The sequence below is a fragment of the Meles meles genome, chromosome 4 (assembly GCF_922984935.1).
Source record: "Meles meles chromosome 4, mMelMel3.1 paternal haplotype, whole genome shotgun sequence".
Taxonomy (NCBI): Eukaryota; Metazoa; Chordata; class Mammalia; order Carnivora; family Mustelidae; genus Meles; species Meles meles.
This window is the reverse complement of record NC_060069.1, coordinates 29518219-29587655: the sequence shown is the minus strand read 5'-3', so window position 1 is coordinate 29587655 and position 69437 is coordinate 29518219. Positions and strand designations below refer to the sequence as shown.

General features: G+C 44.9%; 3 protein-coding genes across 8 annotated transcripts in view; all 3 read left to right on the top strand.

The window, feature by feature from the left end:
- The first annotated feature begins 11846 nt into the window (after nucleotides 1–11846).
- ZNF619 (zinc finger protein 619) lies at nucleotides 11847–20334 on the top strand. 2 transcript variants are annotated; one of them, XM_046001515.1, is made up of 5 exons: nucleotides 11847–11988; nucleotides 12500–12585; nucleotides 16757–16883; nucleotides 17455–17571; nucleotides 18017–20334. In XM_046001515.1, the coding sequence occupies exons 2-5, from the start codon at nucleotides 12562–12564 to the stop codon at nucleotides 19462–19464; spliced, it is 1716 nt and encodes a 571-aa protein (XP_045857471.1). In that variant the 5' UTR covers nucleotides 11847–11988; nucleotides 12500–12561; the 3' UTR covers nucleotides 19465–20334. The 2 variants fall into 2 exon arrangements, with proteins under 2 accessions (XP_045857471.1, XP_045857473.1); XM_046001517.1 differs by having other exon boundaries at nucleotides 11847–12162.
- Nucleotides 20335–35875: 15541 nt separating this feature from the next.
- ZNF620 (zinc finger protein 620) lies at nucleotides 35876–49806 on the top strand. Of its 3 annotated transcripts, XM_046001403.1 has the most exons (5): nucleotides 35876–35953; nucleotides 36195–36265; nucleotides 44200–44326; nucleotides 44820–44933; nucleotides 47241–49806. In XM_046001403.1, exons 2-5 carry the CDS (start codon nucleotides 36242–36244, stop codon nucleotides 48233–48235), a joined length of 1260 nt encoding a protein of 419 aa, XP_045857359.1. In that variant the 5' UTR covers nucleotides 35876–35953; nucleotides 36195–36241; the 3' UTR covers nucleotides 48236–49806. The 3 variants fall into 3 exon arrangements, with proteins under 3 accessions (XP_045857359.1, XP_045857361.1, XP_045857360.1); XM_046001405.1 differs by lacking the exon at nucleotides 35876–35953 and having other exon boundaries at nucleotides 35968–36265; nucleotides 44855–44933; XM_046001404.1 differs by lacking the exons at nucleotides 35876–35953; nucleotides 44820–44933 and having other exon boundaries at nucleotides 35968–36265.
- Nucleotides 49807–55994: 6188 nt separating this feature from the next.
- The window catches only part of ZNF621 (zinc finger protein 621), a 15181-nt gene continuing 1738 nt past the window's right edge, over nucleotides 55995–69437 (top strand). The window contains exons 1-6 of one of the 3 annotated variants that reach the window (XM_046001389.1): nucleotides 56026–56077; nucleotides 56771–56856; nucleotides 63904–63989; nucleotides 66821–66947; nucleotides 67514–67618; nucleotides 69403–69437. The exon at nucleotides 69403–69437 is cut by the window's right edge and continues 1738 nt beyond it. In XM_046001389.1, the coding sequence (XP_045857345.1) occupies nucleotides 66914–66947; nucleotides 67514–67618; nucleotides 69403–69437 (174 nt within the window). In that variant the 5' untranslated portion in view covers nucleotides 56026–56077; nucleotides 56771–56856; nucleotides 63904–63989; nucleotides 66821–66913. Of the gene's footprint in view, nucleotides 56078–56770; nucleotides 56857–63903; nucleotides 63990–66820; nucleotides 66948–67513; nucleotides 67619–69402 lie in introns of all 3 variants that reach the window. The other 2 variants (XM_046001390.1, XM_046001388.1) reach the window with 2 other exon arrangements.

The following is a 69437-nucleotide window of genomic DNA, read 5'->3' as shown; positions in this document are numbered from 1 at the left end:
CGAGGCTCAAATGGGGTAGAATGAGGACAAGGTCCATATCCCCAACACATTTTTTCACACATTAGGTACTCCATATTTGGGTTGAATTATGTTGAAATAAACGGGCCTTCTAGGCAAAATTAGACTGTTGGATAGTTTGCTTTTCAGAGAGCCTCTGCCCCTTCAGCAGCCTCTAATGTCCAGATAATCAGTATCTCCCAACTGTGACACCCCACAAGAATTTGTCTTGAATTCCATTTTCTCTACTTCACATGTTTCTTTACCCCTCATCTGTTGGTATCTTTTAGTACCTAGTACATAGGTCCACCAGCTAGCTGAATTTTTTTCCCCCAGAATACATCATGAATACATCTACATTGTAATAAAATATTGGAATTGAGATTAAAGGGCCCCTTGATTATCTCTACTACAATTACAGTATCTTGGAAAGGAAACCACTGTGTATGTCCTTGCAGACATTCTCCATGCATTTACAAATAGACATAGAGTTTGCATGTTTTGAACACAAATCTTACTCTGTGTATTCTGCAACTTTTTTTTTTAAAGATTTTATTTATTTATTTGACAGAGAGAGATCACAAGTAGACGGAGAGATAGGCAGAGAGAGAGAGAGGGAAGCAGGCTCCCTGCTGAGCAGAGAGCCTGATGTGGGTGGGACTCGATCCCAGGACCCTGAGATCATGACCCCAGCCAAAGGCAGCGGCTTAACCCACTGAGCCACCCAGGCGCCCCAACTTTTTTCTTTTAATACATCTGGAGATCTTATCTAGTCAGCCCCTATCAATCTACCTAATTATCTTCTGCATAATAATCCCTAGAGTGAATGTTTGTATGACCTATTGAAGTTCATTGTGGGAGTTTATTTGATCTCTATTGATAGATAGACTTTAAGGATAGTGCCGGTTTAAACAGTACTTCTCTGAATATCCTTGCATATCTTCCTTCTGTATGAGTCATTTTTACTTGAGGCACATTATCAGTCAGTGCGCTCGCTGGGTTGAAGATTGCATGTGTTTTTAAATCACTCCGTCGGTAGGTTCTACCAATCTAGTAACCTTGCTCTATCAATTTACTTCTATCAGCATTGAATGAAGACATTCCTGCCTCACAATCTTGAACTCCTGATATCTTACGTTTCTGCCAATCCAATGTGAAAAGTAGTATGTTAACTTGCACTTTCCTGGTCCAATATAGCATTGATTATCCTAGTTTTACATTCTGTTTAGCTATTAAGGCAGATCCTTCCTTAGAGTTATCTTAAATTTTTTTCCTTTAGTAACCTTACACATTTGCAGTTTCACTTTCAGATAAATTTTGCCTTTTTAAAAAAAAAGATTTATCCATTCATTTTAGAGAGAGAGGGAGTTCCTGTGTGCGAGTGGGGTGAGGGGCAGAGGGAAAGAATTTCAAGCAGACTCCCTGTTTGAGTGTGGGGCCACTGCAGGGCTCAGTCCCATGCATGAGATCATGACTGAGCCGAAACCAAGAACTGGAACCTCAACCCACCAAGCCACCCAGATGCCCCTCACTTTCAGATAAATTTTAGAATTTGCTTGTCGAGTTACCTAAGTCCTATTGTGATTTTAGGATTGCATTGCATTTATAGATTTGTTGGGGGTGGGGGCCTGCCATGTCTCTGCAATACTGACTTCCATCCAGGAACGTGGTATATCTCCCAATTACTCAGGTCTTACACTCTTTTCAGAATTTGTATGTATCTCAGTTTTTCCCAGTAATTTTGAACTGGAACCTTTTAAAATTAGACATTAAAGGATATAAAAGGGCTATGAATTTTTGTATGTGTCCACACTGCTGACCTTCTTTACTAGTTCTAAGAGATTTTTTTTTAGTTGGTTTTCTTGGGTTTTTATTGACTTATTAAAAAGTAATCTCTGGGGCACCTGGGTGGCTCAGTGGGTTAAAGCCTCTGCCTTTGGCTCAGGTCATGATTCCCTTCGATCCTGGGATCGAGCCCCGCATCAGGCTCTCTGCTCGGCAGGGAGCCTGTTTCCTCCTCTCTCTCTCTGCCTGCCTCTCTGCCTACTTGTGATCTCTGTCTGTCAAATAAATAAATAAAATCTTTTAAAAATAAAAAAATAAATAAAAAGTAATCTCTATGCCCAATGTAGGACTCGAACTGACACCCCTGAGATCAAGAGTCATGCTTTACCAACCTAGCCAGCTAGGTGCCCCTAATGGATTATGTATGCAGATGATCATGTAGACAGCTTCTCTCATAAAAAAATAGCACTCTATCTCAGTAGGTGAAGTTAGTCTCGGAAAAACAATAGATTTTTAGATGTTTTAATGGATAAACACTGCAACTTTTTTTTTAAAGATTTTATTTATTCATTTGACAGACAGAGATCACAAGTAGGCAGAGAAGCAGACAGAGAGAGAAGAGGAAGTAGGCTCTCTGCTGAGCAGAGAGCCTAATGTGGGGCTTGATCCCAGGACCCTGAGCTCATGACCTGAGCCAAAGGCAGAGGCTTTAACCCACTGAGCCACCCAGGCATCCGAACACTACATCTTTCAAATGTATTTTCTTGCCACTCCTTCAAATAAATATCTTGAAGACTAACAACCCTGTCGAGTACCACAAAGTCTTACCTCAGATACCTGAGTGTTACAAAACCCTCAAGACCATTTTTGGAAAGGAAGACCTCATCCATACTTCTGTATAAAACAAGGGCACCTGAGTGGCTCAGTCAGTTAAGTGGCTGCCTTCAGCAGGTCATGATCTCAGGGTCCTGGGATTGAGTCCCACATTGGGCTCTTGCTCAGTGGGAAGTGTGCTTCTCCCTCTGCCTGCTCCTCCTCCTGCTTGTGCTTGTTCACTCTCTTTGTCTCTGTATCAAATAAATAAATAAAATCGTAAAAAAACAAATCCTATAACTTGTGTGCAAAAGAATAAGAGTCTGTATCAATTCTGATAATAGTTAATCCTGATTTTAGTTTTATCAATTCTACTAATTGTTACTCAAATAGTTATTTAAATTATTTAAATTCTTCATATCATGTATTTTGGTTATTTGATTTTGAGAGAGTTGTGTTAAAACTCTGTTTATAAGTATGGATTTGTTCATTATATTTCTATCAGGTTTTTGCTTTTCATATATTAAAATGGTGTTAGAGACATAAGGATCAGTTGTAATTAGACCTTCATGTGATTAGTTTTTTTCCCCAATACAAGTCTCTCTCTCTCTCTCTTTTAAGATTTTATTTATTTGAGAGAGACAGAGAGAGCATGAAAGGGGAGAGGTCAGAGGGAGAAGCAGACTTCCCGTGGTCCTGGGAGCCTGATGCAGGACTCCATTCTGAGACTCTGGGATCATGACCTGATCCGAAGGCAGTTGCCTAACCAGCTGAGCCACACAGGTGCCCAAGCATCCCTCTTTTAGTACTTTCTTCCTCGAATTGTTTTTTCAGATGTTAATATTGTCATACCGCTTTCATTTTGTCAGCAATCATTTGATAGATCTTTTTCTATCCTTTTATTTTCAGTGTCACCATGTCATTTTTGTTTTCTTTCTGCTGTGTCACGTGAATAGATTACAACTGTTTTTTAATCTGAGTCTGTCCATACATCAGTGCAAGCCATTTATGTGCACTGCATTTCTTTACCCTATAATTAGACTTCTGTCATCTCTGTTTTCCACTTGCCAACCTCCGGTGTATTCCCCCTCCTCCCCTACATTTCCACCCTTTGCTTCTTGAATTGGTTTGGAAGTCACATACCTTCTATTTCTGTTACTGTTCATCCACAGAATTAAACTGTATTTATTAATTAAAGATTATCTATATCTTTTACCCACCCTCACGGAACAATATTTAAAGAGGCAACGTGGGGCACCTGTGTGGCTCAGTTAAGCAGTCAATTAGCTCAACTCTTGATCTCAGGTTTGTGAGTTCAAGCCCCACACTGGGCTTCATGCTGGATGTGGAGCCTACTTAAATTAATTAATTAGTTAATTAATTAATTACAGAGGCAACATATATTTAATACCCTTTACTAATTGCTCGGTTTACCACTGCTGCTTCTGTCCCACCTCTTCCTCTTAGATTCATGAATTTATCTTTTTTTTTTTAAATTTTCATGGACTGCATTCTCCAGTATTTCTTTTAGTTAGCATTCATGAGTGATAAGATTTCTGAATACTTGCTTGTCTGAAAATATTCTTAATTTCCCTTGTACATTTGAATTATTTCTTATTACAGCATTTCTGACAGCAAACATGAGGGTTTGTTTGTTTTTTTTCCCCACACATCAGCCAATTTTCTAACTCTCTGGACACCAACTGGGTATCCTACAAATCAGTTTAGTTCTTTTTTTTTTCTTTAAGTAGGCTCTGTGCCCAGCATGGAGCCCAGTGTGGGACTTGAACTAATGACCCTGAGATCAAGACCTAAGCTGAGACCAAGAGTTGGATGCTTAGTAGTCTGAGCCACCCAGGTGTCCCGAAATCAATTTAGTTCTGGCACTGCCCAGAGTTATGTTCGATGCCCACAGCTTAAGGAGTCTGCCCCACTTCAGATACTGATTGCAAGTCCCAGTCCTTCTGCACTTCTGACTATCCAGCTATACGTTGGAGTTTCCATGACCCCTCCTTAGGTTTGATAACTTAGGAATGTCTTGCAGAACTCAGGAAAACACTTTACTTACTATTAACAGCTTATTATGGGGATACAACTCAGGAGCAGCCAAATGGAAGAACTGCATAGGGTGAGGTGTGAGGGAAGGGCAAGGAGTGCACGTGCCCTCTCCAGCTCGTCACCTCCCCAGCACCTTGATGTGTTCACCAGCCTGGAAGTTCTCTGAACAGCCCCCAACCCATTAGTGTTTTTAATGGAGGATCATTATGTAGGCATAATTGATTAAGTCATTGACCACTGGTGATCAACTCAATCTCCAGTCTCTCTCCAGGCCAGGGGATGGGGGTGAAACTTCTAGTCACATGGCTGGTTCCTCTGGCAACCAGCCCCTCCCTATTCCTGAAGGTCTCTAGGACCCCCAGCCACCAGTCTCCATTAGCAGGCAAAACGACACTCTTTTTTTTTTTTTTTAAGATTTTTAAAATTTATTTGGCAGAGATCACAGCTAGGTAGAGAGGGGGAGGCAGGCTTCCTGCTGAGCAGAGAGCCCAGTGTGGGGCTCCATCCGGACCCTGGGATCATGACCTGAGCTGAAGGCAGAGGCTGTAATCCACTGAGCCACCCAGGCGCCCCGCAAAATGACACTTTTACTACCCCCCGAGATTCAAAGGGTTTTAGAAGCTTCCTATGTCAGGAACCAGGAAGAAAGATGAAATGTTATAACAGAAGATGCTCCTATCATCCCTATCTCTCAAGAAAGTACAGAGGTTTTAGGAATTCTATGCCAGAAACTGGAGAAGAAGACCAAATAAATATTTCTTTATTACATCACAGTATGACATCTTGTGTCTATGTGATAGTTCAGCTCTTCAGGGTTTTAGATTCAAAATGGTTTTCTTTTAGAACATTGTAGAACATCCTCCACTGCCCTTACAGGGACTAAGTACTGTTAGTAAAAGCAGATTTGGGAACCAGAATCCATTCACTTCTTTGTTCCAGCCACTTCACACAAGTCTCATTTCCTTTTCACAATATTCCTATTTTCAGAAGAAGCTAAGAGATGAAACGAGTTGATTCATTTGGTAAATATTTTTGGAGTCCCTATTAAAAGAGCTCACAGTCTACTCGGAAGAATGACACTGAGAAAGCTGATGTCGGCAGTGTAGTAAGCGCTGTTACTGGGGTAAGCGAGGGATTCCGGAAGACCATCACGTAGGACATCAGAAAAGACTTCTCTGGGAGACTTGTGTGGCTCAGTTAGTTAAGCATCTGCCTTCAGCTCAGTTTGTGATCCCACGGTCTTGGGATCCAGTCCTGCATCGGGCAGCACGGGGCTCCCTGCTCAATGGGGAGCCTGTTTCTTCCTCTCCCTCTGTTAGCTCTCCCTGCTTGTGCTCTATCAAATAAATAAATAAAATCTTTTAAAAAAAAAAAAAAGGAAGATTTCTTCAAGTGACAGCTATTCTACTTTTCCTATCAAATTTTTATTTAAATTCTAGGTAGTTAACATACAGAGCAATACTGGTTTCAGAAGAAGAATTCAGCAATTCATAACCTACATACAACACCTAGTGCTCATCACAAGTGCCCTCCTTAATCTCTATCACCCATCTACCCCATCCCCCATCCACTTCCCTCCATCAGTCCTTGGTTTGTTCTCCATTGTCAAGAATCTCTTATGGCTTGCTTCCCTCTCCTTTCTTCCCCCTTCCCATATGTTCATCTGTTTGGTTTCTTAAATTCCACACATGTGTGAAATCATATAGTATTTATCTTTCTCTGACTTATTTCACTTAGCATAATGTACTCCAGCTCCATCCACGTCATTGTAAATGGCAAGATTTCATTCTTTGTTTTTTTAATATACTAGCAAAGGTAGGAATTTTTTTTTAAAATGTTTTATTTACTTGACAGAGAGAAATCACAACTAGGCAGAGAGGCAGGCAGAGAGAGAGGAGGAAGCAGGCTCCCTGCAGAGCAGAGAGCCCGATGTGGGGCTCAATCCCAGGACCCTGGGATCATGACCCGAGCTGAAGGCAGAGGCTTTAACCCACTGAGCCACACAGGCGCCCCAAGATTTCATTCTTTTTGATGGCCAAGTCATATTCCCTTGTACATATATGCCATGTCTTCTTTTGTCCATTCGATGGATACCCAGTCAATGGACATTTGGGCTCTTTCTATAGTTTGGCTATTGTTGTTAAGGCAACTATAAACATTAGGGTGCGTGTGTCCCTTCGAATCTGTATTTTTGTATTCTTTTGGTATTTTGTATTCTTTTAGTAGTGCAATTGCTGGGTTATAGGGTAGTTCTATTTTTTTTTAAGATTTTTTTTTTATGTATTTATTTGACAGACAGAGATCACAGGTAGGCAGACAGGAAGGCAGAGAGAGAGGAAGGGAAGCAGGCTCCCTGCTGAGCAGAGAGCCCGATGCGGGACTCGATCCCAGGACTCTGGGATCATGACCTGAGCCGAAGGCAGAGGCTTTAACCCACTGAACCACCCAGGCACCCCGGTAGTTCTATTTTTAACTTTTTGAGGAACCTCTGTACTGTTCTTCAGAGTGGCTGCACCAGCTAGCATTCCCACCAACAGTGTAAGAGGGTTCCCCTTTCTCCTCATCCTCCCCAACATCTGTTGTTTCCTGACTTGTTCACTTTAGTCTTTCTGACAGGTGTGACATGGTAGCTCATTGTGGTTTTGATTTGAATTTCCTTGATGATGAGCAATGTTGAGCATCTTTTCACGGGTCTGTTAGCCATCTATATGTATTCTATGGAAAAATGTCTATTCATGACTTCTGCCCATTTCTTAACAAGATTACTTGTTCTTTGGGTGTTGAGTTTGATCAATTCTTTATAGATTTTAGATTCTAACCCTTTGTTAGATATGTCATTTGCAAATATCTTCTCCCATTCTGTAGGCTGCCTTTTCGTTTTGTCAATTAATTCCTTTGTTGTGCAGAAGATTTTTATCTTAATGATGTCCCAATAGTTCATTTTTGCTTTGGTTTCCCTTGCCTCCAGTGATGTATCTAGTAAGAATTTGTTGCAGCTGGGGTGCTCGGGTGGCACAATCGTTGGACCTCTGCCTTTGGCTTGGGTTATGATCCCAGGGTCCTGGGATCGAGCCTCCCACTGGGCTTCTTACTCCACGGGAAGCCTGCTTCTCCCTCTTTCCCTGCTTGTGTTCCCTCTCTCTCTGTGTCTCTCTCTGTCAAATAAATAAATAAAATCTTAAAAAAAAAAGTTGTTGCAGCCGAGCTTGGTTGCTGCCTATGTTCTCCTCCAGGATTTGATGGTTTCCTGTCTTACACATAGGTCTTTCATCCATTTTGAATTTATTTTTGTGTATGGCCTAAGAAAGTGGTCCTTTCATTCTTCTGCATGTGGCTGTCCAGTTCTCTCCACACCATTTATTGAAGAGACTTTTTTCCATTGGATATTTTTTCCCGCTTTGTCGAAGTTTAGTTGACCATAGAGTTGTAGGTCCGATTTTGGGTTTTCTATTCTGTTCCATTGATCTATGTGTCTGTCTTTGTGCTACTACCGTACTGTCTGATGACTACAGCTTTGTAATACAGCTTGAAGTCTGGAATTGATGCCTCCTGCTTTGCTCTTCTTTTTCAGGATTACTTTGGCTATTTGGTGTCTTTTGTGGTTCCATACACATTTTAGGATTGCTCTAGATCTGTGAAAAATTCTGGTGGTATTTTAAAAAATATTTTATTTATTTATTTAAGAGAGAGAAGAGAGCATGAGCTGGGGAAGTGGCAGAGGGAGAAGAAGCCGACTCCCCTATGAGCAGGGAGTCTGAAGGGAAGCTGTATCCCAGGACCCCCCCGCCCCCCGTATCATGACCTAAGCCAAAGTCTGTGACACTTAACCGACTGAGCTACCCAGGTGCTCCTGCTGGTGGTATTTCGATAGGGATTGCATTAAATGTGTAGATTGCTTTGGGTAGTATAGCCATTTTAACAACGTTTGTTCTTGGGGTGCCTGGGTGGCTCTATGAGTTAAAGCCTCTGCCTTTGGCTCAGGTCCTGATCCTGGGGTCCTGGGATCGAGCCTGCATCAGGCTCTCTGCTCAACAGGGAGCCTGGTTGCACCTCTGCCTCTCTGCCTACTTGTGATCTCTGCCTGTCAAATAAATAAATAAAATCTTTAAAAACAAATGTTTGCTCTTCCAATCCATAAGCATGGAATATGTTTCTATTTTTGTGACCTCTTCAGTTTCTTTTGTGAGTTTTCAGAGTACGGGTCTTTTACCTCTTTGGTTAAGTTTATTCCTACGTACCTTATTATTTTTGGTGCAATTGTAAATGGGATCTATTCCTTGATTCCTTTATCTTTTGCTTCATGATTTGATGAAGTTCTAGAACCTAGGTGAGGTTCGGTGGGGTGAGGTCCGGAGCCGATGACCAAGAAAGAATTCTTGAGACATCTTTGGTGCAAAATGGTGGTTTATTAAAGCACGGGGACAGGACCCGCGGGCAGAAAGAGCTGCTGCCTCGGGGATGTGAGGAGTGGCTGATTATATACACAGGAGTTGGGTAGGTGAGGACAAAGGGGGTGTTCAGAAAGGCTATTGGGGTAAAGAAGACTGTCAGGATATTGAAGACCTGGTTACTATCAAGCCAAGGCCGTTTTCCTCTAATGAGGTGCTAACATAAAGACAATTGGGGAGTCTCCTGGTGGAATGTCACATTCCTGCTATCAAGCGTCCTTGTTAGTGAGATTTAGGTTTAGAAGAAATTTAACTTTATTTACTTTTCCTTCTACCTCAGCCTCCTCTAGTTTTGTTTATGGAGGGGAGGGTGATGATAGGGCTTGAGGAACTGAGTTATGTGCCTCTGGAAATTAGGCTATTGATAAGGTAACTTCTTTGTTGTAAATTTCTAGGACATTTGTAAACCAAGGGAGACTCCTGCCTTGCAGGATTGTGATCTCTCCAGTTAACTATTTGTTTCTCCTTTATGGTGGTCAAGGGTGCCTGAGGAATGTCACACATATTACGGAGGGGAGCGGGTGGAGAGGGGGTGCAAGGTGCCAGCTTTTGCTTTGTCCTCAGCCAGCCTCCTGCTCCCTCATCAATTGGTGTGTAGAAATGCAACAGATTTCTGTACGTTGATTTTTTTTTTAAGATTTTATTTATTTATTTGACAGACAGAAATCACAAGTAGGCAGAGAGGCAGGCAGGGGGTGGGGGGAGCAGACTCCCTGCTGAGCAGAGAGCCAGATGTGGCCCAGGGCCCCAGGACCCTGGGATCATGACCTGAGCCGAGCCGAAGGCAGAGGCTTAACCCATTGAGCAACCCAGGTGCCCCTGTACGTTGACTTTATATCCTGTGACTTTGCTGAATTCATTTATTAGTTCTAGGAATTTTTTGGTGGAGTCTTTCAGGTTTTCTAAATAGGGTATCATGTTGCAAGTGACAGCTATTCTTAAATCTGAAGGTTTGGTGACAATACAGTATCTGCAAAATCAGATACTTTTGAAGGTTTTTTATTTGTTTGTTTAAAGATTTTATTTATTTATTTGAGAGAGAGACAGTGAGAGAGAGCATGAGGGGGAGAAGGTCAGAGGGAGAAGCAGACTCCCTGTGGAGCTGGGAGCCATGTGGGACTCCATCCCAGGATTCCAGGATCATGACCCAAGCTGAAGGCAGTTGCTTAACCAACTGAGCCACCCAGGCACCCTTTTGAAGAGTTTTTAAAAGCAGAACTGTGTCATGACCAGATTCGTATCTTAGACCACCCGGCTGTCCTGTGGGAAGAAGGGAGCAGAGGGGGGCAGACTGGTGACCAGAACAGTTAGGAGGCTGCTACAGCAATCCAGAGGCGAAGTAGAGGAAGGGATCTGTTACGACTCCCACATTGAATGACCTGGTTGGCTGAGTGGAGAGTGGTGCTGAAATCATACTCCATGGGGTTAATGAGGTAAAATGTCCAGAGCAAGACCCTCCCACCCTCCTAACCACCCCTCTCCACTGTCCCCTTTCTTCACAGGAATGTTTACCTTATTGTTTAGAGGCAAACAACAGGAAGAGCTCCAGCTGACCTAAACCAGTTTGAGCTCACCACTGGCTCACTCCTGTGCAGATGGACCATGAAGGTCCGCCTCATTATAGTGTTAACATTTCACCCAAGAGGAGCACCAGCCTTTGTCAACATAACACAGAATGCATGTATAGGTATATTTTCTAAGTACACCTGCGCAACCTTGTGCCCACATTTACATGTGATGACAAAACTCCCCATCCTGAATATTCATCCTAACCTTAAGTGGAGAGAACCCACTGGCCTCCACTGGGGGAGTTTTGGAAGTTACTCCCCATGATCTCTTTATTTGCTGCAAATAAACTTTCCTTTGTATGACAACTCCACCTGGTGTAGTCTCTACCTGTAACTCGCCAAAGATCCAACTCACCTAGCTTGGTTATAGTGCAGTATGTCGGGGGGAAAGGGACAGGGCAACCCTGGAAAGTGGAACTGAGGGAAGGATGACAAGATCAGTGTGGAAAAATTCAGAGTTTTAGGTGCTCATGGATTAGCCAAGTAGAAAGAAACGGTAGGTAGGTTGATACAGAGGGCTCTAGCTCAAAGGTACCTGCACAATGTTTGGCCAATAGGAAGCTGCTGCCATGACTCTTATTCTATGTGGACTGGAGAAAGAGATATCGAGTGTGTTATAGAAAAGTGGCGACGACCCACAGGAATAACAATAACGTCCACAACAACAGAGCTAGAACTTAATCTCTTATTATGATGCAGAACTAGAAGTTGTTGTAAGTGCTTTGCACGAGTTGACTCACTCAATTACTGCACTGAGTTTATGAGTTCAAAACTACTGGCATTCCCAAATGAGAAACCGAAGCCCAGAGCCTGAGTAACTGGCACAGGCCATACAGTGAATGGGTGATGGAGCCGGGATCAGAACGTGGACAGTCAGACCTGGGACTTGGCGATCTCAGGTCACAGTCCGGAAGAAGCCGCTGGACTGAGACTGGGGCCGGGAATTCATTAGGCCAGCGCTGCTGGCAAGCGCTCGAGCCCGCACGCAGACCCACGCGGAGTGTGGTGCGGACTCTGTGTCCCCGAGTTGCTGCTCAGGACCATGGGCTCAGGCTCTCGGGACCATGGAGAAGGCCAGCCTCCCGGCTTCCTAGAGCGGCGCGGGTGGGCGCGCCTCCGCTCGCGCTTCCGCCTCGCCTGCGATCGGGGGGGGCGGGGAGCGGCGGGGCGTTGGGTGGTCCGCCTCCGTGGGGTGGCGCGGCCCGCTGGGTCCCAGAGCTCTGGTGTCTGGAGCCACAGACACCGCCCGAGGGGCCGTGCCGCAGAGGCGCCAGCAACCCTCTTGCCCCGAAGAGCTGGCCTGACGTTCCCGGCTCGCGGTACTCTGGGTGGGGCAGGTGACGCGTGGGGTCGCCCGCGTGCCGGGGTGGAGTGTGCAGATTCCCTGGGGGTCTCGGTCAGCATCTTACCCTGGGACGTTGAGCGTCTTCCCCGTACCCCTGGGCGGGATCACTACTTGGATTTCGTCCTGGGCCCGTTATACTACCTTTTCTGTGAATGCTGGTTTTCGTCTTTGCCACCTTTGGTTCAGACTACTTAGTCATTCACGCATAGCGGGCCAGGGATTTTCTTGAAAGCCAGGAATCCACTGCATGAAGTGCTTGATTCTTGCTTCACAGACATTCTTTCGAGGAATTTTCAGCTTCACCAGGCAGATTTTGTAGAATTTACAAAAGAAGAAGATGCAACACCGCGTGAGCCACTGGAGAAGGCGTGCTGAGAACATCCAGAGTGTCCTAGGAATATTGTTTCGGACGAGAGGGGCATGGAGGCTGAGGGGAAAGAGGTGGGGAACGAGGCAGGGTCAGCCTCACTGTGATTCTCTCTTAGCTCCACAGGTTCTTGCTTTTCCAAACAGAGAGGGCAGTGCGTGAAGCTAGGGGCAGTCAGCCATGCTCCAGACGGTGTGGTCCCAGGTGAGCTGAGGTTTCTTCTCTCTTTACATACATTCAAAAGAGATAGCATCGATCACTACAGGAATAGTAACCCCACCTGGCCAGTCCCGTGCTTAGGTTTGCATCCATCAGTTGAGTATGGCAGAGGAGTGTGTTAGGGGAGGTGATGAGGGTGAGTACATAAACTTGGGAGGATCAAGTTGGTTGGGAAAGAAGGAAGTACCAGCTAAGAAACTCTCCTAAAATGTGAGACTCTACATCCATGCAGACTGTGGACCATGAAAGTACGGTTCACAGATAAGCATCTTGGGCACCCACCAAGGGGCTTGCTGGAAAGGCAGAGTCTCAGGCCCCAACCCAGATCTCCAGAATCAGAATCTACATTTGTACAGTATCTGGGGAACCAATGGGCAAGTTAAAATTTGGAGAGTGCTAGTCTGCATGACACCATACAGAGGAAGGCTATCTCCTGCATTTAAACAGTTGCTCCCACAGGAAGAGTTTGCCCTGCACAAAGTCAAGGCCCATTGATGCCACTGGGGAGCATTTGGAGGGTGTGGATTGATGAGGAGGCAGATTCTTGGAAGAATGCAGAGTTTGGAGCTGATGCCATGCCTCCAGCCCATTGCAAAGATGACAGCTTAACCTCTGTGAAAACCTCTATTCTTTGTTGGCACAAATTCATGCAGTCCTGGAAGCAGTTGCCCTTCCAGAATTTTCCTGGCACAGAGGTTGCTTGCATTGAGTTTTTCTCCAGCATCCTAGATCAGGGAATGAGAAAGCTGGTGTCTCGTGTCATGGATGTGTCATAAAATTAGAAAGCCCTATCCAAGACTTATGTATAATGTGTGTGTAGACATTGGACCATCTACTTCCATTTCAGCACTTTAGCCAAAATTAGTTCCAAGTCAGGGGTACCTGGGTGGCTCAGTCCTTAAGCATCTGTCTTCAGCTCAGGTCATGACCCCAGAGTCCTTCGATAGAGCTCTGCATTGGGCTTCCTGCTCAGCAGGAAGCCTGCATCTCTGTCTCTCACTTCCCCTGCTTGTGTTCCCTCCCTTGCTATGTCTCTCTCTGTCAAATAAATAAATAAAATCTTAAAAAAAAAATTAGTTCCAAGTCAGGAAGTGTTTAAACATCTGTAGGGGCAGTCTGTTCTCTCCTGGTGCTTTACGTTGGGTAGTCACTCATGATGGGCTTCCAGTAAGGAAACCCCAAGTAATTGTGGCGTAAATGAGATAGAGGCTTCTGTCCCACGCAAGAGAAGTCAGGGAGAGGCAGTCGAGGGACACTGTGGCAGTGGTAGTGTTACCCACTTTTTCTCTGTTTCTGCTTCACTATCCTAGCACTGGCTCTCGCACTCACGGCTACTTCATGGTCCAAGGTGGCTGCTTGATCTGTAGCCCTCATGTGTGCATTCCAGAAGAGGAGATGACAAAAAAGGCGAACCTCTCATCAGTTTGCATCCTTTCACGAACCTTCCCAGAGGGTCCCCAACAGTTTTGGTACCTGTGTTTCATTGGTCTCAGTTAGTTGCCAGAGCTGGGAGCAGCCCCAAGTAAAATTATGATTCTATTATCAAAAAAGAAAGAGAGGGAAAAAATACACACATGCATATATTTAGACGGTTATCAGTCTTTCTTTTTTTTAAAGATTTATTCTAATGAGGGAGAGAAGGAGTGTGAGAGGTGGGGGAGCAGTGCGGAAGGAGAGAGAGAGAGATAGAGAATCCTCAAGCAGACTCCCCACTGAGCACAGAGCCCTACATGGGGCTCGATCTCCATACCCTGGGATCACGACCTGAGCCAAAATCTAGAGTCCGTTTCTTAACCAACTGAGCCACGCAGACACCCCTAGACAACTGTCAGTCTTATCTAAAGTCTGTATGAGAAATGTTGCCCTAATCTCATCTGTGCTTGTAAGTGCTGAGATGAATATAACACCATGTGCCAGGCAGTGTTTTAGTTCTTTACACACATTAACTCATTCCGCCCTTACAAGAACCTTATAAAATAGGTACCCCTGTTATCCCAGCTTTCCAAATGAGGAAACTGAGGCCAAAGAGTTTGAGTATATCATCCAGAGTCACACAGCTCATGGTTATCAGAGATGGGATTTGACCTAGGGAGTCTGACCCTAAAGCTGAGTTTGTCAGTCTCAGCACTATTAACATTTTGGGGCAGGTAATTCGTTGTTTTGGGGTCCTGTCCTGTGTGTTGTATGATAATTAGCCCCATCCCTGGCCTCTACCCACTAGATGCCAATAGCATCCCCACCGCCCATGGTTGTGACAGCTAAAAATGTCTCCAGGGGCTCCTGGGAGGCTCAGTCAGTTAAGTTTCTGCCTTTGGCTCAGGTCATGATCTTGGGGTCCTGGGATCGAGCCTCACATTGGGTTCTGCACGCAGTGCGAAGTCTGCTTCTCCTTTTCCCTCTGCCCCTCCCCCCCAACTTGTGTGTGTGTGCTGTCTTTCTCAAATAAATAAATAAATCTTAAAAAAAAAAAAAAAAAAGAGTCCCCAGACAGTGAGTACTCTGTGTGTCCTGTCCTGGTGGGCGTTTCCCCGTTGAGCGCTGCTGCGAAGCCCATGCTGTTTGCTCCTGTGCTGCGCTGCCTCTGAACCCACTCCCCGTGTCGGGGATGAAGAGCCCCACTTCATCATGGAGAAGAAGTAAGTGCTAGCAGAGGACAGAAGCAGAGTGAGCAGAGGTGGAGCAGGATGTTGAGATGCTGAGTGTTGTGGAGAACAAGGAACAGGTATGCACTGATAAGTACAGGGGTGTCTCAGAGAAGTGGAGGGGTAGAAGCCATGATAGGAGGAAGGAAGGTCAGGTCCCCGTTCCCAGCTGTTGGCTCTGAAGGAAGTAAAGACAGAAGGTGGTTAACATTCAGAGGCAGCAAACTATCTATTCTACACTGTCCAGTAAGGTGGCCACTAGCTATATGTGCCTGTTTAGAATTAAAGTTAATTAAAATGAGAAATTCAGTTCTTCAGGCATGTGAGCCATGTTTAAACTTCCTGGTCAAGGTGACACCTGATTTCTTCAGTGTATAATTGTCATCTTTCCCTTGCAACTGATCCGAAATCTGTGGGGGGACATTTATGATCACGCAAGTATCCTGCTTCTCATCAAAATTTCCTCCTCGATGTAGCATCCATGGATGATTCCTGTCTGGACTAATCTTTACCATGACGGCTGCAATCCTATAGTACGTCTGTAGTTGTGTTTCTTCCCCTGGACACACTAGGCACAGAGACGTTGTTGACATGACAGACTAGGGTAGAGTTTACTGTAAGTCGGGGAGAGACGGTATAGTGCCACTCACTTGTATGAGTGGTCAGTTCATTTTGAAATGATTGGTTCTTTATACAGCCTTGCAGTAAATGCTCAGATAAAGAGGGCTCCTTTTTGTCTATTTCAAAGTGCTTAGTATCACTGATTCCCATCATTTGTAATAGAGAATAATAATTCTTACCTCGTGCTGGGTTCTGATGATTGAGTGATTTGATGTAAAAGTAGGTGACACGGGACAAGGGATGGTGTCCTTCTCCCCTGAGAAGATGGAAATGGGCCCATCAGGAGGCAGGGAGACACACCTGGTGCAGGGGGCAGGGTCAGCAGGTCGGATGGAGCTTAGGTGATCTGGGGGCAGGTGTTTGCTCAAGGATGGAGACTGCCATCCTGTCCCTGGAATCTAGTGTTAAGAGAGGAGGAAGCAACACTGCATGCTGCTTTCAAGGGCCACCATCTGATAAGGCAAGATGGCAAAAAGGGAGACCCCCCCAAGAGCGAAAGGAACTCTGTGCCCATGGGATTGTTCCTCTGTCTGTAAAAACACATGGAGGGGGAAGACCAGAGAGAAACCAAGTGGATGGAGTGGATGGATTCAGGGTAAAAGACAGATACCTGCTATGGTCATCTTAGAAAACACCGGAAAGATCAACCCAGCTCATGGAACCAGACAGGGAGTTGATGTGACCACCAGGCAGGGAAGCCCCAGAGGTGTGCATGCTGGAAATGTGCTGAGGGCTGTCCCTGGCTGGGGTACGGCTGTGGCTGTCCTCGCCCGCCAGTACCAACTTCCTATGGGCCTCAGAGCCATGGACTCCAGTAGAGGCAGCCCTTCCCTGGAGTTCAGGCCCCTCCTCAGCCCTCAGACAGGACTTGAGCAGGAGCCTGTTCTTTTCAGGAACCAGTGACCTTTGAGGACGTGGCCATGTACTTCCCCCAGAATCAGTGGGCCAGCCTGGACCCCACGCAGAGGGCCCTGTACCGAGAGGTGATGCTGGAGAATTATGCAAACATCACTTCCTTGGGTAAGTCCTTGTCCCTGAACCAGCTCTGCCTTGAGGGCCCCTGGCTTCCTCCTTGGTGGATCTGGGGTCTCCCATATCCCCAGGACTGGTGCATCATGAGCTAAGCTCCCTCCCTAATCCCTGTTTTGGGAGTAGCTAATGGAGAAAGACCTAGGCTTGCTTTGGTTTTTCAGCAGAATTTGCTTCTTCCCTGTTTCCTGGTAGGGAGTCTCCTGAGAGGAGTTTTTGCTCTGGGCACAGACAGCTGAAAGGGTTCCTGGTGGCCTTGCCTTCACTCCTCCCCTCTTCCAGTTCCCTGGAATCCTGGGTCCTATCTCCCCTGCGTGAGAGTCTCTTAGGACCCCCTGCCCACACCTCTAATGACACGGGAGCTGTTGGTCTTCTCTAATAGAGCCAGAGTAAGCCTCCTTTTGAGCAAAACGATTTGAGTCTTCCTCAGATCTCTGGATTCTCTCCACACTGAGCTTACTTAGAGTCCTGGTTGACTTTTTCACCTGGCAAAGCAGAGGGTGGGCTGAGGGGGTTAGCAGGGACTCTCCTCAGCTTCCTGTTCCTTTTCTTTCTCCTTCAGCAGTGTTGCCGTTCCCCAAACCAGATCTGATACTCCAGCTGGAGCGAGGGGAAGCACCCTGGGGCCTGGATCCCTGGACACCCCTCGAGGGAGGGGCCCTGGGAGGTGTCCACACAGGTAAGCAGGAGAACCCACTGCCTTTCTCTTCAGCTTGGCCTCTTCCTGTCTTTTAATGATTCAACATAAGAAAGGTTTTCTTCTGTCATACCAGGTCTTGGTTAGGATGAAGATGGTCACTCTCATTCAGAAAAGTGCCCCTCACTAGAGCTTCAGCCCCATACTGGAAAAGACCCATCTGAAAATTTTGTTTTCTGTTATTTTTCCTTGTAAAACTAGAGGATTTCAAAAATGCATAGTGTTAAAAACAAAACAAAACAAAACTAGTTCTTCTAATAGAGAAGACTCAGTTAAAAAAAAAATTAGTCTGGACTACACTAGACTTAAATAGACCAAAATAGAATAAAATCTGTCATAAATGCATCAAAATGCACCCCCCCTTTCTTTTTAAAGTAAACTCTACCTTTCTAGCTTCAGTGCCTCTGTTTTCTTTTTATCATGCTAGGTGCTAAAAACAAGACCGAGAATGAGGAGCAAAGGCCAAGACTGAACATTTCTAAAGACTCAGCGGCCCACAGACTGACGGCGGTGGGGCTGCTCACAGAAGCACCCCAGCTCCCTCCCCTTAAGGACAGCTTAAGGAGGCCACAGCCCTGTGGGGCAGGAGAGAAAACAAACCAAGGAGGTTTTAGGGACTCCCTGGCCCAGGACTCCAGATCCCTTGTCATCAAAAGGGTGGAGGCAAGCAGGAAGCTGGAAGGTAGCACCAGGGTCAGCACCCACCTGCTGACAAAGCAGGGCCTCTGCGGAGGACAGGCGTTTTATAAGTGTGGCGAGTGTGGCCGCTATTTCAGCCAACATTCCAACCTTCTGCAGCATCAGAGGAGTCACGCTAATGACAAGCCATACAAGTGCAGAGAGTGCGGGAAAGCCTTCAGGTATAATTCGAAACTCTCCCGGCACCAGAAAACCCACACTGGGGAGAAGCCTTACTTATGTCAGGAGTGTGGACAAGCCTTCGGTCAAAATTCCCACCTCCTTCAGCACCAGAAACTGCACGGTGGAGAGAAGCCCTTCGGATGTCTGGACTGTGGGAAAACCTTCAGCTACAACTCCAAACTCCTCCGGCATCAGCGAATCCACACCGGGGAGAAACCCTTTCAGTGTAAGGACTGTGGGAAGGCTTTCCGATGTAGCTACGACCGCGTCGTCCATGAGCGCATCCACACCGGGGAGAAGCCCTACGAGTGTCAGGCATGCGGGAAAAGCTTCAGTTCCAATTCAGTCCTCCTTCAGCACCAGCGCATCCACACCGGGGAGAAGCCCTACGAGTGTAAGGAGTGCGGGAAGGCCTTCCGCCGGAGCTCGGTGCTTCTCCAGCACCAGAGGCTCCACACGGGGGAGAAGCTCTTCAAGTGCAAAGAGTGCTGGAAAACGTTCAGCTGTGGCTCTCGCTTTACAGTGCACCAGCGCATCCACACTGGGGAGAAGCCCTACGGGTGCCAGGAGTGCGGGAAGGCCTTCAATCAGAAGGTCACCCTGGTCCAGCATCAGCGGCTCCACACTGGGGAGAGGCCTTACGAGTGCAGGGTGTGCGGGAAAGCCTTCAAGTGGAGTGCAAGTTTCATTCAGCACCAGAAGTTGCATGCTCGCAAGAAAGCCGCCCAAGTGGCAGGGCCAGCCACAGTTGGACCCCACTGCCCTGCTTCTGGCCACCCCCCTCTGCCTGCCCAGCATGAGCACACTGCCCCCTCCGTGCCAGGGGCTGCCCCATCTTCCCCACATCCCACGTTCCTTCCTCCCTCCCTGCCTCTCTTTGTGCTGCTCCCCTCCTCTGAAATGGCCAGTCCTTCCGCTGTTCAAGTAGTGCATTTCTTTCAGGATCTCACTTCCCCCGGGAGCCCGAATCCTCCCCATGAGCTCCTTCATGGGCTTGACCACCCACCCACTTAGAGTTATCAGTTTCCCTGAGCTCCTGACTGTGCCTGTGTTGTTTGTCTTCTGGGCCCGTGTGGTCATTATTGTTTTCCCAACTCCATTTATGTTCTCACGGTGTTTGAGAACCATGTTGGATTCTAAAACTTCTATCCCCTGGGTAGGAAATGGTTGGAGTTGTCCTTTATGGTGTCCAGTTTGGGTCTGTACCATCAGTCTGCACCTGCCTTCTCTACTAGATTTGGTAGAGTTTACAGAACATTTGGGGGCTTAGGGATATGGCATTCCAATGGGATGGCCTGTTGTAATTCAAGAAATAGGCAAAGCCCATGGGAGGAGGTAAGCAGAGAAAGTATCCAGTGATGGCTTTCAGGAATTAAGGAGGGCCATTTGGTGGGGCAGGAGCAAGGCTCACTGTATAGAATGGGAGCCTGGGACTTCTTATTACCTCAATAATGACCATGATGAGGATCCTGTGTAACCAAGCAATAAGACCAAGGAAATAACCAGTAGAAAGAATATGAAGTGATGAGTCAGCATTGATAGAAAGAATGTAGGCCGTCTCTAAACTTGATTGGAAGGGGATGTGGTTCTCTTTTTGGGTTCCTTTTCTGTTCTTGTCCACATCCTTGTTTAATTTCAGTGCCCACACAAACACATAGGTACGAAAAGTGATCTGGGCCCATGGGTTAGAGCACAGGTGCCTAGGCGTAGCCATCTCAATTCTGCATGGAGCAAATTTGTTGGCATCACACTAGCGAGCCTCCGAGGGAAGGGGAGAAACCTAACCCTGTCTTGCTGTAGATCCTGCCTCAGAGGAGAGTTCATAATGAACCATACACACACTCAGATGTGTTCTCACATCTACTCCACATCCTCTGTGATTAAATCTGCATTTTTGAGTCCTGGTACTTCTAGGTTAATTTTTATAATTAACACCAAGAAGTGTTTGTGGACACTAATCTTTTTTTTTTTTTTTTTAAGATTTTACTTATTTGTTTGTGGTGCATGAGCTGGGTGGAGTTGGGGGGGGGTGGCGAGGCAGAGTGAGAGGATGAAGGAAAATCACAAATCACAAGCAGACTCTGTGCTAAATGCTAGTCAGATGCAGAGCTTGATCTCATAACCCTGTGATCATGACCTGAGCTGACACCAGGAGTCAGATGTTCGATCAACTGAACCACCCAGACACCTCCTGTTGGTGGGCACTAATCTTACCAGATGTTATGATGTCACTGGTTTGACCATACTTCTCGAATGGTATGGACCCTGATCCTTCTTGCAATCACTGCCTCAGGACAGTGTAGAGGCATGGAAAGGTACTTTAAATAGTTAAGCAGGAATACAGCACTAAGGAAAAGATATGTACACTGTTAGGATAACACCATATAATTACGTCTACAAGGGAAGGCATAAAGAAGCATTTCGGTCTGGGCTTTCGTTAGACTTATTGAGATATACTTAATAGGCTTTACCCTGTTAAAGTAGACAGTTTGGTGCGTTTTGACAAATGAATACAGTTGTGTAACCAAGGTAAAATTTGCATCACCCTTAGCATAGGGAGAAATTTAAGTGGTTTGTAGGATGTTGGTGGGTTTTCTTTATTTTCTTGCTTGATAAGGTTTGTGTAATATATAGAATTCAGGAGAAGAAAAGACAGAACCAAACTTAACCTTCCCAGCTGTAGTCAGAGCTTCCAGACTATGCAAAATGCAAAGATCCCTCTCCTAGCATCACTGTTAAGGAAAACAGTCAAAATGTAGGAAAATGACAATGACTGGTTTCTTCATAATTATTTCTCTCTCACACACTCATGCGATATATATAAATGTCCTATTTATTTCCCACAAGCACCAACATGTCCTCAGGGTTTCTGGGAGGATTATAGCAAGGAAGGGAGTTGGGGAGGGAGATGAGAGCCTCTGAAGATAAGCAGAACTTCTCAATGTAGTTCAAGATTAGAAGGAAGCAAGGAGTGTAGGGAAATAAATATCAGCTCTGGGCTGAAAAATGGCTTTTGATTCCTCACAGCCAATAGATTTATGGGTTTCTGATGATGGGGACTATTATTGTCTCATTTATTTCTTCCTTTTATCATTAATTCAGCAGGCAGGTAGGGTTCCCCGCATTGTTGTGATACAGGCTCCACAGCACTTAGTAGGTGTCAAAGGATGACTGATGTGCTATTCTTTTTTTTTTTAAGATTTTATTTATTTTTTTGACAGACAGAGATCACAAGTAGGCAGAGAAGCAGGCAGAGAGAGAGGAGGAAGCAGGCTCCCTGCAGAGCAGAGAGCCTGATGGGGGGCTCGATCCCAGGACCGTGGGACATGACCTGAGCTGAAGGCAGAGGCTTAACCCACTGAGCCACCCAGGTGCCCCTGATGTGCTATTCTTAACACAGGGACCAGTGTCGCCAGGCCGTTTGACACTTAATAGGCATGCAGGTGTTTTTTGACAAGGGCCATGTATTGCTCCCAGAAAGGATGAATGTGTAAATATAAACTCATACATCACTTAAAATCCAATGTAGAGTTCTTCCAAGAGTTTTGCTTTCTCTGAAAGTGAAATGACTGTGAACATACTGACTCTCCCCTCCCTCCCAAACTTATTAGTTTAACACAAGAGGACTGTCCACTTCTTCAGGAAAGGAGTATGGGTATCACATTACCAGAATTATTGAGTTTTGAGACTTTTGCCTTTGTCAGTGAGTTGGCAATGTTATTTAGGACACTTGGAAAACAACAGAAACCTATTTCAGTGAATGTAAGTACACTTAATTATAAGGATTCCTATGTGTAGCCTGGCACCAAGGGCAAGAATGCAGCAGGAGATCTGGAGCCTGGAAAACCCAAGAGGGAACAACAGGCAGTCTCTGCTCTTTCTCCACTTCTCCCCCACCCCCACCCCGCTTAAGATTTTATTTATTTGAGAGAGAGGGATAAAGAGCAACAGCAGAGGGGAGAGGGAGAAGCAGGCTTCCCACTGAGGAGGGAATCCGACGTGGGGCTCCATCCCAGGACCCTGGGCTGAAGGCAGATGCTTAACCCGCAGAGCCACCCAGACACATAGCAGAAGTTGCCACAAGTTTCGTGTTTACAACCCCATTCCAAGGAGCAGCCCAAACAATCTCCCAGACTGTGGCACATCCCTGGGGGAGAGAATCTGATCTGCCCAATTTGGGTGAGGTGTTCACTGGTCTACTCTCCCCTGGCCAAGGGGTTATGCCACGTAGTGTGAGTGAAGCTGCTAGGGCCCCACTCTGGTAAGGGGAAGAGTTAACTGGGCTGATCAGACACCTGGAAAGTATCTTGCGGACTTCTGAGAGTGCACCTTTTCTCTTGTTTCTGTTGTTCCAGGTCTCCCGACAACTAAGATAACTGAGAAGCTTCAGGGTAATTTTTCCCCAGTGCCTGGAAGCTTTTAGGAATTTAGCTTTGACAGCCCTCTGTGGGCGGTGTTGATCATCTTCCATTAATGTTTCCTGGTTCACAGTAAGCTTTCAATCTGTGCATTCAGATCTTCTCTTGGTGATGACTTGTGATTGGCTAGTCTTGGGGTGGAAGAGCTGGCGGAGTTAGGGAAATGAGGTTATGTCCCCCTCTGATTTCCCTATGCTCTGTGTATGGAGTAAGCAGGCACTTCTGGCCATGGGTTGAGTGACAGTGAATCTCTGTGGCTCTTGGGCCTTTTTCTTTGGGGTCTGTGTTTGTAGCCCACTTAGCAGCTGCAAGCCTGTGTCCCTGGTTAGCACTCTCCATCTGGTTCATTTCTTGTTATAGTTCTCCTTGATTTTCCTGAACACTGAAGTCGGCTGGTGATAAAAATGTGGCTGCATGATTTCTCCTTTAATCTAGCTACCACCGCCATGCCTCCCAAAGGAATAGGCCTCCAGCAGGTACTCCCTCCATCTCCCTTAACTGATCCTACCCTAGCCCTGATTCCCTGAAGCTGAGATTGCAAAGTAGCACCGTCACAGAGCTCTCATTCAGGACAGCCCTTGTATCCTTTAACAGAGATCAGGCATACGGTGGGCAGACCTCTTACGGTCCAGTCTAAATTGTAATGTGCTCGGGTGTCTTCAGTGTGAAATCGGGCTACTTCTCTAGTTTCCGGCCTTGCCCTCAGGATAGCACTCAGTATGTCAAGTCTGGCCCTATTAAGACCTCAGAGGTTAGAGCACAGACTCCACAGCACCGTTAGTTCGTTTTTACCAGTCCAGCCCCTGGACTGGGTTCCAGGAATAGTGCAGGCTTCAGAGATGCAAACAGCTCTTTCCCTGTCTGACGCGCCCTGCAGGGCAAGAAGTCTGGCTTTTCCATCACAGTTGCACGTGGGATCCCCAAACATTTGCGTCGTTCCTGGCCCTCCTGCGGCCCCGTCTGTAACCAGCTGTTGAGGTCTGCACAGGCAGGGTTGCAACCCTACCCTCAGTACCGCCGCTGGACATCCGCAACACTGACACCTGCCGTGAGACCGCGGCGCTTGCAAAGCGGGAGCGTCCGGGACCAGCGCACCACCGAGCGGGAAACCTCCGGCTTCCTAGAAGGGAAGGCGGGCTCCCGCGGTGTTTCCGGCTCGTCGCTGGTTGGTGGAGTCCTGGCGCTCCCGCGGGGAGGAAGCTCGGTCGCTGGCGCCCGGGGTCCCCGAGAGTTGCCGCTCTGAAGCGAGGCCGCTCAGGCCCTGTAAGGTCTGGCCGGCTTTGACTTGGAAGTGCTCGGCCGAGGAGGCCGCTTACCCGCGCGCCGGCCCGCTCCGGGGTCCTTGGTCCTGGTGCGCAGGTCCATGGTCCTGCGTCAGGCCCGCCTTCCGATTGCGGCTGGAGGTGTCGCCTGGCGTCGCCTGCTTCCCGGAGGTCCGAGCGGGTCTGCTCCCCTGCCACCCAGCGGCGCACTTGAGCATCTTTTTCCTGCTCTGGTCCGCGGTCCGGCCGGCACCGGCCTCTTGTGCAGGAGCCCTTCTCGGTCCACGCGTCTTCCGCCCTCTTTTTCTCCAGAGGCAGTCTCTCTTAGTCGTGGTGTCAAAAATGAACAAAGCCGGACAGGTGTAATCAGTAGTAACTATTACAGGAGGGACAAGAGTCCAGGGTGAACTGGACTTCTGTACCAGTCAGAAGAGACTGGACCTTTTAAAGGGAGAATGGAGGAGGAGGGTGCGGGGTGAGCGGAGGCTCCATAGGGTTAGGGGAAGTCACGTGAAACCCATATGGGTTTGCTGACTGGTGTTAGGAAAGTTTGGCTCCTACCCTCCTCCAGAGACTGGGAGACAGGGGCCCTGTCTTCAGGCGTTGGTGGGAACAAACAGTAAATTCTTTTGACAGCCCTGAATTTTCTCAGACAGACACTCTAAGAGGGGCTAGGGTCATCCTTGGGATGTGGCCTTGAGCTATGAATGTTTTGTTGGTCTTTACCGGCCCAGGTTAAGGCATAGTAGAGGACGGGCTCAGGAAAGCCTGGCTAGAGTTTGGCCAAGGACAGAATCTTTGTCAATAGCCAGAGTCACTGAACACATTCAGGAAAGACTATTTTCTCCTCAAATCCAAGCAGTCATCGAAGCCAGGAGTCTCTCCAGCTGAGGCCCAGTTCTGGACAATGGAGTGTAGTGGCTTATTTTGAGAAGCCTTGTGCCTTGCCAGCAAGCAAGTTAGTGAAAAAATAAACTGAAGGAGTAATTATAACTGTGGTTGAGGGTAGGGGCCAGGCTGCCCTGATGTGATAGGATAGTCATTGTTCTGGGTCCAGGAGCCCAGGGATGGTGGGGAGAGATGGGGGAGTAATGCACTTGAACAATGAGTAATGCACTTACGCGCTGCAAGAGAGGGGCAGTCTCACTTGGAGGTCTTCTGCTGTCTGAGAGATCTGAGGCTCTTCTTTTTCCAAAATCAGGGAACCATGCAGAAGGCTGGGACTCAGCAGCTATGGTCCAGAAAGTGTGGTCTTAGTTGATCCTGATAACCTTTCTTAGATTTGCTGTCAGAGAAGTCAGTACAGGGCTCAGGCGTGACATGGTTCCCCCTTGCTACACAGTTACGGAAGGTGTATATGCGTGTCTATGCACATGAGGGTCTGTTTGTTTGGGAAAAATGGTTTGAGGTGAGATGAGGTTATCCAGGGAAATATCTTGGATTAGAGAAAGGACATGATATTCAGAAGATCCATTTAAATGTATGAAGTAGAAGTACCTGCCAGTAAAAATTTCTGGGAATTATAAATCCATATCACTTTAAACAAATGAAGTCTGTGAACAGGCAAGAGAAGTCTTTTAGAGAAATGTGTCCACTGTGTAAATTGTGTAGGCAGAATAGCATAAGATTAGGACTTATCTCTTCATTCAACAGGTATATACTGAGCACCGTGCGTGCCGTGCCATGCCATGAAATAGACTTTGGCAGTATCGGGGAACACTACTAACGTTACATAATGTATTGAGTTCTTTTTTTGATAGAGTCATTCATTTAATAAATATTTATGGAGTTCCTTCTTTGTCCAATGGTCACCAAAATTGCCTTCACAGAGTTCTTGGTTCTAATGAGTGACACAGACAACACACCAGGGAGTGTATAATACACTATCTGGGAGTGATACATGTTAACATGGAAGGGTGGGGAAGGAGATAGAAAGTGACAATACTGCATTGAATTAAGGGCAGTGATATTGGAGCAGAATAATGCAAGGGAGCAAAACAGGCAGACAGAACGTTAAGGTCCTAAGGAGTGAACTATCTTAAAGTACTTGGGTTTTTAAGCAATAGAAAGAAGGCACGTATTTCCCAAGGGCAATGAGCTAATCAGGGTAGTTAGAGATGACATGAGAGAAAGAGAAAGGGAGAAGGACACACGGAGAGAGCTGGGCCACTTATTGTGTGGCTTTGATATTTTGTACATGGGCATGACCTCCTGTTCCTGGAGCTGTAAAGGAAGGTCTCACTGAACAGGTAATATCTGCTTGGAGATCTACAGAAAAGGAAGAACCAGGGGAGAGACTGCCAGGCTGGTGGGAGAACAAACACAAAAACCAAGAGGTAGGAGAGGATTGGATTTGTTGAAGAGAAAGGGAAGCCAAGTGGCCAGACCACACAGAACCCAGGGAAAGTATGGCGCTGGCTGAAGTCGTAGAGAAATGCGGGGGCCTGCTCTGTAGGACCTTAGCTCATGGGAAAGATTTTGGATTTCATCATAAGAGTAACAATTGGCCAATGAAAGGTTTCTGAGTGCTTCATGCAGATTTTGTGATATTACTGGGGCTACTGCATAGAAAGTCTGTTGAGGTTTGAGAGGCGAGTTAGACTATTGTAGGAGCCTACCCAGGAAATTGTTGCTCTCTTGCTATAGGATGCATTGCTATCTGATTCGAACAAATTCCCTTTCTTATTTTCTCAAAATATTCTTAGCTAGTCTTTTCACCTATTCTTTCATATAAATTTCAGAATCTAGATTCTTTAGGATTTTATAATAAAAATGATTTCCAGGGCGTCTGGGTGGCTCAGTGGGTTAAAGCCTCTGCCGTCAGCTCGGGTCATGATCCCAGGGTCCTGGGATCGAGCCCCACATCAGGCTCTCTGCTCAGCGGGGAGCCTGCTTCCCCCCACCCCCACCTGCCTCTCTGCCTACTTGTGATCTCTGTCAAATAAATAAAATCTTTAAAAAAGTGATTTCCATTGGGATTGCCTTGACCTACAGATTAATTTGAGAAATGGCAGTTTCATAAAACGAATGCTTCTCATTCAGGAACATGTTCTGTTGTCATTTGTTCAGCTCTTATGTTCTTCAGTGAGGGAGTGTGTGTGTGTGTGTGTGTGTGTGTGTGTGTATGAACTATAGATCATGTCCAATTTCTTTTTTTAAAAAATATTTACTTGAGAGAGAGACAGTGAGAGAGAGCATGAGTGAGGAATAGGTCAGAGAGAGAAGCAGACTCCCCATGGAGCTGGGAGCCCGATGCGGGACTCGATCCCGGGACTCCAGGATCATGACCTGAGCTGAAGGCAGTCACTCAACCAACTGAGCCACCCAGGCACCCATCATGTCCAATTTCTAATTGATTTTCTGGGCATAGTATTTCTTTTTCTATCACAGTCTTCATATCATCACCTAATTTTTGACTGATCATGCCTCCCCCTCTGTGCCTAGCTCAGGGCTTGAGTAGGAAATTTTTGTTTTGTCAGCCGCAGTGACCTTCGAGGACATGGTTGTATACATCACCCAGAAACACCAGACCAGCCTAATGCCTGTTAAGAACCTGCCCCAAGATTTATGGGACTGTAGCTTCTCTAGGTAAGGCCTGTCTTTCCTCTAGGACTCAACCTCTGTACCTTGGAGCTTCCTAGTTCTTTTCCTCTTATAGGGACAGTTGTCTCTCCTCAGCTCAGTTTTCGTAAGTTTGTGAGCTGAGTTCCCCAGTCATCAGACTCAGAGGTTCCTGGTTGAGAGGAGCCCTAGGTTCTCTTTAGTATTAAAACAGAGTTTCCCCAATTCCCTAGAAGAGGCTCTGCTCTGGGCAAAATGGGAAATGAAAAGTTTTCTGATGCCCTCCTTAAACCCTTGGTTCCTACCTCACTCTTGTTTTCTTGAGATCTTTAAAGATTTTTTTTTTTATTTGACAGAGAGAGATCACAAGTAGACAGAGAGGCAGGCAGAGAGAGAGAGAGAGAGAGAGGGAAGCAGGCTCCCCGCTGAGCAGAGAACCCGATGCGGGACTCGATCCCAGGACCTGAGACCATGGTTCTCTACTGCTACCCCTATTTTAGTGCATATTCAGATAGGCCCTTGTAAGGTAAGTTTCTTAAGTTTCTTCCCGAGTAAGACAGGTGCAAGATTCCTAAGACCCATCTACCTTGTCCTCCTGGGTGTTCCACTTCCCTTTCCACCTGCTAAAAGCAGAGGATGAGCTGAAAGGAGCTCCAGAATCAACTCTGATTCCCTGTACTCTCCTGTTCTGATAGCTTTGCTGGAGCAAGGGGAGGTCTCATGAGCCCAGATCCCCAGACACACATTGGCACAAAGGTCCAGAGAGGGACGCCTGGGTGGCTCAGTTGGTCAAGCGTCTGCCTTCAGCTCAGGACAAGATCCCAGGGCCCTGGGAACAGGCCCTGCATTGGTCTCCTTGCTTAGCAGGGAGCCTCCTTCCCCCTCTACCTGCTGCTTCCCCTGCTTGTGTGCTCATTCTGTCACTCTCTGACACACAAATAAATAAAATCTCAGAAAAAAGAAAGGTCCTGAGAGGTGTCAGTACAGGTAAGTAGAAGAATCTGTGAGCTTCCTTTCCTACTTCTACTCTCCCTTTGTTTTCTTTCTCAAATGGCTGCTGTGAGGGATGAAGATGGTCATTCTTAAAGTATTGTAGGACATTTGGTGAAGGCTCAGTGGAGCATCGACCCTGAACTAGATAGGACATTCCCCCAGGGACCCATGCCTGCAAGGGTTCTGCACATTCTGCCACATATTTGTGTTACCACCCTCCTCCAGTCACACACCTTTATTTCATATAATGGGATAATTTAATTTTCCACTATTTTCAATACAGATTTTCAATTTTAATTACAATTAGAGGAATTTAGTCTCCCTGAACTAGCCTGGGAGAGCATACAGAACATTATCACTCATTGTTTCTATAAGAAAATGTAATGTTTCGGGGCACCTGGGTGGCTCAGTGGGTTAAAACCTCTGCCTTCGGCTCAGGTCATGATCCCAGGGTCCTGGGATCGAGCCCCACATCGGGCTCTCTGCTCTGCAGGGAGCCTGCTTCCTCCTCTCTCTCTGCCTGCCTCTCTGCCTAGTTGTGATTTCTCTCTGTCAAATTAATAAAATATTTAAAAAAAAAAAGAAAATGTAATGTTTCTTTTTTTTTAAGGTGTTATTTATTTATTTATGTCAGAGAGAGACCAAGCATGTATGAGTTGGGAAAGACAGAGGGAGAAGAGCAAGAATCCCAAGTGGACTCACACTGATTGTTGAGTCCCATGTGGGGCTCAATTCCATAACCCTGAGAGCATGACCTGAGCTGAAATCAAGAGTCAGATGCTTAACTGACTGAGCCACCCACGTGTCCTGAATATGTAATATTTCTTTTTCTTTTTCTTTTTTTTTAAAGATTTTATTTATTTATTTGACAGAGATCACAAGTAGGCAGAGAAGCAGGCAGAGAAAGGAGGAAACAGGTTCCCTGCTGAGCAGAAAGCCCTATGCGGAGCTCGATCCCAGGACCCTGAGATCATGAACTGAGCCGAAGGCAGAGGCTTTAACCCTCTGAGACACCCAGGCACCCCATATGTAATGTTTCTAAACAGTGACCTAATGATAAACTCTATGAGGAAGTCATGGTCGTAACTGGGTTGGAAACTGGCTTTCTTCATTGGGAAGAAGTCTATTAAGCAAGATTTTTAAAAATCCAGAAGAGTACATTGTGGCCTTTCCTATTCTTCTCAGCCTACCCTAATTTCTCAAACTATACAGAGCTTTTACGTAGCATTGCCGCTTCTAATTCAGCCTTGCTGTCACTCTGAAGCAGTGCCTTCTCAGGAAGGGCTCTCCCGCAGGAAGGACTTAAGACTATTTTGGTGAGAAAACTTCCCTGCATCTACTGTGAATTCTCTTTGTGGGCTGTCTGTTTAGCCTGCTAATGACCCTCACAGGGGGATTCAGGGAACTTTTCTTTCATTCTTTTATAATGGGTAGGCAATAGGTAGGATTCAGGAGGAAAAAAAAATCAAAATACAAGATTAGTGTATCCAGATACAGTCTGAGTCAATCCCAGATATCTTAAAAAAAAAGAAAGAAAGAAAGAAAGAAAGAAAAGAAAACAAAACTGTAGGAAAAAAGAATGATTTTGACTTCTGAAAATTATATTTATTAACTGTGTTTTCCAGTAGTACTTATGAAGAAAACCTCTGAAAAACCATTGTATTGTAGCAGTTTAGAGCAGGAGAGAAAAATATGGGATCTCTCTGGCTCTCATTGATGGACAGAAATTTGTCCTATTCATAGCCCATCATATGGGGACGGGAACACTGGGAAGACTGAGACTGTATGTCTTAAATTGTTTGTAATAGTCCTTCATGGGCAGATTGTTTATTTATAAAGAAGTTGATCATAGTAGTAGATTTCAGAGACCTATTCTGCAGTGGGTTAGTGGGTTTTTTTTAATCACTGACAAGATAAAATAATAAAAGCCCATCTAGAATAATGCCTTATATACAGTACAGGAAAGATAACATCTTTGATGGAGAGAAAAACCTTTGTAAGCTGTACAGATAAGAAAAAAATGTAAATGCTTTTCCAACACTTAACAGAAAAGTTTTTCTCAGATACTCAGTGACTAATGGAATTAGTTTTGGAAATAGGATTTAGGCTTGTAGTCAGAACAGGAACATTGGGCAAATGATAGCGGAATGAAAGAAGATACTCTGAGCGTGAGGGAAGGTTTCCTTAGAAGAAAGTTTGAGTCCATTAAAGCCAGGCTGGGGAGATATAAAAAGGAGCAGGACATTTCTATATATAAATGGCCTTGAAGATATGACTAAACATCTTCATTATTGGAGAGTGTGCTCCAGCAAAAGAAGGAAGAATAAGGAGGACATCATGTCCAGAAAAGCATGGGTCCGTTGTAGGGAAATTGTGGATTCAGCATGACAATTGTCTATGTTCAACATTCCATGCTCAGCAGCAGGGCTGGACATTTGTGTGTTCATTCTGTTAAGGGCAGACAGATAGGTTCTAATAGGACACCTGGAGGCCAGCACTAAGGAAGTCATGGCCAGCTATTAGGAAGGTCAGAGTCCTGTCCTGGCAGCACTCCACAATAAGCCGGATCAACCCAAACAAGTCCAAGATGGTGGATGCCATAACAGGAAACTGCTGACCAAATTAGGAAGAGAAAAGGTAGGAAACCCTACTTCACACCCCAGATAATGAAGATTCTGCCCTCTAGTTAATAACTGTCAATACAAGATAGAAACCCAACCCCCTGGGCATCCATCTCTCTCTCTCTCTCTTGAGGTCACCAGCTCTCCTATCTCTAGAGTGCACTTTTCACTTCAGTAAACTTTACCTCTTGTGGCACTTAACCACTGTGCTGTGTGTCTGTGTTTGAGTTCATTCTCATGACAAGTCCAAGAACTCTCAGCAACTCCTTTGGGTCTGGCTGGGTCAAGGCCCCCGGGCCAGAGGTCTCCCCAGTTCACCCAGCAACAATACCAAGGAGGGTTTGTAAAACAACAACAACAAACCTCAAAAAACCCAGAACTAGGATATCAAAAAGTCAAGCAGTAGAAAATAGGCAACTAGGAATTTTTTAAAAGTTGTGCAATAAGAGAAATATAATCTTTATATGCCATTTGGCCCTGTAGTGAGCACTATTTACATGGTACAGGGTAAAGGACTTTCCGAGTTGCTGGAGTAACTGGAGATAGAGGTATTTTGAGTGACATCTGGGTACTGCAATCATTATTGCTACCTGACAGATTCTGGCTATATTGTAGGGATGACCAAACAGTCCAGAATTTATAAACATTCCTTTACACAACAGTGTATACATTGTATACATTTGTGTGTGTGTGTGTGTGTGTGTGTGTGTGTTTATAAATTCTTCTGATTAGGTTGAGTATAGAAGCATGGCTCACAAAAGATGAGTTTTTCTGATATAGAAGGACCCACTCCAGTATCCTAATGTGGGCCTTGATCTTAGGACACTGAGATCATGACCTGAGCCAAAATCAAGAGTCACATTTTTAACTAACTGAGTCCCCCAAACACACCTGCTTCTGCTTTCTGTGGTTACCTCATTTTCAATAAAATTTTGTAAAACTTTGCTAATTAAATCTTACTCAACCATATGTAAATGTTGCATGAAGTTTTCTCAAGGTATTTGTCATTTGCTAGATTATTTGCAGTGATTATTTAGTATCATTTCCCTTAGTTTCATATTTTTTCTTTTTTGGCATAAATGTGCAGATAAATGGACATTAGATATTATACGTGTACTTTGTAAAGTCTTAAGTGTATTGTATATAACACCTTCCTAAGACAATGCTGAATGAAGATGGTCACACAGTCTTATTGTAATTAATGAGAGAAATGACATTTTTGTGCTATGTCAGATGTTGAAATAATGGTTTCTCTTTTTTTTAAAAGATTTTATTCATTTATTTATTTTAGAGAGAGAGAGAGACAGAGAAAAAGAGAGAAAGAGAATGCAAGTGGGGAGAGGGAGAGGGACAAGAAGACACCATGCTGAGCATGGAGCCTGACATAGGGCTTGATCCCGTGACCCTAAGATCATGACCTGAGCCAAAATTAAGAGTCAGACACCCAACCACTGAGCCTCCGGTTGCTCCAATTGTGTTTATCTTAATGAAATTTGTGTTCTGGCGTAATTTGTAATTTTAGAGCTTGGAAATGTATAAAATATTTCCCATGGAGATTACTAGCATAACAGTCTAATTGTCTTGTAATAAATGGCATTAAGATTTTTGTTTTTAAACACATTACCCTCATAATGTAGGGAAGGTGCTCTTGTTTAAAAGTCCTTAAAAGAAGCAGCCTTAGGGTGCCTGGATGGCTCAGTTGTTGAGTGTCTGCCTTTGGCTCGGGTCATAGTCCTGGGGTCCTGAGATCGAGCTCCACATTGGGCTCTTGGCAGGGACCCTGCTTCTCCCTCTCCCACTCCTGCTTGTGTTCCAGCTTTCACGGTGTCTCTCTCTGTCAAAAAAATAAATAAAATCTTTAAAATATATATATATATATTTTAAAAAAAAGAAACAGCCTTGATGCAGGGTGGCTAAGTCCAAGGACCCAGAAGGGATCCTGCAGGCCTAGCCAAGAGGGTCCTTGGCTTTGCACAGGATGGAAATCAAACATAAGCTGAGAGAAGTAAGAGCAGACTATACATACAGACAGAGCATCCAGGAGACTTGGAAAGGAAAGGGAAGGAAAGTGTGTTGTCTTTGCTCGGGACCTGGAGTTTTTTTTTTTTTTTTTTTTTAAGATTTTATTTATTTATTTGACAGAGAGAGATCACAAGTAGGCAGAGAGGCAAGCAGAGAGAGTGAGAGGGAAGCAGGCTCCCCGCCGAGCAGAGAGCCCGATGTGGGACTCGATCCCAGGACCCCGAGATCATGACCCGAGCCGAAGGCAGTGGCCCAAACCACTGAGCCACCCAGGCGCCCCGGGACCTGGAGTTTTTATTGAGGACAATTTTCTGGTGCACCTGTCTTCTCAGTAATCCAGAAACAAAGTGTTAGATGTCCTCCATAAATCACTTATGCCCTGGAACCAGGGGTCTTGATGAGCCACTGGTCTTGGAAAACTTTCATGAAGACCCCATTTAGTCATTAGGTATTATCTGTTGTGTTGGAAGACTCCAACAAAATTGTTAAATCCTTGACCTTTACAGGGAGGACATACACCATCTGTTCTATAACACCTGTGTGAAGCAGGGGCGTAGGTCCTAGCAGGAACAGAAGCAGGAGAAGGAATGAAAAAGCAGTTTTTCATGAATCCCTTTAATTTCCCTGTCTCAACTTGATCTCAAATTCTTTTCCTGATTCCATGTAGCCTAGAGACTCTCTGTCCTCTACCCAGGGAGAAATCTGGAAGTGTATTTTCTTTTTTTTTTTAAATATTTTATTTATTTATTTGACAGAGAGAGAGAGGTCACAAGCAGGCAGAGAGGCAGTCAGAGAGAGAAGGAGAAACAGGCTCCCCACTGAGCAGAGAGCCCGATGCGGGGCTCGATCCCAGGACCCTGAGATCATGACCTGAGCCGAAGGCAGAGGCTTAAACCACTGAGCCACCCAGGCGCCCCTGGAAGTGTATTTTCTTGAGCTGGTGAACCACAGATGTTTTTTAGGGACACTATGCAAAGCTGAGGGGCAGGAATGAACCACCCAGTTCTGGAAAACTGGAATTATCAAAGGACGCATGCTGAATTTCTAGACTCCTCTCCTTGCTCAGCTTCTAGAAGGTACTAGAACATTCTTCCATTCTCCCTAATATTGGAGAAAAGGACGTGTAGTCAGGGCTGAAGAGCCCCTGGATCCTGGGGTCCCAAACAGACTAAGATTTCACCACTCGTCACTGACAAAACCCAAAGGCAGAGAAACAAGTTGTGGTGAAACAAGAAAGGAATTTATTTCAGCGAGCGGACTACTGTCTCAAAGACTGTCTCCAAAATGCCAAAAACACTCCAGGTTTATGTAAGGAAAATGTGGGACAAAGTAGGTAGGTACGTTCAGGTAGGCAGTGAAGGTTAAAAATGATAATTGTCTTGGGATCAATCATGGGTAGGGTCTTGCTGCCTCAGAGCAGTTCTTGTTGCCTGAAGGGATGGTTTTGGTTCCCATCAGGGGATACTTGGCCCTGTGGATCTTCTTCTTGAGCCAAGAGACAAGCTGGAAAGAACAATCCACCTAAAATTTTGAGGTCAGAATGGAGGGAGCCAAAGTCCTCTTTCAAGTGGGCAGTTCTTAATATAGAACAGTAGAGCTTGGCTAGTGGAAGCCATGGCTCTGAAGCTATTCTCAGGAGTATTAGAGCCTTCCCACATTGGCAACCTCCAAGAAGAGCTTCTTGGGATAAGGTGGAGACATTTGCTTGGCTTGCAAATATGTAATAAAGGCAAATCACGGTGGCTATCCCATCTGCAGGTCTAGCTGTGTAGTGGGATTCCCTGATAAGTCTCTGAGGATGGAGTGGTTCTGAAAACTGGCAGAGGAGAAGCTGTATGACATATTTGACTCAATATGAAGGACCCAGTATTCACAGAGAAGGCTGCTGGGCCCCTAGCTGAGATCTGTTTCCAGGCTGGACTTGGAACACAAATCCACATATAGGGTGGGAAAAGGATCAAAGGCTAAATGTTAATAGCTCTTTTCCCTAAACTGTGCCGCATCTTGGAAGTCCCAGCAGCACTTTTATCTTCGAAAGCAAAAAACACAGTTAGAAAACAAAACAACCCGCAAGCATTTACTGTGTGCCAGGCACTACTGTAAATACTTTGCTAATCCATTAATTATTAAACCTCAACAGTCCTTTGCGGTTGGTGTCACTATTGTGTGAGCGTCTGCTCACACAGCTAAGACGTGATACAGCCAGGTTTCCGGACCTATGTAGTCCACGCTCTCCACTAATGCACCGTTGGCTGTTCAAAGGATGTGCCCCCGCATACTTCGCCCACGGCAGCGCCGCCACAGAACCTAGCTAGGCAGTTTCAGGACCTGAAGAGCAGCCAGGAGTGGCAAACGCCAGGGAAGCCTGGCTGATTCCGGGTATCGCAACCGTTCCGTGGTCTGAGGGGGCCAGACGACGTCCCCGGGAGGAGCTACCGAGAGAGGGCGCTGCAGGACCCGAGCCTGGAGCCCGCAACTCTGGCTCGCAGTCTCAGAGAGAACAGCGGCTGCAGCAGCTCGGCTGGGGAACCACGGAGACGCGCACGTTTTCACGTTCCTAGAGAGGAGGGGAAATGGCTCTACGTGTTTCCGGCGGAGCGGGTCCTAAGCTTTCCCGGGAGCGCAGGTTTGCTGCGTTCCCACGCGTTCCCTGGATCTGCGGCGCTCGGCGGTAGCGGTCGCTTGGGCTCTGGGTCGGGCTAACGGGGCTACATCCCTACGGCGTTCTCCAGCACCCGGTTCCCCAGTCCCTGTGGCTCTGGGGTGAGGGGGTACCGGGACAGAGGGGGCCCCCGGCGGAAGACGGCATTTGAGGGGTGTCCGGCAGCAGCAGCAGCCCTGCTCCTGCCTCTTTATTCTCTCTTCAGCCTCACCTCGAACCCCGAAGGCGCTGTGTGAAGTGGGGACCCCAGCCATGCTCCAGATCTCGTGGCGCCAGGTGAGCGAGCCTCCTCTCTGCCCCCGTCGTCCCCCTTACTGGCCCTCCCACCCTTAATGTCAAGTGAGAGCAGATGTCAGTCCGCATCCAGAGCCTGAGTTGTCCAGGTGTTACGGGACTCGGGTCCTTGGACTCAGCATCGGTAGAAACGAGACTGGGCCCCGAATTTAAAGTCTCAAGAAAGGTTTTATTGGGACTTAGGCTCGAGCACAGGGGAGCAGCACAAAGAATTCTCAGGCTGACTCCGAGGAGAGGTCAAGGAGAATTTTTAAAAAAAATTTAAAAACTTAAAATTTATCTTTTTAAAGATTTTATTTATTTGACAGAGATCACAAGTAGGCAGAGAGGCAGGCGAGGGGGACGGTGGGAAGCAGGCCTCCGCTGAGCAGAGAGCCCTTTGCGGGGCTCCATCCCAGGACCCTGGGACCATGACCTGAGCGGAAGGCAGAAGCTTTAACCCACTGAGCCACCCAGGCGCCCCAAGGAAAATTTTTAATAAGATTCTTAGGTAGGAAGATTGTGCCGTCTAAGCAAGTAGAGCCGGGCATTTACTAGCACCTACACACTTAAAGGTCATTTTTCTTCATGCATCGCCTGCGTAATGAACTTGTTAAATCTCCACCCTTGGGTATGAGTTTTAGTATTATAATGAGGGAAAAGTCGGGAAAGTTCGGCACTTGTGTGGATCTTGGAGGAGACTGGTTTGGACCGGCCGGGGCTTGCTCCTTGGCTGATGCTTTGCTCTGTAAGCAGTGATAATAGCCAGTAGAGAGTTGTGCTAGGAAAGCGTTAACAGCCGGCAGGCAGCGGGTAGGTGCATGGGGGCTCCTTCCCCAGGTTCCCGTTTGACAGGCTTGCGGCTTTCATTGTGCGGCTGTCACTATCAGGTGTGTTCGGGCAGAGGAGGTGGAGTTGAGAGGGATGGAGGGATTAGAATGCCCAAACTAAGGGGCGCCTGGGTGGCTCAGTGGTTTAAGCCTCTGCCTTCCGCTCAGGTCATGATCTCAGGGTCCTGGGATCGAGCCCCGCATCGGGCTCTCTGCTCAGTGGGGAGCCTGTTTCTCCTTCTCTCTCTGACTGCCTCTCTGCCTACTTGTGACCTCTCTCTCTGTCAAATAAATAAATAAAATATTAAAAAAAAAAATAAAGAATGCCCAAACTAAGACATAACCAGGATGGAAAGGCAAGTGTGGGGATTGATTGGGATAGATTTGCAGCGGAGACTGAAAAGTAGAAATCTGCATCATTGCATATTGTGAAGACCCTTTTCACCTCTGTCCACAAGCGTGTTCTCTTTCCTTGGACAAAGTAATTCTAGTTTTTGTTGTTGTTGTTGTTGTGTGTGTGTGTGTGTTTATCTTTTTTTTTTTGTTGTTGTTATTTGTTTTTTTGGTAGATTCCATTGGATTTTTACGTAGACATGCCATCTACAAATAAAGACAGTTTTACTTTTTTCTTTCCTGTCTGGATACCTTTTCTTTCTTTTTCTTGCCTAACTTCACTGGCATTTAATGTTGAGTACAGATGGTGAGGGCAGATATCCTTGTCTTATTTGTGATCTCAAGTGAAAGCATTCAATATTTCTCAGTTAAAACCATCATAGGTTTGGTTTTGTTTTGTAAATGCCCTTTATCAGATTGAGAATGTTCTGTGCCTAGCTTGCTGAGAATTTTTCAAGAGTGGGTGCTGGATTTTGAAAGTGCTTTTTCTTTTCTTTCTCTATTGTGTTATGTTAGTTACCATAAAATACATTGTTAGTTTTTGATGCAATGTTCCAAGATTGTTTATGCACCACACCCAGTGTTCCATGCAGTATGTGCCCTCCTTTATACCCACCACCAGGCTCACCCATTCCCCCCAGCCCCCTCCCCTCCAAAACCCTCAGTTTGTTTCTCAGAGCCCACAGTATGTCATGGTTCATCTCCCCCTCCAATTTCCACCTCCCCCTTCACTTTGCCTTTCCTTCTAATGCTCTCCATGCTATTCCTTATGTTCCACAAGTGAAACCATATGATAATTGACTATCTCTGCTTGACTTATTTCACTCAGCATCATCTCCAGCCCTGTCCATGTTGATACAAAAGTTGGGAATTCATCCTTTCTGATGACTGAGTAAAATTCCATTGTGTATATGAACCAACCACATTTTTTTTATCCATTAGTCTGTTGAAGGGCATCTTGGCTTCTTCCACAGTTTGGCTATTGTGGACATTGCTGCTATGAACATAGGGGTACATATGGCTCTTTTCATGACATCTGTATCTTTGGGGTAAATACCCAGTAGTGCAATTGTTGGGTGACAAATGCTTTTTCTATGTTGGTTTAGAGGACTTTATGGTTTTTCTATTTTAGTTTCTTAATATCGTGAATGACATTAATTTTTCAAATGTTGAACCAACTTTGCATTCCTTGAATAAAAACCATTTGGTCATTTGTTTTATTCTTTTACTATATTTTGGATTCTCTTTTGTTAAAATTTTGTTTAGAATTTTTGCACTATGTTTGTAAGGAGTATCGATCTGCAGTTTTCTTGTCATGACTGTCCATTGATTGAATAAGTTGGAAAGTATTCTGTCCTCTTGAGTATTTTGGAAGAATTTGTGTAGAAATATTTGGTAGAATTTCTTCCTTAAATATTTCTTCCTTAAATATTTGGTAGAATTCACCAGTGAAACCATTTAGTTGTGGAGTTTTCTTTCTAATAACTTTTATTTATTAATTTATTAAAGATTTTATTTATTTATTTGACAGAGAAAGATCACAAGTAGGTAGAGAGGCAGGCAGAGAGAGAGAGAGAGAGAGAGGGAGAGAGGAGGAAACAGGCTCCCTGCTGAGTAGAGCAGAGAGCCTGACACAGGTCTCAGATCCCAGAACCCTGAGATCATGACCTGAGCCGAAGGCAGGGGCTTAACCCACTGAGCCACCCAGGCGCCCCGTGATAACTTTTATTTTTTATTTTTATTTTTAAAAAGATTTTATTTTTATTTATTTGACAGAGAGATCACAAGTAGGCAGAGAGGCAGGCAGGGAGGGGGGGTGGAAGCAGGCTCCCCACCTAGCAGAGAGCCCAGTGTGGGGCCAGATCCCAGGACCCTGGGATCATGACCTGAGCCAAAGGCAGAGGCTTTAACCCACTGAGCCACCCAGGCACCCCCCATGATAATTTTTAGAATACAGTTTCAGTTCCTCTCCTTAATGAGTTTGTCTCTTTCAAGAAATTTGTCAATTTTTATCTAAGCTGTAGACATTAATGGCATGTTGTTAATAATATTTTCTTATCCTTTTATTATCTACAGTTTTTTGAACTAATATTGCTAATTTATTTCTTCTATTTCTGATTAATCCAACCAGAGATTTATAAGTTGCATTGATCTTCACAAAGTACCAGTTTTTGCTTTTGCTGATTTTTTAAATTGTTTTTTGTCAGTTTTATGTCGCTTATTTCCACTTGGATCTTTATTTTGTTTGTTCTACTTACTTTGTGTTAAATTTGCTGTTTTTCTAGATTCTAAAGATGAGTCTGAGGTCACTGATTCAAGACCTCTCCTTTTTAAATTTTGTAACACAGGCATTTAATACTATAAATGTCTTCCTAAGTACTGCTTTAGCAGCATCCCTCATTTTGGTACATTATGTTTTCATTTTCCTTGAGTTCAAAACACTTTCTGCATTCTTTTATATTTTATTCTTTGATCTATGTGTTATTTAGAAGTGTGTTATTTAGTTCATAAATATTTGGGAATGTTCCATGTGTCTGTCTGTTACTTCTAATTTTTTTTTTAAAGATTTTTATTTATTTATTTGACAGACAGATCACAAGTAGTCAGAGAGGCAGGCAGAGAGAGAGAGAGAGGAGGAAGCAGCTTCCCCGCTGAGCAGAGAGCCCGATGTGGGGCTCGATCCCAGGACCCTGAGACCATGACCTGAGCCAAAGAGAGGCCTTAACCCAACAAGCCACCCAGGCGCCCCTGTTACTTCTAATTTAATTCTGTTGTGGTTAGTGAACATTCTTTGCATGACTTGATTTCTTTTCTTTTATGGTCCAGAATGTGATCTACTTTACAAAATGTTCCTTGGACACCTGAGAAGATAGTATTCTGCTATTTTTGGGTGGAGTATTCCGTAAATGTCCATTAAATCAGGTTGGGTAATAGTATTATTCATGTTTGCTAAATCCTTGTTGAGAAAGGTTGTTGAAATTTCCAGCTATAATTAGGGATTTGTCTATTTCTCTTGCAGTTTTATCAGTTTTTGCTTCATGGATTTTGAAGCTTTATTACTAACTGCATAAACATGTAGAATTGTTATGTCTTCATGATGACGTAATCCCTTCATGGTCATAAATGACTTTCTTTATCTCTTAATATTCTTTGCTCTGGGGGGGACCTGGGTGGCTTAGTGGGTGAAGCCTTTAACTTCGGCTCAGGTCCTGATCTCGGGATCTTGGGACCTAGCTCTGTGTTGGGCTCTGAGCTCAAAGGGAGGTCTGCTTGAGGATTCTCTCCCTCCTCCCCCAAAATAAATAAATTAATCTTTAAAAAAATATTATTTGCTTTGAAAAATACATTGCCTTAATTCAATATAGCCACTCCAGCTTTTTTTGATTAGTATATATGTTTTACATCTTTTTGCTTTTAACTTATTCTTGTCTTTACATGTAATATGCACTTCTTGAAGGCAGCACATAGTAGGCCCTTGCTTTTTGGAAAATCTAATCTGATAGTGTTTACTGTTTAGGATGTTTAGATTATGTATATTTGGCATAATTATTGGTATGGTTAGATTTGAGTCTGTCATCTTCCTAATTGTTTTCTAATTGTCCTGTCTGTTCTTTGTTCCCTTTCCTCTTGATTTTCCACCTTCTTTAGGACTAATAGTGTGTTTTACTCCATGTTTTCCTCTTCGTTGGCTACATATAAACTACAACTGTGTTATATTTTAGAAATTGCTGTAGGGTTTGTAGTATGCATCTTTAGTTATCACAGTCTACCTTCAATTGCTTGTCCTTTAGGCTTTTTGAGGTTCTCTCACTGCTCCCTGATGGCTCTGTTCTTTTTGCCTTCAATCTTTTTCTGTTTCCTTTTTGGTTAGTTTTTATTGCTATGCCTTCAAGTTCACAAGTTGTTTTTTTTTTTTTTTTTCTTCTTCAGTGTCGAATTTGCTGTCAATCCCATGAATTGTATTTTTCATCTCAGACATAGCAGTTTTCATATGAGAAGTTTGATTTGGGTCTTTAAAAAAGTATATCTTTGGGGTGCCTGTGTGGCTCAGGTGGTTAAGTGTCAGACTCTTGGTTTCTGCTCAGGTCGTGATCTCAAGATGGTGAGATCCAGCTGCATCAAGATCGAGCCAAGCGTAGGGCTCCATGCTCAAAGGGGAGTCTGCTTGAATGAGATTCTCTTCTCCCTCTGCCCCTCTCCCCCATCTCAGGCGTGCATGCTCTCTCTCAAATAAAGAAATCTTTACATATATATTTCTTTATATCATATATATATATACACACATATATATATGTATATATATATACACACACACACCTTGTCTCTATTTCACTTTGAACATTTGGAATACATTTATAATAACTGCTTTAATGTCCATCTCTCTGATGCTAACATCTATCAGTTCTGGGTTGATTTTGATTGCCTGGTCTTGTTAGGTCACCTATCCCTGCCTCTTTGAATGCCTAGTAACCTATGATTGTAGCTTTTATCTTGTTTGATTCTAGGTTTTTTTAGTCCTCAAAATAGTCTTCTTTAAAAAAATATTTTTTTTAAGTAATTCCTATATCCAACTTATATCCAACATGGGGCTTGAACTTAAAACCTTGAGATCAAGAGTCGCATACACTGAGCCAGCCAGGCGCTCCTTCCCAAAATATTCTTGAGTCTTTTCTGGAATCAGGTTCAGTTACTTGGAAACAATTTTGTTCTCCCTGGTCCTGATGTTTATTATTTGTTAGTAGAATCTGGAAAGTAGAATTCTGGTCAGCCTAGGAATAATTAGTCTCCACTAGTGAGGCAAGAGTTTGCCGAGAGCTCTATCTAGTGGCCTATGAATTATGAAATTTTCCAGTGTAGATAGTGGAAGTAGGCGCTGTTTCTGGCCCTATGTGAATGCCAGGCATTGTGTCCTTCAGTCCTTTCAAATGATCCTTTCTCTGGCTTTGAGTAGTTTCCACACACCTGCGCCCTGGTCATTCTTTGCCCACTCGAGTGAACCCTCTGCAGATAATTGTTTTTTTTTTCTCTGTCCAGCTCTCTTCTCTATGGTATTCTGTCCTCTAAACTCTGCTGTCTTGGTCTCCTCAGAATCTACCAGGGAATCTGCTGGACTTTGCCTCATTTCCTCCTCCCTGTGTTGCAGCCTGGAAACTCATAGTCGTAAGCATGGCGACTCATAGGGCTCACTTGTCCTTTCCTGTCCCTCTGGGATTGTTATCCTCCATTGCTGTCACCTGGTATCTGATAACTTGTTTTGTGTAATTTGTCTTGTTTTGGTTTAGGCAGGATAAACCCAATCGCTTTGACTCCATCTGAATGAGAAACAGAGGTTATCACTCAGCGTTTTTATTTTTTATTTTTTTTAAATTCATTTATTTGAGAGAGAGATTGAGAGCAAGGAGAGAGGGAGAGAAAGAATCCCAGGCCGACTCCACACCGAGTGTGGAACCTGATGTAGGGCCCATCTCATGATGCTGAGATCACAGTCTGAGCAGAAGTGAAGAGTCTGAGGCTTAACTGACTGAGCCACCCAGGGGCTCCTTCATTCAGCACTTTAAAAACATTTCCCCTTTACTTTCGCCGTATTGTCTGTTGCCATCTTGACTCCCCAGTCTTCGTGAGTGTAAGTGTGTTTCCTGCTCTGCAGTCCTTTAGGATTTTTTTTTTTAAAGATTTTATTTATCCATTTGAGAGAGAGTGAGAGAAGCATGAGGGGAGAGAAGGTCAGAGGGAGAAGCAGACTCCCCATGGAGGTGGGAGCCCCATGTCGGACTTGATTCCGGGAATCCGGGATCATGACCTGAGCGAAGGCAGTTGCCTAACCCACTGAGCCACCCAGGCACCCAGGATTTTTTTTTTTTTTTATGTTTTCATTTTTCTGAGACTTCTCAGTGATATGCCTTGTGTAGGTATTTTTCATTTACTACTCTGAGTACTTGTCGGTCCTCTCTCCTCCCTGATGCTTTTAAACAGATAGAATTACCAAGTTTTAAAAAGCAGAGCACAGGGCGCCTGGGTGGCTCAGTGGGTTAAGCCTCTGCGTTCGGCTTAGGTCATGACCTCAGGGTCCTGGGATTGAGCCCTACATCGGGCTCTCTGCTTGACAGGGAGCCTGCTTCCCCTTCTCTCTCTGCCTATCTCTCTACCTACTTGTGATCGCTCCCTCTGTCAAATAAATAAATAAAATCTTAAAAAAAAAAGAAAAAAAGCAGAGCACACTTTTTAAAAAAAGTCCTGAGCTCATTCTTGGTTTTGTATGATGATCAGCCTCCTTTTTGTTTGCTTCCCCCTCTGCCAGCAGTTAACATTCAGCTTTCTCTGCTCTTCTAATATTGTACATTCATCCTTTCTGTCTTCTAAAATTCTGTTAACATCCTTGGTCTGCTCAGACTTTTCTCCTCGTGGGCCATTATATTACTGTCACTTTAGTGGGATTAGGGAGGGAGTGGAGATCAGTACAAAAGTGCTGTGGAGTCAACACAGAGGTCAGCAGGGGAAGGAGGAGCTGTTTGCGGGGATGACCACACAGAGGTACAGTGGGTCTTGGACTCTTCCTGTTGGTGAGGGTGATGCCAGCTGAGGGTTAGCCCCACGGGGAGTAGAGGGCACTGGAGAACTGTCCTTGGCAATTCCACCACATCCAGTAGATCTCTGCCCCGATACTTAGGCTCCTCTGCCTTCACACAGAGTTTGAGCAGGAATCTATTGTTTCAGGAGCCAGTGACGTTTGAGGACGTGGCTGTGTACTTCACCCAGAATGAATGGGTTATCCTGGACCCTTCACAGAGGGCCCTGTACCGAGAGGTGATGTTGGAGAATTACGCAAATGTGGCTTCCCTGGGTAAGGACTCTCTTCTCCCTGCTGTTGTCTTTCTTTGCCTTTCGTGCATCCTGGCTTTCTTCGTTTTAGACATTGTGGCCTCTCTGATAACCCTCATGGGCAGTTGCTCCAAAGGCTGATCTTCTCAGAGGCTACTGGTTCGGGAGAGTTTCGGGTTCCCTGGTTTTGAAACCTGCTGTCCCTCTGGCCCTGGGAGGGACTCTGCCCCATGCATGGAGGGAAAGGAAGAGCTCTTGGGAGCTCAGCAGAGCCCTTTGTCTCTGTCTTCCAAGTTCTCCAAGAAGATCTGGGACTCCCTTGTGTGAATAGGGGGTTATTCCATGACTCTGCCCCCATTTGTGGGAATTTTCTTTCTTCTAAGATAGCGCAGGCTATCTTAGTTCTTCTCTTCGTTTCTCTCCCTGACTCAGTGAAGAAAAGTAAAGACAGTCAAGAGGGGACTTTGCTTCCTGATTCCATTTACTTTTTGTTCCTGTTTCTTTCTCCTGGGCAGCTTTTCTATTCACCAGACCTGTTCTGGTCTCCCAGCTAGAGCGAGGGGAGCTGCCATGGGGCCTGGAACCCTGGGAGCCTGCGGGCAGGGAAGCCCTCAGAGGCATCTGTCCAGGTGAGCATGAGAACCTACCAGCTGCCTTTTTTGCTTAGCCTGCTTTCCTATATTCACATTTGAATGTGTGTGAGACTGTTTTCTTTCTTTTGGAATCATATGTGATTCTGTGTTCATGGTGGTAGCCTCCCTCAAATGAGGAAGGGCCAGTCTCTTCCAGGGAAGGCATGGCTGCAAGATTTCTCTGCATGTTCTACCTCACCACCTGCTAAGGGACACCATGTGACTAAGCGAGCAGGTCTTGAGGCATGAGAGCTCTTTTGAACCCTGTCTTGTGGAAAGTTTATTTTTCCACTAGTTTGTTTTGCAGAGATGAGGATGTCAACCACATTAGAAGGAAAATAGGGTTCTGGGGCCTATCTGGCCATCCACATATTCACTGAGTACATTCTTTCTTTTTTTTTTTCAAAGATTTTATTTATTTATTTGATCGACAGAGGTCACAGGTAGGCAGAGAAGCAGGCAGAGAGAGAGGAGGAAGCAGGCTCCCCGCTGAGCAGAAAGCCTGATGCGGGGCTCCATCCCAGGACCCTGGGATCATGACCTGAGCTGAAGGCAGAGGCTTTACCCCAGTGAGCCACGCAGGCGCCCCCAGAGTACATAATTTCTGTGGGAACTTTTTTTTTTTTTTTTTTAAGTAAACTCTACCCCTTGTATGGGGCTTGAACTCACAGTCCTGAGATCAAGAGTTGCATACTGTACTGACTGAGCCAGCCGGACTCCTCTCTCTGGGAAACTGAGTTACGAGTTCCCAAACACTGACTTCAATAAAAATAAAAAAATAAAATAAAATTTTACAATTGAGAAAATTATTTAAAAATAAAAATTCTTTTTCGTAATGGAAATTTTCGCACATACGCAGACACCAGCACAGCACACCCCATGATTCCTTTGCCTCAACACCCGCCTGAAGCCTGTTATTTTTCCCCTACAGACTCTTAAAAAAAACTTTGATTTTAACAGCTGAGCTTTTGAAACAAAACTTGGTATAACGGAAAGGTGAATGGCTTCCTCATTTTGAAAGATATTGATATGAGAATGAAAAATAACAACACGGTGTATTTTTTCTTGCCTTTGTTACTCTTTTTCACCCCTGCTCTGCCTGTAAAATTTCATGTGCTCTTCAGACTCTTCACAGAGAATGTCCATAAGTAATGCACAACTTCCTCCCAGTCCCAGCCTTGTGTTAAAGTTCTGCCTTTCTGGATATGATCCCAGGACTTCAGGCTATCTGTGTAAAAAGCATTTTTAAACAGTTCGCTTGTAAACACACGAGGTTGCCCTGGCCAGTGCTGAAGGTTATATTAGCCTGAAAAAGGCCTTAATAGGAGAGGGAAAATTGCCTTTGGTTTTCTCTATTTCACATTCTTACTGTCGTAGTAAACTATACACACAACTTGTGCAGCACTGTAGGAAAAGCACCAGAGTCATTACCAGATCTTCCCTAAGGCTTATGTCTGTTCTTGGAAGGGTTCCTCACACGTGCAGTGCATGCTATTTTGTTTTAGTTTTTTAAAGACCTTATTTATTTATTTGACAGAGAGAGGGAGAGCACACAAGCAGAGAGGGGAAGCGGCAGACAGAGGGCGAGGGAGAGAGGGAGAAAAAGTCTCTCCACTGAGCAGGGAGCCCAAAGTGGGACTTAATACCAGGAGTCAAAGGCAGACGCTTAACGACTGAGCTGCCCAGGCACCCTTGCTCTTTTATTTTAGAAGCAAGCCTCAGTGTCTTCCCCTTTCCTTCCAGCTACGGTGTGTTAGCCCACCATAGTTCCCTTAGCCACAGCGTAGGAGGCTGCCACTTTACTGGCGTCAGCCTGATGACAGAGACCATTCTCTTTTCAAAGATTATGACATGGATAATGTTGTAAAAAATAAGCAGCTTTTAAGGAATCAGTTGTGGGACCCTTTGTAGTTTGAGCTGCTTGACCTGCCCTTTCTTCAATCTGCTGGTCTTCCTTTGACCCTGGGGTCTCTATTCATCACTTTTCCATACCTTCTTATCTCACCCATTCACTCAGGAGAAAGTGGTTGGTCTTCCCCATCCTAGTAGGTAACAGTCTTCGCTGTTTTCCAGTCTTTACACTCTTTATGGGAATGCCTCCTGGCCTTGCTTGCCTCCCACCCATAGTATCTTCATTTCACTTGTGGGGCTCTGTTGTATGGTGGTCTTTGGTTAGCCATTTTGTGTACCTGTAGGAAAATAGTCACATAGGGCAGATGAGAAGAACCACTTGATCCTTTTTCCCCTTCAGCACTGTCAGAGGCTAACACTTGTGTTGTTTTTTTTCCCCCCCCGTGATGTCAGGAGGCGAGGCCAGAGCTGAGAAGGAAGAATCAACTCCAAAGAAACACATTTCTAAAGAAACAGAGTCCCACAGACTGACATTAGGAGGGCTGCCAGGGAACGTTCCCCAGCGCCTGGACTTTGGGAGCAGCCTAGAGCAGCAGCATGGTCACTGGATAGCTAAGAAGACCATGTCAAAGAGGAGAGATTTCACAGCTGGGCCAACCAGCCACCGCGACGACTGTACTGTCGGGAGTAGGGAGCACTGTGAGAAATCTGGGGAAAACATTAATGTTAGCACACAACTCATGGATCAGACAGTTCCTAGTGGTCAGATTTCATATGAATGTAGAAAATGTGGCAGATATTTTAGTCGAATGGCAGATTTTCAGGGATGTCACGCTGGTGAAAGTTCTTTCAAATGCAAAGAATGTGGAAAAGCCTTCAGATACAACTCATTACTTATACGGCATCAGGTAATTCACACTGGAAAGAAACCATTTAAATGTAAAGAATGTGGGAAGGGTTTAAGTTCAGACACGGCCTTGATTCAGCATCAGAGAATCCACACTGGAGAGAAGCCCTATGAATGTAAGGAGTGCGGCAAGGCCTTCATTAGCAGTTCTGTTTTCCTCCAGCACCAGAGGTTCCACACTGGGGAGAAACTCTATGAATGTAATGAATGTTGGAAGACTTTCAGTTGTAGCTCAAGCTTTATCGTCCATCAGCGAGTGCACACTGGGGAGAAACACTACGAATGTAAAGAGTGCGGGAAACGGCTAAGCTCACCCACAGCCTTGACTCAGCATCAGCGCATTCACACAGGGGAGAAACCTTTTGAATGTAAGGAGTGTGGGAAGGCCTTTAGTCAGAAAATCACCCTGGTCCAGCACGAGCGAGTTCACACCGGTGAGAAACCTTATGAGTGTGAGGTGTGTGGGAAAACCTTCAGCTGGTGTGGGCGATTTACTCTGCATCGGAAACTACACACACAGAAGATACCTGTGCAAGAGTAAGGTGGTCTGCAGCTGGGCGTGCTGTGCCTCTTTGTTTCTCCCCTTTCATGTTCTTCCACCAGCACGCTTTTTACAAGGAGAAAAGAAGAAACAAACCCCCAAACTCAAATGTACAAAGAAATATAACTGGCTGTGACTCTGGAGTTTGTGGTGTCCCTGAGTGCCCCTCGGGACGGATGAGGGCTGGGTGGGAGGACCTACATCAGAGAACACCACTGTGAATTACCAAAACTCCAGGCTTTAAGAGGAGATCTTAAAAAGGTTCTAGAGAAAACAAAAGTTCAGGAATAAGAATGCACTGGATTTCATAACAGCAGTCTTGAAAGTTAGAGGACGATGTATATTCCTGCAAAATTCTAAGGGAAAATAAGTTCCACCCAGTATTCAGTACCCTCAAATGTGAATTGAGTATAAACTTTTAGATTTTGAACCTTTGTCTCCCACGCATCCGTTCTCAGGTGTGCAACACTAAACAAGGGATTGACCAGGAAAGAAAAAGATAACATGGACACCCTATCACAGTCTATATTAGGAGTCTCCGAAACTCAGAAACAGAGGGCCCTTATCCCTGTGGAGCCATCTGTATTTTGGAGGATATTCCTAGTAGACTACAAGTTTTCAGAGATCTACCTCAGGTGTAGTGCCCACCCACACTACTTACTCTGTAGTCACTTTTCATTGCTCAGTTGTAGTCTGTGCCTTTGCAAAACTTGGGGTATATATACCCTTTGAGTCAAATGCAAGGCCCTATTTATCATAAATTCATCCATCTCATTGCTCTTCCAAGTGACCTCACAGCAGGAAGCATTTCCTTGCAACTTCATTTAGTTCTATCTTATCACAGAAGAAGCGTCCATTATTTTCTGTTACCAGTGGAGACAAGGGGAGATACAAATGTGTTCTGTTTTAGCGTCCTCTTTTGCAAGCTGCTTGACTTTGCCCAATGCAGGAAGCAGAGTAGTGGATAATAATACAGAGCCAGGTGTGAGCCCAGGTGTGTCACCTTGGTTAAGTTAACAGACACTACTAATTTCCTTATCTGTAAAATCTGGATGATGGTCTACCTCATGTTTGTGTTGAGGATTAACTGCATTAATACATGCAGGAGTGCTTAGAACAATGACTAGAACCTGGTAAACAATAGTGTTATTTATTTTAATACCATTGCTGAGTGATGACTTATGTATATACCAGTGAAACAGTCACCACAGTCAAGATAATAAGCAGAACCATAACCCTCCAAAATTACTTATGCCCCTTGGTAATCCCTCTCATAGCTTTTCACAGCAAGTGCTGATCTGCTGTCACTTTGGATGAGTTTTGCCTTTCCAAGATTTTATAAAAAATATCCCATTGTGTGTGCTCTTTTTTTTTTTTTTTTGGTCTGGTGTCTTTCACTCAGCATAAATTATTTTGAGGTTTATGTATGTTACATATTCATTATATATCAGTGGTTCTTTTTTTGGTGGTGGGGGGGATGGCTGAACAGTATTCCACTATGGAAATAACAAAATTTGTTCATTCATCTCCTGATGGCCACTTGGGTTGTTTCCAGTTTTGGGTTATTACAAATAAAGCTGCTATTTGTTTTTAAGTCTTCGTAATGCTGTACACTTTTGTTTCTCTTGGGTAAATAAGGAATGGAATGCCTGTGTCATAAGGTAGGTACATATTTACATTTTTTTTTCTTGGAGATTTTATTTATTTGACAGACAGAGATTACAAGTAGGCAGAGAGGCAGGCTCTCCGTGGAGCAGAAAGCCCGATGTGGGGCTCAATCTCAGGACCCTGGGATCATGACCTGAGCCGAAAGCAGAGGCTTTAACCCAGGTGCCCCCATATTTATATTTTTAAAAAAGATTTTATTCAGAGAGGGAGAGAGAGCATGTGCCCTCACAGGAGTGGGGCGGGAGGTTGGGGAGGGAGAAAGACTCCCTGCAGATCAGGGAGCCTGGACGCCCCAACATGGGGTCTGAACCCAGAACCCTGAGATCATTACCTGAACCAAAGTCAGATGCTTAACTTACTGAGCTATCCAGGAGCGCACCTCAGTATATATTTACATTTTTAAGAATCTTCAAAACTTCTATAAAGAAGTACCATTTTATATCTGTACAAACACTGTATGAGAGTTATACTCATGTCTTCATCTTTGGCTATGCTTAATACTGTTTTAAATTTTGGGGCACCTGGGTGGCTCAGTGTGTTAGGCCTCTGCCTTCAGCTCAGGTCACGATCTCAGGGTCCTGGGATCGAGCCCCACATCAGGCTCTCTGCTCAGCGGGGAGCCTGCTTCCTCCTCTCTCTCTGCCTCTCTGCTTACTCATGATCTCTCTCTGTCAAATAAATAAATCTTTAAAAAAAAAATGCTGTTTTAAATTTTAGCTCTTACAATAAGTGTAATGCTGTCTCCTTGTGATTTTACTTTGCATTTCCGTAATGACTAATGATGTTGAACATAATTTCATGTGCTTATTTGCCTTCCATATGTCTTAGGTTAAATGTCCATTTCTTTTGCCTATGTTTTTATTGGGTTTTCTTTTTATTGATATTTGGGAGGTCTTTTTGGGGTGGGGTGTTCTTTATATATTGTGGATACAAGTCCTTTTGCAGATATGTTATTTGTGAACATTTTCTCCCATGGGGCTGGTCTTTTCATTCTCTTAATCTTTTTTTTTAAAATTTTTTTAAAGATTTTATTTATTTATTTGAGAGAGAGATTGAGTATGAACAGGGTTTGGGGAAAGGGACAGAGGGAGAGGGATAAACAGACTTCTTGCTGGATGGGGAACCTGGTGTGGGGCTCAGTTCCAGGACCCTGAGATCATGACCCAAGCGAAAGATGCTTAACCAACTGAGCTCCCCAGGTGTCTCTCATTCTCTTAATCTTTTGAAGAGCAGATGACTTATTAGTGAGGTCCAATATATTAGTTTGTTCATTTATGGATTATGCCTTTCATGTCATATTTAAGAAATTCTTGCCTTATCCAAATTTACAAAGATTGTTTCTCCTTATTTTTCTTCCTAGAAGTTTTAGAATTTTAGATTTTATGTTATGTCTTAACATTTTTGTCTTAAATTTTTTGTAGGGTTTGAAATATGCCTCTGAGTTCCTTCCTTTCTCCTCTTCTCCATGCCTTTTTAGGTGCATATCCTAGTTTTGAAAATGACTCCTCCCCTGAATTGCCTTTGCACCATTGTTGTAAATCAGTTGTCCATAAAGGTGTGGGCCTACTTTTGGATTCTGTTTGTTCCATTGGTCTGTCTTGATGCCGTTGCCTTAATTACTGTAGTTTTTCTAAGTGTTGAAGTCACACAGTGTTAGTTTTCCTATTTTGTGTTTTATCGAAGTTGTTTTGGCCATTCTAGGTCCTTTGCACTTCATAGGAGTTTTAGAATCAGTTTGCGAATTTTTATAAAGCATATGCAGGGATTTTGGTTGAGATTATATGACTCTTTAGATCAATTTTGGGGAGAATTCACATCTTAAATGTGTAGTCTTAACTCAAAAACATGGCAAATCTCTCATTTGAATCTTTATTTGAGCAGTGTTTTGTAATTTTTAATGTGTAGGTCTTTCACACCTTTTGTCAGATTTGTCTAGCTATGTCATTTTTTGTTGCTACTATAATAGTACATTTCTAAATGTTCATTGATGGTATATAGAAATGCAATTGATTTTTGTATTTTGACCTTGTATCCTGCAATATTGCACAACTCACTTACTCTAATAATGTTTTTAAGATTCTGTAGGATTTTTTAACATTGGTGATCATGTTCATAACCATTTTACTTCTTTCCAATTCTGGATTTTTTTTCTTGCCTTATTGCACTGGCTAGTGGCTTGGGGATAGTGTGTTTTTAGGGAGAGCCAGTCCTTGTGGTATTGGCCAGGCGAGGGACATCCAGCTCCAGATTTTTAATTTTGCTGATATATGAGCAAGCTCCCTGATAGCTGTAAAAGCAGCTCAAGTTTCCCACTTCCTGGTTCACCGTGCTTTCTAGCTGCCTATACATCAGCACTGCCTGTACTCTGTCCCTCTGGTGAGGCTGTTCTGGGAAAGAATGGGACTTTTGCATGCTCCCAGTTTTCTCCTCTGACTGCCCGTGATTCCAATTCTCATTTTCACAACTTGGGGATTTGTATTTGGTTCTACCAAAACTTTCTCATTTATTCTCCCTGCACTATAATACCAGATAGAAGAATACCATGCCCAATTTTGTCCCCCTTCAAGTTAGATCTGATTGTGATAACTGGTTAATACTTTTTTTCCCCCTAAGATTTTATTTCTTTGAGAGAGAGCAAGCAAGCGAGCATAAGCAGGGGGAACAGCAGAGGGAGAGGGAGAAGCAGACTCTGCTGAGCAGGGATCCCAATGCGAGGCTGCATCCCAAGACCCTGGATCATGACCTGAGCCAAAGAGAGATGCTTAACTGAATGAGCCACCCAGGCGCCCCTGGCTAATACTTAAGGGTTTGTGATGTATATGTGTATATGTGCACCCATATGTGTGCCCATCTTTCTAGATTCATGGTAGTTGTTCATTTTGGTCAGCTTAGAGAAGAGGCAGTTTGAAAATAGAAGTCCTCATTATGCTGTTCTTGGAAATCTAATTCATTTACTTAAAACAATTGTGCAGAAGCTTTACAATAAAAATACTGGAAATTTTATAAAATATATGGTTTCTGGGGTGCCTGGGTGGCTCAGTAGGTTAGGCCTCTGCCTTCAGCTCAGGTCATGATCTCAGGGTCCTGGGATCGAGCCCCACATCGGGCTCTCTGCTCAGCAGGGAGCCTGCTTCCCCTTCTCTCTGCCTGCCTCTCTGACCACTTGTGATCTCTCTCTCCCTGTCAGATAAATAAATAAAATCTTTAAAAAAAAATTAAAAAAAATATATGGTTTCTGTGATAGACAAAATCTCAGCATTAGGCAGCCTCCGTAGAGTCCATGGTAATTCTAATCCTTGCATTCATGCCCTTGTGTATCTCATCTAATACTGAATTATGAGTGGCCTGTCTTGGTAATATATTGAGATAATGATGGTGCATGACTTCCAAAGCTAGGTCATCACACTGCAGTTGGCCTTGACTTTTTTTTTTTTAAGATTTTATTTATTTATTTGACAGAGAGAGAGATCACAGGTAGGCAGAGAGGCAGGCAGAGAGAGAGGAGGAAGCAGGCTCCCTGCAGAGCAGAGAGCCCGATGCGGGGCTCGATCCCAGGACCCTGAGATCATGACCTGAGCTGAAGGCAGCGGCTTAATCCACTGAGCCACCCAGGCGACATTTTTTTATTTTAAAAAAAGGTTTTATCTAATTTTTAAATAAACTGTACACCCAGTGTGGGGCTTGAACTCATGACCTCAGATCAAGAGTCACATGATCCACCAACTGAGGCAGCCAGGTGCTCCTGGCCTTGGCCTTTTGGATTGCTTATCTTAGGTAGAAACCTGTAGCAAAATTGTGAGGACACAGCTGTGTGCAGAAACCCCCTGTGGGAAGGAACTGAAGTTTCACAGCAGTAACCAATAATTTAAGCGTATATGTAAGCAGCCCCAGGTGACACCTGCATGGAACTTCATGAGAGATCCCAAGCTGGGGTCTTCCAGCCAAACCACTCCTGAATTCCTGGTCTACAGAAACTTTAAGAAACATGTTGAATAAATATATTGTTCTCAGCCACAAAGTTTTGGGATGATTATGCAGCAGGAAGTACCTATTGTACTTTCCATGACAGGACTTTAAGCTATAGTTAGTAACAGTCTAATTCCTGTGGAAGGGTAACAGCACTCCAGCTGGTCTGAAGCCTTAACACCTTACTCCCTGACCTAAGGCCTCAGTCTGTAACAGAACTATCTTACTTTCTTCAAAGTTTGCAGACCATTGACCTTGAGAAGTGAAGAACCGGAAACTTCCGAGGCCCCAGAGGCCAGCAAGTCTGTTTGAAGCCACTTCGGCTTTCAGATCACTCCAGCAAATTTTTTTTTTTAGCAAAATATTCTTTTTTAGGTTACACAAATGATTTTACTAACCTCCCTTTGTGTTATCTGTAGACCTTGCCCTGATTTCTAGAAAGAAGAGAGTACTGGGGCACATCACGAAACAAGAACTGGACCCCCATGCAAAACCCCAGCACTGAAAATGTTTCTAGCTGGCCCCAAATCTGCATGTGATGAAGAAATGCTACGGGCCCCTGCAGGCTCCTTGCTGATTAGCTGCTTTAAATCCCACTGGGCCAGGCAGAATTCTCAGAGGGGACTTTTGGACAACAGTCCAACTTCTCCCTTGGTTGCCCGCCTCCTGAATAAAGCTCAGATTCCTTTCCAAATAAAACTCCTCTCTTGAGTGATTTTTCAGGTAACAGGCAGCCAAATGGGTTTGGTAACAAAAGGAATAGAAACTCCCGTGGTAGAGCCATACATCCGGATACCAAGGATCGTTCTGTCTTTTAGCAGTGGGAGGCCGATTGCCCTCCATGGCAACGAAGAGCTTGGTGAGTAGGCGGCGTGTATCTGAACATGTACTCAACAGAAATAAAGTCCGTTCCTGCTGGCAACCACGCTGACCAACTCTGGTCACTGGAACATGGGGACCCAGTGACTTTCAAAGGCTTGATCGCTGTATTGAGGGGACCGATTGACTGATTTTTAGGGGTGTTTGCCACCGATTGGCTCCTCTTCAGAAGCTTGGGCTGCCATTGATTTGCTAACTTTCAGAATTGGGACCACCTAAGTCAGGCTGTCACTTTATTGGCTGATTTGCAGAACACGTGTACTGACCCGAAGTTATGCAAATTAACAGCAATTACTTGACTATGAAAAACATTTTAAAAAAATATTTTACTTGAGAGAGAGAGTGAGAGAGAGCACGAGAGGGGAGAAGGTCAGAGGGAGAAGTCCCCCGATGTGGGACTCCATCCCGGTACCCCGGGATCATGACTCCAGCCGAAGGAAGTTGCCTAACCAACTGAACCACCCAGGTGCCCTGAAAAACGTAGTTTTAATGTTAATTGTTTTAACTTCACACAGCCAAACCTGCAGGAGACACTTAAGGGATTATCCAGATCTTTATTTATGGAAGGTATGATTTTTTTTTTTCCAGCCAATGTTGACATTGTATTTAAGTGCCAGTTACTGGGTGAAAAATAGCTCTAAACTACTGATTTGTTGGTAAATTTTTCGGGAAAATCTAAACAGAAGACATTTAATACAGAACAAGGTCGTCTACCATAGGACATGTATATAATGTCCTATATATACAGGATGCCTGGCAACTTTAGTCACCACTCTTTTGGTAGCTGAATGAGTCTGACCGAAAAGGCACCTCCACACGTGCAGGTCCTAGAGAGGGAGAGGGCTTCACGCGGGTGTATAGAAAACTTCGTTTTTCTAAGGGCGGCTCAGCTAGGGACCCAAGGAGTGTCCTTGGTTTGGGCCTCCAAGAGGTGAAGCACCGGGAGCCATTCTCCTCACACTAGCACAGCCCAAGTGACGCTCTGAGTAAAGGCGACCGACCGCTGACGGGCATCAAGTTAACCTGGGCCCCACATGGGTCTAGAAGGGGTACCTGAGCCTACACGTCCCGGACCTCGCCAGGACGCAACCGCCGCAGCCGGAGGAGGCACCAGCCAATGACCACGCCTGCAGCGGCCCGCAGCCCCGCCTCTTCCGCGCGGCAGGCCGAGTCACGTGGGCCGGGCCGCGGAGACCACAGAGATGGGCTGCCTCCGCGCGGCCTAGAGGGGCGTTGGGCGCTCGCGCTCGCTTCCGCATCGGCGTTCCTCTACCAGCATTTGGTGTTCGGAGAGGGAGAGCGTGTGTTCCAGCGAGTTCTACGTGCAAGGTCCGCCCGGCGTTGGCTTCCTCGTTTTCCTTGGCTGCTCGTCAGCGCCCCCCTCCCCTGAACTCGGGCCCAGTGTGGGCTCACCCCCTCCCCTGACTCCGGGCTCTGGCTCCTGGGCCTCGCAGAAGCCGCCCGAGGTGACCGTTCGGCCTTCTGCAGCCCTGGTCCTCTTCTGCAGCCCCGGTCCTGCCCCCTGCCCTCCGCCGAGGCGTGATCCTCTTTTCTGTCCTCAGGAACTTGGCTCAGCAGCTTCCCGCGCCCACTACTGACTTTCTGTTTGGGGTCTCTGAGTCCCTGGGTGGAGATCCCGGTCGGGTCTCTGGTCAGCATCATGAGTATTTTACTGTTAATACGCATTTTGGCATCTCTGTTCCTCCTTTCCATTGACAACGTTTTTGGGTCAACGTCATGGTTCCTGTAAGCGCGTTTTTAGGTTTGTTCAGACCCAACATTGTAGGGATAGGATTTGTCTTGGATCTCTCAGACCGCTGCGTGTGAATGGGCTCAGGAGTGCTCTTGAACTGAGCAGATGATGAGGCAGAGCAGTTCATGAGGTTGTTAGGGCCATCAGCCGCAGGGCGGGTCTGAGAGAGTCTCTTACCAGTGCTGGAAATGAGGAGACTGGGTAGTCTATAAGCTGCTGTGGGTGTTGCAGGTCAGGGTGCATTGCACTCATGGCTCTTCTTCTCTTAGCTCCTAAGGTTTTTGCTTTTCCAAATCAAGAAGACAGTGCACGAAGCCAGGGGACATCAGCCATGCTCCAAACATCTTGGCCTCAGGTGAGCTGAGCTTCCTTTCAGTCTTTTAAAATTAAGTTAGCTATCAGGTAATTAGGAAAAGACCAAGAAGGCCTGACTCGGCCATGCTCCGATTTCCCCCCTAAGTTTATCCCCACAGCCAGGGCTCTAAATAATGGTGGAGGAGATAAGTGGTGTGTATGAGAGTGATGAGTGTGGATGTGTAGGGTTAAGTGAGAAAAGAGGCACCCAAACTAAGAAATTCGCCCTGAATGTGGAAATCCAAATCATGTTCTTCATATAAAATTTGCCTACTGAGATCAGAGAAATTTTTTTTTTAAAGATTTTATTTATTTGACAGAGAGAGATCACAAGTAGGCAGAGAGGCAGGCAGAGAGAGAGGGGGAAGCAGGCTCCTTGCTGAGCAGAGAGCCTGATGCAGGGCTCGATCCCAGGACCCTGAGATCATGACCTGAGCCAGAGGCAGAGGCTTAACCCACTGAGCCACCCAGGCGCCCCAAGATCAGAGAAATTTTGTATCGAAGACATTGTTCCACAAATTACAGATGTATCGCCGGGAGACCAGCATTGTTCTTTCCCTATGCACTTTGTAAGTGATGGGTCCGCAGTACTGGATAATGTAGACAAGTCTCCTTTTCTCATGAAAGGCACCTTTAGCAAAGTAGATAATTTATAAGCCAACTAGTAAGTTAATTACATGTTGCTAAAGTACAGTGCTCAGAAGTGTGGTCCCCACGTGGGCAGCATCCACATCACCTGGCAGGTCATTAGAATTTCAGACTCTTGGGGTCCACCCTAGACCCAGAATCAGACTGGGGAGGAGGGTCCAGGAATTTGTTGTAACAAGCTTGTCAGGTGATTTTTATAAAAATATTTATTTATTTGGGAGAGGGAGAGAGAGCACGAGCAGGGGGAAGGGCAGAGGGAGAAGCAAACCCCTCTGTGAGCAGGGAGCCTGCCATGGGCCGCGATCTCAGGAGCCCAGAACCATGACTTGAGCTGGAAGGCAGATCCCTAACTGACTGAGCCACCCAGGTGCTGCTGTTCAGATGATTCTTATGCCTGTACCTTTGCAAATCTGAGAAGCCTTGAAGCTCCCTCTCAAGGTAGTGGTCAGGAAAGCCCTCATAGAGGTCGTAACATGGGGTTGAGATCCCAAGAATGCGCTAGAAACAGTTTTGGGAAGTGCTGAAGAGAGAGCTAAAAAAGAGCTTTCCGGAGAGAAGGATGTCAAATGCAGAAGCCCTACAGTTGGGGAGAAAGCTGGGTGTGCTCTGGAAATAGGGTGAGGTCAGGGAAAGCAATTCACTGTGTGGTGGGAGAAGTAGGCACATGTCTTGTAGAACACTGTCAAGACTTTGATTTCTATCCCGAGTTCATTGGGAAGGCACTGAAGGATTATTAAGTATGGTAGGTGACTTGGTTGGATATATGTATTTTTTTTTAAAGATTTTTATTTATTTATTTGACCCAGAGAGACAGAATAAGCAGGAGTGGCAAGCAGAGGGAGAGGGAGAAGCAGGCTGCTGCTGAGCAAGGAGCCAGATGCAGGGCTCGATCCCAGGACACTGGGATCATGATGTGGGCCAAAGGCAGCCACTTAACCAACTGAGACACCCAGGCACCCTGTTGGGTATTAAAAAGATTTTCCAGCAGACTTTGTCTGACTTAGTTGGTAGAGCATGTGACGTTATCTCAGCGTCATGAGCTCAAGTCTCATGGCGCCATGTTGAGTGTAGAGATTAAAAAAAAAAAAAAGATTTCTTTTTAAAAAACGATTTTCCCAGCCCTGATGGTGCGTTAGTTATAGAAGGGTTTGAGTCAGTTAGAAGCATATAGTAATCCAGATAAGAGATAAATAGTCCTTTTTTTTTTTTTTTCGTAAAAAAAAAAATAGGCTTTATTTTCAGGGAAGTTTTGGGTTCATAACAAAATGGGATAGAAAGCACAGAGAGTTTCCGTATACACCCTGCCTCCATACTTGCATAGCCTTCCCCATTATCTTTTTATTTTTAAAATTTTTGTTTATTTATAAGTAAACTACTCCCAACATGGGGCTCAAACTCATGAACCTGAGATCAAGAGTCACATGCTCTATGGACTGAGCCAGCTAAGCACCCCTAAAAATTTTTTTAAATTTGGGTGTTGTTGACACACAGTGTCATTAGTCGAAGTGTCACAGTGATTTGGTAAGCTTATACATCATGCTCTGTCACACAAGCATGTTTACCATCTTTCACACTGTAATGCTATTACAGTGTCATTCACTATCTTCCTTATACTCCACCTTTTATTCCCATGGTTTATTATTTGCTCATTTCATAACTGGAAGCATGTATCTCCCTCTCCCCTTCACCCATGTTGTTCATCGTCCCCCACTCCCTGTAACCATCAGTTCTCTTATTTACAGATCTGATTCTGCTTTTTGTTTATACATTTTTTTTTAAGATTCCACATATGAATGAAATTATATGGCATTTGTCTTTTTCAGTCTGACTTAATTCATTAGTATCAATACCCTGTAGTCCATCCATGTTGTTACAAATGACAATCTCTGGGCACCTGGGTGGCTCAGTCAGTTAAGTGTCTGCCTTTGGCTTAGGTAATGATCCCAGGGTCCTAAGATTAAGCCCTGCATCAATCCTTGCTCAATGGGGAGCCTGCTTCTCCTGTTCTGTCTGCCCCTCCCTCTGCTTGTGTTCAAGTTCACTCTTGCTCACTCTCTCTCAAATAAAATCTTAAAAAAACAAAAAACAAATGACATACTCTCATCCTTTTTTATGGCTGCAAAATATTTCATTGTCTGTGTGTGTGTAGGTGTGTGTATATCACATCTTCCTTATCCGTTTGTCTATTGATGGACACTTAGGTTGAGTCCATATTGTGGCTATTTAAATAACGCTGCATTGGGGCGCCTGGGTGGCTCAGTGGGTTAAGCCGCTGCCTTCGGCTCAGGTCATGATCTCAGGGTCCTGGGATCGAGTCCCGCATTGGGCTGTCTGCTCAGCAGGAGGCCTGCTTCCCTCTCTCTCTCTGCCTGCCTCTCTTTCTGTCAAGTAAATAAATAAAATCTTAAAAAAAAAAATAACGCTGCATTAAACATAAGGACACATGTATCTTTTTGAATTAGTGTTTCTGTTTTCTTTGGGTAAGTACCCAGTAGAGTTATTGGATCACATGGTTCTCTTGTCTTTAATATTTTGTGGAACTTCTATGATGTTTTACACAGTGGCTACACTAGTTTCCATTCCCTCACATGGTGTGCATGTGTTCCCTTTCCTCCACATCGTCACCCACACTTGTTATTGTCTTTTTGATTTTAGCCCTTCTGATAGGTGTGAGGTGATACCTCATTGTGGTTTTGCATTTCCCTGATGGTGACTGATGTTGATCACTGTAGGTCTTTGGAGAAATGGCTATTCAAGTGCTCTTCCCATTTTTTAATCAGATTTTTTGTTTGTTTTTTGGTGTTGAGTTGTGTTAATTCTTTATATATTTTGGATATTAAGTCCTTATTGGATATGTTATTTGTAAATATCTTGTCCCATTCAATAGACCGACTTTTTGTTTTGTTGGTGGTTTCCTTTGCTGTGCAAAAGCTTTTTACTTTGGTGTAGTCCCAGTAGTTTATTTTTGCTTTTGTTTCCCTTGCCTTAGATGACACATCTAGAAAAATGTTGCGGTGGCTAATGTCAGAGAAATTACTGTCTGTGTTCTCTCCAAGGATTTTTATGGTTTCAGGTCTCACTTTTATTATTTATTTATTTAAAGATTTTATTTATTTATTTAACAGAGAGAGACAGTGAGAGAGGGAACACAAGCAGGGGGAGTGGGAGTGGGAGAAGAAGCAAGCTTCCCGCTGAGCAGGGAGCCTGATGCGGGGCTTGATCCCAGGACCCTGGGATCATGACCTGAGCTGAAGGCTGAAGCTTAACGATTGAGCCACCCAGGTGCCCCTGAGGTCTCACTTTTAGGTATTTAAACCACTTTGAGTTTGTTTTTGTGTGTGGTGTAAGAAAGTGGTCCAGTTTCAGTCTTTTGCATGTAGCTGCCCAGCACCATTTATTGAAGAGACTGTCTTTTCCCCATTGTATATTCTTGCCTCCTTTGCCACAGATTAATCAGCCATATAAGTGCGGACTTATTTCTGAACTCTATTTATTCCACTGATCTGTGTGTCTATTTTGTGCCAGTACCATACTGTTTTGATACTACAGTTTAGTAGTCTACCTTGAAACCTGGATTTGTGATACCTCCAGCTTTGTTTTTCCTTCTCAAGATTGCTTTGGCTATTTTTAGCCTTCCCTATAATCAACGTCCCTCACCAGAGTGCTACTTTTGTTACAGTTGATGAACCTACATGACAAGTCACAGTCACCCAAAGTTCGTGGTTTACAGTAGGGTTCACTCTTGGTGTTGAGCGTTCTGTGGGTTACAAATGTATAAGGACATGTATCCATCATTACAGTATCATACAGAGTATTATTATAGTATCATACAGGCTATTTTCATGGTCATAAAAATCCTCTGTGTTGTACCTGTACATCCCTATCTTCATAGTTTTGTTATGTAGTTAGAATCATACAGTATGTGGATTTTTCAGATTGGTTTCTTTCACTTGATTATATGTGTTTAAGTTTCCTCTATGACCTCTCATGGCTTGAGAGTGAATTCTTTTTAGTGCTGAATAACATTCCATAGTCTGGATGTACCACAGTTTATTCATTCCCCTCTATTGAAGGACATCTTGGTTGCTTCTATGTTTTGGCAATTATGAATAAAGCTGTTAGAAACATCTGTGTGCAGGTTTTTATATGTATATAAGTTTTCAGCTTGTTTGGGAAGATACCAAGGAGCATGATTATTAGATCATATGGTGGGAGAATGTTTAGTTTTGTAAGAAACTACCGAACTGCCTTCCAGGGTGGCTGTGCCATTTTGCATTCCTGTCTGCAATAAATGAGATTTCCTGTTGCTCCACATCCTCACCGGCATTTGGTGTTTTCAGCATTCTAGTTTTAGCCATTCTAGTGGTACCTCAGTGTTTTAATGTGTGTTTTCCTGTTGATGGATGATGTATTTTCATACACCTGTGTGCCATCTGTACATCTGCTTCGTGAGGTGTTGCTTCCGGTCTTCTGCACATGTTTTAATAGGGTTGTTACTTTTGAGATTAAAGAGTTCTTTGTATATTTTGGTTAAGTCCTTTATCAAATAGGCCTTTTCAACTATTTTTTCCCTGTGGTGGCTTGTTTTCTCATTAAAAAAAAAAGATTAAAAAAGATTTTATTTATTTGTCAGAGAGTGAGAGAGAGCCCGTGCTTATGCATAAGCAAGGGAAATGGCAGGCTGAGGGAGAAGCAGACTCTTGGCTAAGCAGGGAGCCCAATGTGGGACTTGATCCCAGAACCCTGGGATCATGACCTGAGCCAAAAGAAGACGCTTTCTTATATCCTATCCATTTTCTTATATTCTATTTTTTTTCCTTTCAGTTTTATTTATTTATTTATTTTAAAGATTTTATTTAGTTGACAGAGAGAGAGAGAGTACAAGCAGCAGGAGCAGAGGGAGAAGGAGAAGCAGGCTCCTTGCTGAGCAGGGGGCCGGATGTGGGCTCCATCCCCAGCACCCTGGAATCATGACCCAAGCCAAGCTGAAGGCATATGCTTAATCGACTGAGCCACCCAGCCACCCTCTTTCAGTTTTTAAAAGGAAAATGTATTTGACAAGTTTCACTTAGTGCGATACACCTAAAAGGAAATCACAATACAGTGAAAGATTTAAATGGAAGTCCTCAGAATTTCATACAGACACCCAAGACCAAAATCCTAAAGTATCTCCAATTTTCCCCATTAACTTTATTTTATTACTATTATTTTTAAAGATTTTTATTTCTTCATTTGAAAGAGTGGGAGCGAGAGAGATCACAGAGGGAGAGGGAGAAGCAGACTTGCCACTGAGCGGGGAACCTGATGTGGGGCTCCATCCTAGGACCCTGGGATCATGACCTGAGCTGAAGGTGGATGCTTAACTGACTGAGCACCCACGCACCCCTGAAGTATTGGCCTTTCAATGTAGGGTTTAATTCCTGCTCATCTTTTCTTTCAAAACTTCTTTTCTTCAAAACATTTTAGGTAGTCCTCTGTACTTACTTTTCAGGTGACACTGTTATTATTATTACTATTACTACTACTATTATTATTATTTATTTTTAAGATTTTACCTATTTGTCAGAGAGAGAGAGAGTGCGCACAAGCAGGGGGAATGGCAGGCAGAGAGGGAGAAGCAGGCTTTCTGATGAGCAAGGAGCTCGATGTGGGACTCAATCCCAGGACCCTGGGGATCGTGACCTGAGCTGAAAGGAGATGCTTAACCGACTGAGCCACCCAGGGGTCCCTATTATTATTGTTTTTAGAAGTAACCTCCATATCCAGTGTGGGGCTTGGACTCATAATTCTGAGATCAAAAGTCCCATGCTCTATGGACTGAGCCAGCCAGGTGCCCCTTAGATGACTTTAAATGATATCTTTTCTCTGCACAGATATCATTGACTTTTTAGGTGGGAGCATGGGTTTTATTGAATTCTTAGGCACAATTGGCTATAATTGTTTATAAACTTGATTCTTCCCACTTAGAAACACTGTTTCTCCTTTATTTCCTTTGTCTTCATCTTGGTCTTGCACATTTTTGTGAGGTCTAGTCTTAGCTATTTGTATATGAATGACATCTATTTTCTCCCATTTTATCTTTTTTTTTAAAAGATTTTTATTTTTATGTAATCTCTACACTCATCAGGGGCCCAGAACTTACAACCCTGAGAGTTACATACTCTACCAACTGAGTCAGCCACCACCCCCCCCATTTTATCTTCTAATTGTTACAGTATTAGGAAAGCTAGTGATTCTCATTTCCTTACCCTATATATAGCCAACTTAATGATTTATTTTTGTCAGTTCTAACTATTTTCCATTTATTCCCTTGGCTCTTGAGTATTTTTAGGCAGATAGCTACTTCATCTGCAAGCAGAGATGTTTAGGCTCATTTGCTGCATTTATGCTCCTTTTTTAGTCTTTTGCAGAAAGGAGGATCTCTGCTCTTGGTAAAGCACCAGCCATCAGTTTGAGTGGATATGCTCTGGCATTTTACTCAAGGAGGTATTTGCTGCTATTTTCTGACCTTCTTCATAAGTTTAAAAAATTTATGGTCAAATGATTTTTGACATTCATTTAGCAAATTTATATTAAGCATCTAGTATCTGTCAGGCACTGGACTGTGTGTTAGTGAACTGGTTATGAACAAAACAGGGTCCTTGCCTTACCTACCTATGTTCTGTTGGAGACAGATCGTTAATGAACAATCTAATTTGTTGGATGATGAGAAAGGTGATGGAGAAAAATAAGGTGAGGTACATAGGGACTGTCATGGGAGAAAAAAAGGTATATCCACAACCCAGCTACCTTAAAGCAGTAAGTTTTCCTTTTCCAGACTCTGGAACCCTGGTGATATTTGGTGGCAGGTGGGAGGGACTGTTGGGGAGGAAGAGATTGGGGTGGCAGACTGGGATGAGGAGTAGGAGATTGTGAGAGCAGCCCTGAAGATGAGAGGAAGTGAGGTCTGACTTGCTCTGAGTGGAGCAAGTTCGCCTGTGATCCTGTGGTTGGTGTTCTCGGAGGCCTTATTGCTTTGCGGTTCTGTTTACTGTTGGGATTTTTTTGGGCTCAGGTTATTTTCGGGGCCCTTTGGATCTTGTCATTGCCTAGTTTAAAGGTCAGCTCTTGCCTTGAGGAGTGTCCGCATTTGTTCTTTTTCTTTCACTGTCTCCTTTTGAACTGGGTTCCCTAATTGTTGTTTTAAAAGGACACCCTTGGGGTACCTGGGGGGCTCAGTGGGGGTTAAGTGTCTGGTTTCGGCTCAGGTCATGATCTTGGAGGTCGTGATCTCAGGGTTATGAGATCAAGCCCCTCATTGGGTGCCACAGTGAGTGTGGAGCCTGCTTAGGATTCTCTCTCCTTCTGTTCTCCCCTCCCCAGCCCTAAACCCCGCTCACACTCTTGCTCTCTCTCTCTCAAAAAATAAAATAAGAGGGCAGCCTCACAAGGACCTTAGTGTAGAGTGGCCATGAGCGTTGTGAATGCCAGCGTTTATCCCTGGGATACATTTCTTCTGGGCTTCCTCCAAGAGTGGTTACAGTAGCCTTCCCTTCTCCCTGGCCCTGGTGCTGCCCTCAGCACAAGGCTGCTACCCCGAGAGACGGGCACACAGAGTTAGGGGCTTAGCTGAACCCCTCTTGGTAGGTGTTTTCATTTTTGGTGACTGGAAGACCAAGGCTGGCTGCATAGGGTACTGAATATCTCCTAGGATGTGGACTTTGGGGGCGGGGGCATCAAGGTGAGAAGGCACAGAAATCATGAAACCTCCAATGTGAGAGTCTAGTTTCTGTGGTTTGTACTGTCCCGACTGTAGATGCAGAGAAGGTAGCCAGTGACACCATTAGGGATTGCTCTTGGGCGATTCAGAGTCTCTGGCTCCCAGGATGGTGTGTGAGGCTTTGAAAGAGCTTTGAAAAATCCCCCCCCCCCCCACAGTCTACACTCGGAGAGGGAGTCCCTGTGGCTTGGAGGGACCATGGTAAAGATGGATTGATGGGTGCTGTTGGGGGGTTAGGAGTTTCAAAGATGGGACAGCACCAGTTAATGATGAGGATCGGGGTGAGCCATGTTTTAGGGGAAGCTCGTGAGCCTGGTATGGGAGGCAGCTTGGTGTGTGGGAAGAGCCCAGGTTTGCTGTTTGATGGATCTGGGCTGAAATCCCAGCTCAACCAGTTCCTGTCTGTGTGGCCTTGGGCAAAGTAATTAATTTTTCTGAATCTTAGTTTCATCAGGTAAAAATGGGAGTAGTAATTTCTACTTCATATTTATGTTTTTAAGATTAAAGGAAATACAGGGGTGCCTGGGTGGCTCAGTCAGTTAAGCGTCTGACTCCTGATTTCAGCTCACATCATGATCTCAGGGTCTTGGGATTGAGATCTGTGTCAGGCTCTGTGCTTAGCAGAGAGTCAGCTTAGGATTCTCTTCCTCTCCCTCTGCCCTCCTGCTTGTTTGTGCTCGAATGCTCTCTGTTTTTGTTTTTTTTTTTTCTCTCTCTCTCTCAAATAAATCTTTAAAAAAAAGATTAAATGAAATACATGGCCTAAAGGTACACCCGCCTAACAGCTTGGTGCGTAGGGTCTTAATTAACAACTATGAATTCTCTTCATGCTTGGGAACATGGATAGCTCCAGGGGGAGGCAGAGAGGGGCCCATCTTGGCAGGTGGAATGGAGCTCAAGACCGAGGGATGGATCTGTGTCCAGAGAGAAGGCACTGCTAACTTTCTTTGAAGGTGGGTGATTCAGAGAAAAGACCAGAACAGGCAGGCTGCAGGTTTCCTTCAAGGGAGTGTTCTGATAAGGTAAGAAAGAATGAAAAGAAATTTGAAGAATGCTAGAAATTTCTTTAAGGAGTGGGTCCACTGCATGGTGGAATGTTGGGGAAGACCGAGGAGATGCTGGGTGCAGGGAACAAACAGGGTGTGCGTGTGTACTCTGGATGGGCAGAGACAGAGTGAGTGGCAGTAGCCTGCAGTGGCTGGTGTATAGAAAACAGGGTGACAGGATTGTGGCACACAAGAGGGCAGGAGGTGCAGGAGGGACAGAGTCAGGAACATGGGGGTTGATTCAGTGATCAGGTAGAGAGCCCCGGCTGCCAGGCTGTGAGAGGGAGATGACAGTTTGCGGCCTCAGAGCTGTGCACATGGGAGACATGTTGGGGTTCTCCATTTGGAACATTGGCTGAGGGCTTGCCCCTTTGGGTTGCTAAGAGTTTTTCTCACTAGAGCAGACCTTCCAGGAGGCTCAGAGTTGCAGACCCTGGCAGGTCCACCTCTTCCCTGCAGCCAGGCCTCTCTTCTGCCCTCACTGAGAGCCTTAGCAGGAGCCTGTTTTTTAGGAGCCAGTGACCTTTGAGGACGTGGCCGTGTACTTCACCCAGAATCAGTGGGCCAGCCTGGACCTCACACAGAGGGCTTTGTACCGGGAGGTGATGCTGGAGAATTATGCGAATGTGGCTTCGCTGGGTAAGGACTCTCGCCCTGGTCCTTTGTGATAGTTTGACATCTTCCTAAGATGTTTTGGGGCTTCTGGAAGTCGTTAGGTTTGATGACCCCAGAAGATAGTTCTATAATCGCCAGTCTCTGGAGATGCTGGCTGAGGAAATCCCTGATTCTCTCTGGTTTTTAAATCAGACTTCCTACATCCTGGGAAGGGGCTGGTTCTGGGCCCTGAGGGAGAGGCTGCTTCCTGGTGCATTAGGTTCCTCCATGCTGCCAGTGTTCTGGAGATGTGAGTCCTCTCCCCGTGGGAATCAATACCTATGCTCTTCCTGAGGGCATCTCTTCCTTTAGGTCAGGGTGAGACTGCAGTTTCTTCCCGAGGACAATGGCTATCTCCTTGGCCTTGCCTTGGAGCATGGTTTGAAGTTCTTCCGCAGATCCCCTTGATAGCTCACTTGGTCTCCTGGGCATTTCATCCCATCCCTTCCTCCCTCCCTGTGTCAGCCTCTTCTGAGGTGGGCCTAGTGAGATCTCAGGAAAGCTCTGGAAGTCGTCCCTCAACTTGTTTTTCCTTTTTCTTGCTTGAGTAGCGTTTTCATTCCCCAAGCCTGATCTGATCTCCCAGCTGGAGAGCGGTGAAGCGCCATGGGGCCCAGATCCCTGGGAAGCAGAGCTTTTGAGAGGCATCTGTCCAGGTGAGTAAGAGAACCTAGTGGTTTCTGGTTTTGCCTTCCCAGTTTATTAGAAGTGTTTCTTTTGCAGGAGAGAAGCCGTTTATAAGGCAATATTCAGTGCACTCTTTGACCTCTGACCAGTTCCAGCCCTGAGCCTGGGAAGACCAGTCCCCAGGAGTGTGTGGCCACTCAAGTCCCACAGAAAAGCTCTGACCCAGTAGCTCTTAAACCACTTCTTTTCTCAACAGTGACTTAATTTTAAACCCGTTTTATGCAAAGAAGTGGGTTTCAGCCATACTTTGAGGAAAGTATGATTCTGTGGGTCAGACTGAGTTATTTGTGCCACAGCTATGAATGTTGTTTTTAGGTCTTTAGCAATGAAATAAATGCCTTTAATTTGCCTTTTTAGTATTTAAGTCACCGACAAGTTCTATATGCCAGAATCCTTAGGTCTATATTATATTTGTCTTATATACAGCTGTAGAGGGAGAGGCAGGGGCTGTTGTCCCACCACTGCACACACACACAGACCCCAACACACACATACGTGTGCATGCACACACACACCCCAACACACACATGTGCACACATGAACACACATGCACACACACCCAACACACACAGTGTAAAATTTCCCTGAGACTGCTCACCAGACCTGGGAGCTCTCGATTCCTTGGGTTTTCTTCCTTTTGGAGATCATTTCCATATATGCTGTGATTTTGTAATTCGTAGTTCTTTTAGCAGAAATATGCCTGTGGCCTACAGCTCTCCACTTCAATTTGTGTTCTAGCTGATTTCCTGAAAGAATCTTTTATCCCAGAAGATTATGTGGAATGTTACTTATTTATTTATTTTAGGATTTATTTATTTTAGAGGGGTGCCTGGGTGGCTCAGTCGTTGAGTGTCTGCCTTCAGCTCAGGTCATTATCCCAGCGTCCTGGGATCGAGCCCAATACTGGGCTCCCTTCTCGGCAGGAAGTATGCTTCTCCCTGAACAGCTCCCCCGTAGTTGTGTTCCCTCTCTCACTGTGTCTGTCTGTCATAAATAAAATCTTTAAAAAAACAATAATAAGATTTATGTATTTTAGAGAGGGAGTGAGAATGAGAGGGGGAGAGAATCCTTAAGCAGACTGCATGCGGAGCACAGAGCCCGAGGCAGGGCTCGATCCCACAAGCCAGAGATCAGACCTGAGCAGAAATCCAGAGTTGGACACTTTTAACCGACTGTGCCACCCATGTGCCCAATGTGGGGTATTTAAGAATAGAATCATTGGGCCATTATTTGGAATTTAGGATGGTTTTCTGGATTGCAGGTGGGGACGTTGAAATGAAGTGTTTTTGAGTTTGGTTTGCAGCTTGCAAGACCTCTGCTAATGTGAGAGCTTCCCGACTCTTCTCCCCAAGAGCATGAATTTCCTTCCCTTTTTGGGGTCTCTTTCTCTCTCTCTCAAAAATTTTCCATTTCTTGCTGGTCCTCTTACCTCTCACATCTTTTTTTCTCCTTTTCCTCCCTCCTGCCTTTTCCCCTTTCCTTTCTGGAAGGTCTCATTGTGGTCCTTTCACTTGTCTTAGTCCACTTCCCAGCCTTCCTCATAGGAGGCACTTCCTGCTGTTTCCAGTGCCATCCGCCCTCCAGTTAGCAGATTGTCATTTTTCTTTCTCTCTCTCATCCTCCTGTAGGGATGCCTGTAGCCACTTTCTGAGTGTGTTTTTCAAAATCAGATTCTGTAAGAGAAAACAGGAGCCCTGGATCCTGTTGCCCTCCCAGCTCAGTAACTCAGAACACTTGTGGTTCCTTTGGACAGGTGGTGAGTCCTGGATCAAGGAGGAGGAGCCAGTT

What these genes read in the sequence shown, in the direction of transcription:
- ZNF619 (XM_046001515.1), top strand. Translation starts at nt 12,562, where the DNA reads ATGCTCCAGACGGTGTGGTCCCAG. An exon ending in TCCAGACGGTGTGGTCCCAG is followed by an intron (nt 12,586 to 16,756) that starts GTGAGCTGAGGT and finishes TGTTCTTTTCAG; the next exon opens with GAACCAGTGACCTTTGAGGA. An exon ending in CCTGGGAGGTGTCCACACAG is followed by an intron (nt 17,572 to 18,016) that starts GTAAGCAGGAGA and finishes TTATCATGCTAG; the next exon opens with GTGCTAAAAACAAGACCGAG.
- ZNF620 (XM_046001403.1), top strand. Translation starts at nt 36,242, where the DNA reads ATGCTCCAGATCTCGTGGCGCCAG. An exon ending in TCCAGATCTCGTGGCGCCAG is followed by an intron (nt 36,266 to 44,199) that starts GTGAGCGAGCCT and finishes CTATTGTTTCAG; the next exon opens with GAGCCAGTGACGTTTGAGGA. An exon ending in CCTCAGAGGCATCTGTCCAG is followed by an intron (nt 44,934 to 47,240) that starts GTGAGCATGAGA and finishes CCGTGATGTCAG; the next exon opens with GAGGCGAGGCCAGAGCTGAG.